Here is a 65,583-nt window from a genome sequence, read left to right as displayed (position 1 = left end):
GCAGCAGTAGCAACGGCAGGCAAGGATTCATGATGGTCGAGACTCACGAGGCTCGCGTCGCTAGCCACCAACAGGTTAGAAGGCGCCGACGGTTCAGTAGTAGGCAAGCCAAGCTCCGTTTCAATCATAGCACTCAAATCCGGAAGTCCCCTCATTCTTCTCGACGCGTTGATTTTCTCCTGTTCTTCCTTAGAGAACAACGAAATCCGTCTCTTGGTCTTGTTGGCCGAAGGGAGGAGGCTCGAATCCCAATCTCATGCAAAGGATACATAAAGAAGCAAAGCTTATTCACCAAAGAAGAAGTAGCCATCCCCAAAATGGAAAAAGAAAAGAAGTAGGCTTACTACTAGAAATACGGTCAATAGAGCGACGGATCCTCTCCCAAGAAATATTCCCCCAATGTTCCTGAGAGAGTCTTGCAACGGCGCGAGCGTTCGTAAGAAAGTCTTCCGGATAGTCGCGAGAAGTCAGATGGTCGGCTGCATGAAAAAGACAACAAAGGTAAAAGGCAATTAGTATGCGAAGAAATGATACGAGTTAACGAAGATGATCTAACAAGCAAAGTGTTCCATAAGACACGACAGTTGTCATCTGGTGGGTCTTCGAAAGCAGAGTCATCACATTTAACAAAGAAGTAAGATCTCTGCCAATCCTGCGTCTTATTTGGATGCTTTCCTATCACATTATAGCTTGGACGCATCTTTATCAATAGAAGCCCATCGTCTAGCGAGCTAATGGATGTCAAATCCTCGAAGGCACGAACGCTCAGCGAGACATCGATTTCAGCGGCCATAACCAGCAGAGAGACCGCAATACGCCACAAGCCATTCAAAAACTGACTTATCGCTGCATCTCGGCGCCTCGCATACGATGTGACTAGTCGAGGAATTGGGAACCAAAGCTTCGTGTTGTCTCAAAAATAAGATTCGTAAACGCATTGGTACCCAACCGGCGGTGACCAAGGTCTTTGGCTTGCTGAGGGAATCAAGAAGGTTACCCCTAGTCCGTGACGCTCCCTCAGAAGTTTCTCCACGCTATTAGGAGTCGACTGAGTCTTGTTAACGTTCTCCCAAGCTTGACCAGTCACATCAAAAGAGCGCAGGAACTCGGGAGCTATCGCCGGAAGCTCCTCAAAGATGCCTCCGGGATAGTAGCATGTCGGCAAGTAATTAACAGGAAGAGCTCCATCTCCCGCACCACCAGAACCGTCTCTCTCGCAAGCCTGCGGCTCATCTGGATTTCCTCTCACTTCCTGCCGATATGAACGCGCAGATTCGGAGACTAGGATCCTTTGAGATAAGTCTAAATTCCTGGTGTCCATCATCGCGTCGTGATGAATCCGATCAAATTCTTCAAGCGGTGCCTCGCTCGCGTCTCTCGAAGGGTAGATACAGTTCCGACCTCCTTTCCTTTCTGTTTGCGAGACAATTTCCCACCAGACGACATATCGCTATCTATGTTACAACAACAACCTAGAGAGAGAAGTGAGAAGAAGGAGAGAGAAAATACCTGAGGAGTGCGGAGAAGAATGGAGAAAATGAGAAAGAAGCGAGTATTTATAGGGAAAGAAGGGGCGTCTCCCCGAGGCGTCATCATTCAGCCTATGTGGGCCTAGGAACAATTACCTAGCCGACGAAGAAATCAAAGCGCCGTTTCGACTTCCCGTAATAACCGGCCTCAACTTTGACCAGAACCAATGGTTAGGAAGAATCTAACCAAACCAAAACCGGTTCGGTTAAAATTTTATTAATCAGCCGACGAAGCGAAAGTGCCTGACGATGCCTCGCGATGCCTGATCCGGAGACGTTCCTTCGAAACGACCCATCTGTCCTCGCAAACCTCAAACTTCCTAAATTCATCGAATCCAACAGGGTCTCCATCTCGATGAACTGGGGGGACTTACTGTAGAGGGTAAATTCGACCATCCCTCAAGGCCCGAAGAGCAGACGGCCCGGCCCACATAAAGCAAAGCAACGGCTCGGCGCGGAGCCTCGAAGGGTCGAATCCCGAGGAAGCGATACTACAGAGAAAGCGTGGGCTTCTCGGACCCGCGAGTTAGAAGCCCACGAAGACGACGCGAACTAGGTCACGGGAGAGCATGAGGTCAGCTATAAAAGGGAGAGAAAATGCAACGTAAGGGGATCCGAAATCATTGATACACACTTGGCGGCTAGATTAGGGTTTTTACCTTTGTTGTCTCGTCTTGTTGTATCTCTCCGGCAAAGCCTTTCAGGCTCCGGTACCTTTCCTTTCACGCATTTCCTTTCCTTGTAACCGACGAAACACTCTCCCGACCATTAATAAGACGTCTTCGCTTAAACCCACTTCTAAAACTGAACGTTCTCTCGTTCCGTACCGTTTCCCGATCAAACAGTTTCTTCTTTCTAGTTAGAATGAGAAGAGAGATTGTAGTTGGGTCTTATCTGAGGGCATGAAGGACAATGCACATCAATAAAGTGCCTCTCCAGCATCAAGTGTCTTTATGTGTAATTGATAAGTCATAATGTGTCCTAAAGAGTAAAAAATTCAAATTTTAATCTAACATTAGTACAAATTCATGTAAATGGGCGTATGTTATTTCATTTTTCAGTTAATAGAAAAAAAAAATTATCGTTATGTATAGTATAATTAATATACCATTTTATGTAGGGAAGTTTACTAAAATGAGTCAAATTAATTCAGTTATTACTAGAATAAGTCTTAAAAGTTTAAAATTACTAAATTATTTTTATGGTCGAAAATGCCCTTTTTACAGTTGTGATAAAAAAAGTATATTACAAAATTGCCATTTAAATTTTGGAAAAATTTCCGTCGGCAGATTTATTTAACAGAAAAACAAATCTATCGTGACATAAATCTGTTAATTAAACCTGCTGTTAAATTTTGCATTTCCGTGTATTTGGTAGCAGACTTTTGAGTTACAACAGATTTTTTTTTAAGATGGCTGATTTATCTGTCCGATTTAATGTTGTCAATAGATTTATCTGTTTTAGTCTATCGAATGAAGTGGCCGATTTTTTAAAATTGCCAGTTTTATATTGTATCGGTTAGATTTTTAAGACCGATTTAAAATTACCTTCAACCGACTTTTAATGGGTAATAGACATAAATTTTTTACGACAGATATGTTTATCCGATTTAAATTTATGGTCGACTTTTATATTCATTTGGTGGCTGATTTTTAAAATTGTCATCTTTGACGGCAGACTTTAAATCAAATTTTAATTACCAGATAAAGATACGCCTATTGTAGCAGACTTATCCACTCGAATTTTTGGTTAAGTTCACAAAGATTTCGGTTTAGTTTAACTTGGTTCTGTTTAGATTATTTTTGGTTTTAATTAATTTTAAAGTTTGGTTTAAATCAATTTGTTCTTGGTTTAAATTAATTTAAACCTCCGGTTAAAACAATTTTAGAAGTTGGTTTAAGGTAAGAATCATATTACACCATGTTTTCCAATTAGGTTGACGTTCTCTATTTTCTTCTTCTTCATGTTACCTCTCATTCATAAATTTTGGGTCCATTTTCATGGGGAACTACAACTGTGTCTTTTAGTTCATATTGATTGGAGAATAATGGAACACACGATTCTTGTTTCTGGGAAGTGGAAAATTGAGAAAACTAAGTGGTTATTTGAAGTAGATAATGGCCGAGGTAATAGTTGCTACATGAGGACACTCGATTTGAGGACTTTGTGAAAAATTATATTTGAGGATTATAGAGTTGATTTTGCAGAAAATGACTTGGAATTAATGCCATTCCAATTCCAGAAGAGTTTGCCAAGAAGATATGTTTACCACCCGAGGTCCGCCAACCACCGGAAAGACCACAGAAGGAACACACATGTCGAATTTGTAACCAGAGTGGTCATAAATTGCAATTAAGAAGCGACCACAGAAGGAACACACATGTCGAATTTGTAACCAGAGTGGTCATAATTTTACAGCATGTCTTCTTAAGTGATGAGTTTTTGATTTCGTTTGAGACTTTGGTCATTATATTTTATTTCGTGTTGTGCAACATTACATTTAGTTTGTTTAGTAGACTTTGATCATTACATTATGGTTCATTTAGTTTGTATTATAGTTTACATGTTATTTAGTTTGTTTTTTTCCAGAATTTGTAATGAGCTGAGAACAAGTGAAAGAGGCGAGCAACAATTAAACAAACTAACCATCCAAAAATAAGCAAAAGCCTACAGTTATACATCCGAGAAAAAGCAAAAAACAAAAACATACTACAAACCTACAGTTATACATCCCACTGTTCTTGTGTGTCAAAGGGATCACAATATCTTCAAACTCATACAGAGAGAACCTCATTGGCTGGTCTTCTATCAAAGACCAAACTTCATGACTGCTCTGAATCACCAATTGATTCACCAGAAAATAATGAACATGTTTTACAGACAAAGTGTACTCCAACTCCTTCAGCTTTATAATCACGCCTACAAATGATTCTCTCCACTTAGGCCAAACGTCTTTGCCGACAGACTCTTGCATTATTTGAATGTTGGATAGAAAACAACTGTGGTTCATGCTACGAGATTGAATAGGCGTTTTACCAATCTCGTAAAGCCGCAGAGGATACTTCTTGTTACCCGAAGATGAGGCCATTCCTTGAAAAAAAAAGCACTAACAAACTTAATAAATATCATTCATCCAGATTATAAGAGAGAAATTAGAATTAACTATCACAAAAGCATCATAAAGAACTTAACAAATGGAAAAATAATAATCATACAACATAAAAAAGCAATACAAAAGTGTCCTTGTTCTGTGATATTGAGAAACTGAAATTATGAAGTAACAGAGTATGAGAGTTCTTCGATTTCACATTAATCAAGTTAATAAATTTTACTGCCGCAGGATTAAGGGAATTGGGGGTTTAGGGTTTTCAAAATCAAGCAATAAGAAAAGTTTATCTAGAAACAAAGAAAAGATAAATCGATTTTCAATTTGGTAATTATGGTTTTGAATATATTTAGCACTTACAGTTTCAATTTTCTTGGATTTTGAGGCGGATGTGACCGAAGCCAAATCGAAGTTAGGGTTTGGAATTAGGGTTTCATCGTGTACAGGGACAACGCTGGCTTAGAGAGGAGGTAACGAAGCGTAAGGCGACTGCAACTGAGATGAGGTTGTCGGAGATGGAGGTTCTATGCGTGGAGAAGAGAATTTGAGATTGTGAAAGAGAGAAGAGTCGACAAAAGAGTTTTACTTTTTTGGAAAATATTATACAATTAATTATTAAATTAATTCAATGGCAATTTTGTTAATACTCAAAGGAAGGCTGGTTTTTTTGTATTTTCGTTACCCATGTGATCTAGTACAGTAATTAAAAAAGTTTATGAATTAGTCTAGTAATAACATGGATGATTAGAGTCATTATAGGTAATTTCTCTTTTATGTATATATGTTGAAGTTTATATATATTTTAATATTTAGTGAGACACGAAGTAGAAAAAAAAATATTAAGTACAATACTATATTGTTATTAATTGTTACTAAAGTATCAAACCTTTGAACCAAAGAAATTTGGTAAGGTGTTGTCGAAGTGTAGCTTACTTGATGAAATCAAACAAAATACACCACAAGAAGGAAGCAACACTATTATAGGCTATATATATATATATTTTTTTTTTTTTATTATAGGCTATATTAATGAAGATTAAAAAGTAGCAAGAATGGATCGAGGACATGGAGTTATTTTTGGATCATGTTCAAAGGACGACGAGATCGTTGTGCATCAAAAGTGATCAAAGGTGATCGTTCAAAGGGTGATGCGGGAATCACTCAGACTTTAATAACAAATATAATGTGCATTTAGTGTGGATGAGAAGTGCTCAAAGGATATGTTGCTTGAGATGAAGACACAAAATGTTAGATAGGTCTTCAGGAAAAGTTAGGTGAGAGTTATATCAATGGATGCGTTAGAGCAGTGAAAGCTAAGAGAAACTATGAGAAGATAACTTGTTATTCATTATATAATGTTACGTACAAGGTTATATACATAAGTCATAGACACAAGATAACTATAAATCTTCTCGTCCTTATCTCTAACTATAACAACAATATTTTCTCCAATATACTCTCCTGCGGATATATCGGTTCTAGACCTCTAGAACCTTAACCCTCCCCCTCAAGTTGGAGCGTGTGGATTGCACACTCCTAACTTGGACAACAAGTAATGAAATGCAGAGCTCCCCAATGCTTTTGTTAGAATATCCGCTAGCTGCTTGTTTGTCCTAAAGTGCCTCATTGCTATCAGCTTAGCTTTTACTGCATCTCTCACACTATGACAATCTTTCTCTACATGCTTCGTACGCTCGTGGAACACCGGGTTCGCAGCAATATAGATAGCTGACTTGCTATCGCAGTACAAGTCCATTGGACTATCATGTTTTACTCCAAGATCACCGAGCAACCTCTTCAACCACTTCAGCTCCTTCAACGCATCCGACATTGCTCTATACTCGGACTCAGCTGAAGAGTGAGAAACCGTATCCTGTTTCTTGGTTCTCCACGCCACCGTCGAGTTTCCCAACAACACTACGTAAGCTGAGAGTGATCGCCTCGTCAACGGACATCCACACCAATCAGAATCACAAAACGCTCGTATCTGTAGGTCACTATCAGCTCTAAGCATAATACCCTGACCTGGACTTCCCTTCAAGTAGCGTATAACTCTCATCGCAGTATTCCAATGCTCCTCCCGTGGCTGATGCATCACTTGCGACAGTACGTGCACACAGTAACTCAAGTCCGGTCGAGTAATAGTTAAATACACCAGTCTACCTACTATTCGACGGAACCGCACTGGATCTTTACAGAGTGGACTTCTCTGCTCTCCTCATTCTTCTTGCAGAAGCTTGTGGTTCACTTCCATCGGAGTAGACACAGGTTTACTCGCAAGCAAACCAACCTCATTTATAATATCCAGTGCATACTTCCTCTGAGACAAAAACATCCCCTCAGGTCCTCTCGCAATTTCTATGCCCAGAAAGTACTTTGCTCTTCCAAGGTCCTTCATGAGAAAACACTTACTCATATACTTCTTGAATCTCTCCAACATTTCAAGATCATTCCCTGCTACAATCAGATTGTCCACATAAATAAGAACACGCACACAGCTTCTATCTTTCTCATAACAAAACATAGAGTAATCTTCATAAGATTGTACGAAACCAAAGCTCTTTAAAGACTCCGTCAACTTCTCAAACCAGCACCTTGGAGCCTGTTTTAGTCCATACAAAGATTTTCTCAATCTACATACCTTTCCAGGTTTATCAGAATGAAACCCTGGTGGCAATCTCATGTATACTTCTTCCTCCAAATCTCCATGTAGAAACGCATTACTCACATCCATCTGGTGCACCTCCCAGTTCCTTGCCACTGCAACCTCCAGTAATGTGCGTACCGTATCCATCTTCGCAACAGGCACAAAAGTTTCCTCATAGTCCACACCTTCCACCTGATGATTACCACAACACACCAGCCATCCTTTGTTTCTCTCTACTGTTCTATCTGTGTTGTACTTGTTGTAAACACCCATTTACTTCCAATTGCTTTTTTTCCTGCAGGAAGATCCACAACATCCCATGTACGATTCAACTCAAGAGCATGAACTTCGCCTTTCACTGCCTTGTTCCATCTCTTATCTGAAAAAGCCTCTTTGTAATTTTTAGGTATCACTCCAGCGCTAACAGCTGCGAGAAAGGCCTTGTGGTGCTCTGAGAATTGTTCATCAGATACATAATCAGTAATGGGATAAAGTACTTGTGCCTTACCTGGCACCGCCGAGGAGACATCTGATCGCAGACCGGTGATGGTGTCATGTTTATCAGAACCAACTCGTGCATTGTAGACTACGTAGTCTTGTAGTTTGACTGATGGAACTGTCTTTCTATGTCCACGTCCAAGAGCCTCTTCTGGTGCAGTCAGATCACTGACTTGCAGTGTCTCTTCCTGCACTTGCATGTGCGTCTCAGCTTCTGTTCTCTGAGCCACCTCTGTATCAGCAGTAGCTACTTCACCAACAGTATCAGCAGTGGTTACTTCACCACTCCCCCTTACGGAATAAATTTCATCATCACACACAGACATCATCTGCGGCACCATATCAGTCTCAGCCACTTCTTTTTCTGCATAAGGATAACACTTCTCATCAAATACCACATCCCTAGAGACAAAGAACTCATTCTTGTTCATGTCATACACCTTCCATCCCTTCTTTCCAAAAGGGTATCCAACAAAAGCACATCTTTTACTTCGTATTCCAAACTTATCTTTGTCTCTTCTCGCTTGGTGCACAAAGCACAAGCACCCGAATGTCTTAACCTCTGCATACGATGGTGGCTTCCCGTACAAGCACCATACAGCGTCTTTCCATTAAGTACTCTCGTCGGTGTCCTGTTTATGAGTTAAGCTGCTGTTAGAACACTCTCTCCCCAAAACCGAACAGGAAGACTGGCCTGAAAGAGTAACGAACGCGCGACATTGAGTATATGCCTATGCTTCCTCTCTACACGCCCGTTCTGCTGAGGAGTGCTCACACAAGATGTCTGATGAACTATTCCTTTCTCTGCAAAGTAGTTCGACAAGCACATAAACTCTGTCCCATTATCAATCCTCACCGTCTTGACCAGTTTACCAAACTGTCGATGTGTAAGATTGAGGAAATTCGGCAACACTTTCTTTACCTCACTTTTCTCAAGCAGTAGATGGATCCATACAGCTCTTGAAAAATCATCTACAATTGTGAGAAAGTATACTGCCCCACCTGAAGAATATACATGATAGGGTCCCCAAAGATCAACATGAATCAAATCAAATGGAGCTAAACTTTTATTAAGACTTTCTGAGAACACTTGTTTAGACTGAAAACAAATATCACATCCACCAAACTTGTTTGGGACGTCTTTAACACCATATACAAAAGGTAAAAAACTCAAAACACCATAAGCAGGATGTCCTAGACGACAATGCCACACAGCCTGATCCTCTGAAACTTTAACTCTGTGACCCCTCGCCACTGTTACATCCCGATAAACATAGACACCATCTTTAACTTCACCGGCTCCAATCAGAGTCCTTGTAAAACGGTCCTGCAAAATACACAAAGTATCTGTGAATACAGCCAAGCAACCAGTTTGTCTCAGTAACTTCGCAACAGATAACAAGGTACAATTCAAATTTGGAACAAATAAGACATGATCTAATTTCAACTTTGCGGACAGACGCAGACAACCACTTTTACTAGCCATAACCTGGCTTCCATCCGCAAAGCTCACTGGACAAGGGACAATATGATGAACATCAACTAACAACATCAAGTCCCCTTTCATGTGATGCGACGCGCCAGTATAAATGATAACCTCACCGGTTTGTACCATACCATTCAACCGATCCGGGATTGGAGACGGCTTCTGACGTTCGAGCAATGATGTGAGTGACGCCCATTGTTCAGGAGTCAACTGTGGAACTGATGATCCTTGATTCCCGGCAGAGTTCCCAGCAGAGCTCTGAGCTTGAACCGGATTAGCTCGTGTGGAGTTTGATCTTCCTCTGCAACCTCTTCCTCTGCCACCTCTACCACTCGCTTGATTTCTTTCCGTAAACCACTCAGGGAATCCAATGAGCTGCCAACATTCCTTCTTCTCGTGTCCAGCTCTGCCACAGTTGCTACACACTATCGAGGAACGACTCTTTGCAACTGCAGCCATCGCCGCACTCACTGTTTGATCATCGTCTCCTTCTCGCTGAACATTTTTCATCGTAAAACCCACTGGCGCCTCCTTAGACTCAAGACGTGAGCTCCCCAATCTCTTTTTTTCTCGGATCACTCTTTGATAAGCAGAGATAAGATCTGGCAATGGTTCCATTTGAATGATATTTGTGACAACATTGCTGAACCGTGAATCATCCAATCCCATTAGGAGCTGGTGAACCTTCTCTGCTTCATACTCCTTTGCATAGATCTCTCCTGCTGCACACGTACAGGTCGGAATGGGCTTGTAGTTCAACAACTCTTCCCATTTTTTCGAAAATTTTCCAAAGTAATCCATCACACTAGAACCGTCTTGTTTACACGAAGCAAGCTCGGCTTTGAGTTGATGAACACGTACGGCACTCCCCACAGAGAAGTGCTTTTTAAGATCTGACAACATCTTGCAAGCGTCCGGAGAGAAAGGCACGGTTGACCTGATTACCGGAGAAATAGAAGCCCTGATCCAACCCACTATCATTGAGTTAGCTGTCCTCCACATCTCAGTTTCCGTCGGCTTCTCCTTCTCATCTGGAATCTTAAAACTTCCTTTCACAAATCCAATCTTATGTTTAGCACACAATGCATTCTCCAGCTCCAGTGCCCACTCGGAATAATTCACTCCGTTCAAGATCACAGGCGTGATCGACGTACCAGGATTGTCCGAGGGCGCCAGATAATATGGCGACATCCTACTCTCGAGCGTAACCCCTGATGAACTCACCAGTTCTTTACTGTCACCCATATTTCTTCTTGTCTATGAACGAAACAAATTCCAAGCTTTGTGTGGCTCTGATACCATGAAAGACAAGAGAAACTATGAGAAGATAACTTGTTATTCATATAATGTTACGTACAAGGTTATATACACAAGATAACTATAAATCTCCTTGTCTTTGTCTCTAACTATAACAACAATATTCTCTCCAATATACTCTCCTATGGATATATCGGTTCTAGACCTTTAGAACCTTAACAAGCAGGATCAGCACTTGTAATATATTTCGTTGTTGCTAAGGTTGTATCATGATAACACTGGAAGAAGTTAACGGATGTGTCTGTGAATTAAGTCTTGACATCTAAGTTGTGCGTTTAGCTTAGTATAGTATGCAATGAAGCTGTATTACCCCGATTTTCCACAATAAAATAAACAAATAAAAAGTCTTAAATCTCTATTTATTACTCCTTCAATGTAAACTCGAAATTCATAATTCCAATAAATAACTATAATGCAATAAGAGAGATAAATCCCAAAATATCGATAAAACTCATAAAAACCACAAATCTGAAAATAAAAGAAATAAAACTCCCAAAGCACCAATGCAATAGCAATCACTCCTGCTCGTTTGTCCCATATGAAAGGGGAAAGAAAGATGGGTGAGTAAAAGGGAATTCACTCAGTGAGGTATGGAATGCTAAACCGCAAACCACTGACTCGGTACATAGCACTACAACTATGTAGGCCTAACTCTAGCATGGAATAAACAAGGTGTCCAATACACCACATAAAACATCAAATGCACTGATAGTGCATAACTAGATCACACAGCCCGCATTCTCCTTATACGAATATAAATATATATCTCTATGCGCCGCTACTGCAAGAGTCCATCCTTGTACCCCGCAATCACCTATGCGCCGCTAGTACAAACGTCTTTTTACCCCGCAATCACATTACAATGCGCCGCTAGCATAGACGTCCATATGCCCTACAATCTCCATACAATGTGCCGCTAACACAAACGTCTCTGTGTCCCGCAATCTCCACACAATGTGCCGTTAGCACAACATCTTTGTGCCCCCCAATCTCATAACAAACTTATGTATAAATATATATATAGCAGTTCTTAATTCATTCAATTCAGTCAACCGTTGAATCCTCTATTATCCTATTTCCAATTTTACAAGCAAATAATAATAAAAAAACAAGCAAGACTCTCAAACAGACTTGATTTACAGAGACAGATCATGTGTTGAAAGTAGACTTTCCATAATAGTAGTACTAAACTAGCTCGGGATTTAACAGAGTAGCCCTCACCTTAGTCACTGGCTGGAATGAACGACGGAAGATGGTCAACTGAGGTCAACTGCAACATGAGAGTTAAGGGCTTAGGCTCAAAGTCTCAGAAAATAAAGATTCCCAAAATGGAAACTTTCTTAAAATGGAAACTTTCCTAAAACAGAACTTTTCTAAAATGGTAGATTTCCTAAAATAGAAATGTTCCCTAAATAGACTCCTATAACTAGAAATAGGAAGGCGACAAACTTACCAGAAAAACCCGTCGGAAGCTCGTCTAGAAATATCGCCAGAAACTCGCCCAGGAATTCCACCTGAACAATTCACTAGTCACTGATCGTTGGATAATTCAACAACTCGTCACGCGCAAAGAAATACTTTGACATGATGAGAATAAAAAAAATGGGTGAAGTTTCTTATATAGGAGAAGGGAAGGGAAGTATGATTTTAGAGAATAGAGTAGGTATTGAGAGATTAAAGGTAGATTAGAGAAGGTTAATGAGAGATTTGTAGAGAGATTAGGTAGTAATCATGTTTAAGAGTATTTAAGAATCATCATGAAGAAGAGAGAGTCTAGAGAGATAATCCCATACTTCTTAATTATTAATATGATCAGAGTTTACAATATATATGAGGAGACAACACTAGGATGAGGGTTTCATAAAGTGGCACTATTACAGGAGATAAGGGTTGCTTTAATTCAAACCATCCAATGAGCTTATTCCTTGTGCATAAGGTTCCTTTTGCTTTATCCAGCTCTTTTCCAGCATGTCACACGCGCCTCCTCTTCCCTTGCAACGGACTGATGCCTTGGCTAAGGGAATAGGGCTTCTCTTCTTCTTCCAAAGTTACCCGGGTAACTAGTATAACTAGTATACTAGTATTACTAGGGTAACTTTGGTTTACCCTTTGTAAGTTACTCGGATAACTAGTATTACTACGGCCTCTTCATCATACTCAACTCCTCATGTCTTTCTCTTCCTATATATTGATCTCATCTCAACACTCCCCCTCAAGCTTAGCTTTGTGAAAGTCGAAGCTTGGATAGCCATGAGATCTTCCTCATTAAAAACCTCACCAAGGAAAAACCATTGGGACAAAACCTTGATGAGGGAAAAAGAGTAAAGACCTCATGACTTAGGGGATCAGCTCCTTCTCTTCCCAAGATCTATGAGTCCTAATCTGATGTGAATGGACTCCATAGTCTTTCGTCTTGCTGCCTTGGTGAACACATCTGCCAACTGATCTTCACTTCTTGTATAACATGGCAAGATCACTCCCAAGACTATCATCTGCCTCACCTTGTGGCAATCTACTTCAATGTACTTTGTCCTCTCATGAAACACTGAGTTTGTAGCAATGTGAATAGCCGCCTGATTGTCACAATGCATAGTTATTGGTGTTGCTTGCTCAATCTCCATACCAACTCGTTGGGAAGCTTTAGCATAGCTCTATACTCAGCTTCAGCACTAGAGCATGATACAACCTTTTGCTTCTTACTCTTCCAAGTGACCATGTTTCCTCCAATGAAAGTGCAGTAGCCTGTTGTAGACCTTCTGTCTACTCTATCACCAGCCCAATCAGCATCACAATAACCCACAACTTTAGTGCTTTTATTGCAGCCCATCTATATTCCAAGCCCTTGAGTTCCATTCAGGTACATGAGAACCCTCTCCACCATGCGCCAGTGATGCTCTTTTGGAGCTTGCATATGCTGGCTCACCTGATTCACAGCAAAACAAATGTCTGGCCTAGTGATGGTCAAGTATATCAGCTTCCCCACAAGCTTCCTATACAGCTTTGGATCATGGAACAGCTTGATGTCTTCAATCTCCCCCTCACGTGGAACCTTGTACCCATCCTCCATGGGCATTTGGCTGTTCTTCCTCCATACGCACCAGCATCCTTCAAGAGATCTAATGCATACTTCCTTTGAGAGATAAACAACCCTTCCTTGGATCTGCACAGCTCAATCCCAAGAAAGTACTTCATCTCTCCCGAATCCTTTATATCAAATACTGATTTCATAAACTCCTTGGTGGCTCGGATTCCTTCCTTATCACTGCCTGTTATGATGATGTCATCCACATACAGAAGCAAAAAAATGATACCTGATGGAGTATTGACAGTAAAGAGAGTGTGATCAAGCTCGGACTTCCTGAGCCTCTACCATTTAGTGTTGTGCTTAACTTATTGTACCATGCTCTAGGTGATTGTTTCAATCCATAGATGGCTTTCTTCAGTCTAAGAATATTTTCTGGCTTCACCATTCCTTTAAGACCCGGAGGTGGTAGCATATATAGACTTCATCTTCTAACTCTCCTTGGAGGAAAGCATTCTTCACATCCATTTGCCAAAGATCCCACCCAAGGTTGGTTGCAAATGATAGTACAATCCTAATGGTATGAAGCTTTGCAACAGGTGCAAAAGTATCAATGTAATCCTCTCCATAGGTTTGTGTGAAACCTCTTGCTACCAGCCTTGTCTTACGCCTATCAATCTTCCCATTAGGTAAATACTTGATGGTGAAGATCCACTTGCATGACACAGCTCTCTTCCCCTTATGCAACTCACTTTCATACCATGTATCATTTTTAATCATGGCATCAGCCTCATCATTGACTGAATCCCTCCACTCTTGTATCAGCATTCCTTCTTTATAGCTTCTTGGCACATAGCTTTCATCCAAGCTTACCATAAAGGAGTAGTGCTCTTCCAGAAACTCAGCAAAGGAGCACACAGCTTGGGAAGGATGTTCCACAGCCTGGGCATTGTATAACACTCTCGTGTTTACCCAATTTCTTGTGTTTGCCCACTCGGAAGCATCCCTCCTTACTCGTGTGCTTCTTCTCAAAGGAACTTCTACTTGTTCCTCAACAGCTTCCTCTTGTATCTGGATTTCTTCTCCACCTTCATGACCTTCATTCTGAAATTCTTTTCCTGATTCATCTCCACTTTGGACAGGAGAATCTGAGCCTTGATCTTCTAGACCTGCAGCCTCTTATGAACCCTGATCTTTTAACCCTTCAGCTTCAGATTCACTTCCCCCCTCATGTTCAAAGTGGGTTGGTTCTTCAGCAGCCACTTGAGTAGGCTCTTCACGCCTGCTCTGATCCTGGGACACCCCAATACCGAGTTCTTCTAGTATGTTTCTCAAACTAGCAGCTCTATATGTGGTTGAGAAATCCCTTCAAGCTCCTCCCAATTCTTCTCTTCATAATACCCTTCATCTTCCATGAACTTCACATCCCTAGACACCAAGACTCTTCTAGCAATGGGATCAAAGCACTTGTATCCCTTTTGAGATGCGGAATAGCCAATAAGCATAGCCTTGGTGCTCTTTGCTTCAAGTTTGTTTCTCATCTCTCCTGGCACCAGTACATAGCACACACACCCAAATGTCCTCAAGTGATTTAGAACTGGTCTACTCTTGTTGAGTACCTCAAATGGAGACTGATCCTCTAGGATTCTGGTTGGTATCCTATTGATTAGATAGCAAGCAGTCATCACAACATCACTTCAAAATCTCTTAGGGACATTCTTGTGGAACATCATTGAACGGGCCACTTCCATGAGGTTTTGTTCTTCTTGTCAGCAACTCCATTCTGTTGTGGAGTGTAAGGACAACTAGTCTGATGTAGAATCTCATGTTGAGCTAGGTGATCTTTGAATGTGTGGCCTATGTATTCCCCACCATTATCTGACATGAAAATCTTAATCTTGGCATGATAATGGTTAGTAACATAGCTTTGAAATTTTTTAAATGCATTAAGAACCCTATCTTTTGTTTTGATGAGTGTTAACCAGGTGTATTTGGATTTTTCATCAATGAATGCGACATAATACTTATAATCATCCCTAGATAAACAAGGCGCAGTCAAAACATCAAAGTGAATCAAATCAAAGAAATTCTCATAAATAGTGGATGATCTTTGAAACACTGTCCTACAATGTTTGCCCAAAATACATGCCTCACAATCATTATTTTTAAACATGACACCTGGTAACATAATGCTTAAAGCCCTAACATGTGGATGTCCAAGTCTAGAATGCCACAATGCATCTTTACTTAAGGAAGAAACATAACTAAAAGAGAAACAAGAACTAGAGATGGGACTAAGATCTTCAAGCATATAAAGGTCTCCTTTGGTTGTTCCTTGCCCAATCAACTTACTGCTTTTAATATCCTGAAACTTAACATCATCAAGGCTAAAGAGAACATTGCATTGAAGATCAGTGGTGCAACTTTTGACAGATAAAAGATTAGAAGTAAACTCAGGCATGAAAAATGCTTTTGAATCCTTTTCAAACAGTTTTAGTTTATCAACTCCTCTAATAGGAATTCTATCTCCATTAGCAATCATAAAATGTCCATGAGCCGGTTCTATGTCTTTAATCAGGTTATTATCACTAATCATATGATGCGATGCACCAGAATCATTGATCAACGGTTTATGCATGTTTATAGTAATCTCGGTCCTTGATGGTTCATTTTGTTTTATCAGGTTTCCTAGTAATCCTAACATCTTACTAGTTATACTAGGCTCACTAGCAGTAGTGTAGGCGATTTTAAAAATGTCTAGTAACTTATCAGTATTACTTGTGGGAACCGAAATTTGCACTGTCGATTTCCGTTTAAATTGGGAAACTAGGAAAACCCTAATTTCCCAGAGGTCCCGGATCTCTGCGAGAGCCAACGACAAGTGACCAAATATATGCGGAAATCATGAAAAGATAACAAACGAGTTTAGAGAAAACAGTAAATCTTATTTCGAGTCCGCGTAAGAGCGTTGCGATCATTACAAGAGATCATGAAAGCTTTGGCCGCAAAGGCTGTCAGCGAGTTACTTAGTTCTAGCGGCCTAATAGCTCAAACCTAGTTGAGTCGCAGCTCGATAACAAAAGACGAAATAGATACAGAAAAGGTTTTTGATTGATTTCAGACTGAACCTTGTTAAAGGCTGACTACGTACCCCTTTCGAGGATCAAGCCGAACGTAGTTCAATTGATAGAGCTTGACAAGAGATCAAACTGCCTGGGCGAGTTCGTCTAGTAATTGAGTGCCAGTCATAGAAACTGAACTTGTCGAGAATAAAGCCTAAAGTTTCTAAGTGCAGAGAATTTCGAGTCTAACAAGTTCTCTCCTCCATGCCTCTCGCCTAGAACTCCTTATATACTCGCTCCAAGGTCGGTTTACGCTTTCTCTTCTGCCCTTAAGCCGTCATAGCATAAAATGGAGATATTCCATTTTTTCCGATCTTCGTAATTATCTTCAAAATTCCGTATTTATCCGCGGAAACTTGACATTTATCTTCCCTTGCGAACCAAGCGTAAACCGTCCTACGATTTACGGGCTTTTGGTTAAGAAATCGTAAGATGGGCCTCGAGTCGTGTCTTAGGTCACTTTGGACCGTATTCCGACTCAAAACGTTTATTGCGACTTCTTTCTATAATGAACGGACTTTCCGCGGTTTTTACCGCAAAGTTTGATCGATGATTTAGAATGGCATAAAACATGAACTGAGTTCGCTACGGTCTTCGGGAGATAACATCGAAGGATAGACGAGAATGCGTGGACTGGTGTCGTATCGACGTTTCGGAAGAGCTCGGTCGCTACGTAGCGACCAAGCTTGGCAGCGACCGAGCGGGACGAACGCTCGGTCGCTACGTAGCGACCGAGCTTGGGCTCGAGCTCGGTCGCTACGTAGCGACCGAGCGAAACGGACACTCGGTCGCTACGTAGCGACCGAGCTGTGTGCATGCTTGGTCGCCGCGTATCGATCGAGCTTGGCTTGTCTGCGGTCCGATTGCCATACTCGAGCTTGTCCGCGGCCGATTTGGATACATGTCCGTTGCCTTCGGACAATCGTATTTAGTGGTTCGATTGAGATTTGAACAAGATTTTACCGCAAGGCTCTTCGTAAAGATATCTTTACGAGAATTACTTTTTCGTAAAAATGTTCATGCTGATTTTTACGGACTTTCAGACATTGATTTCGTCGTGACCGATTTTGACCCCGACAGTTAGCCCCCCAGCTCGTTAGAACCATGAGCTTCTAGCGTGAGGTTCTAGCGAGTGGCTTGGCAAGTTAGGCAAGTAAGGTGAGTTAGGCGGAATTAATGGTTGAAAAGGTCAGTGAAAAGTGGTCTTCTAGCTCTTCTAAAAGTAGAACGCGATAAGATTGGGGCTGCGCCTTATGACGGCTGCCTACATACCCTTGTTGAAGGGATCAAGCCTTATGTAGTTCGTCTTGGAGTTAAGGTTCTTATGACTAGTTTTCCAGTGAGACCTTTACGGTCTAGTTTTTATGTAGCGGTTATCAGGAGTGTTGCTGCCGATGGCATTTTGTATGGGTGTAGAAGGAAGACTACGAGTTGTCATCTCGTAATCTAACTCTGTGTGAACTGCTATATCCGTAATCTGTTTCGAGAGTTTTCTGCAGTGTGTAAACTTGCGGGATTTCTGAAGATTCTCGAATATTGGCAAAGAGACAAATTTTGGGATCTCGTATCAGGGGGTTTGATACTATGCCTAGAGATGTTAGAGACCAGTGCGCTGGGTTTAGGGCAAGACCTAGGTTTACTCCTGGTTTTAGAGGGTGCGATGACTAATACTACTTACGTATCCCGTTTCAGTTTCATCCTGATTCCATACCGATTTAAAGTCCGCGATAGGTTCTCGGCTTATACGGCTTGTATGGTTGGACCCGAGCATCTCTCCGAGGATAATTTTTAAGTCTCCTAGAAGTGCTGACCAAAAATTTTGGGTTTCTTTTATAGCGCTTTTATCCTTGTGTTGGATGTACGAGAGTCATCTCTACGAGATGGCTAAGTCTGTTTAGGACGTTGAGAGTTTGTTGTGATCAGCAACAAACTTAATGGTAAAAAATACCTTTTTGAGTCTACGCGAAGGATATGTTTGTGAAGATGTTAGTGCGTATGACTGTCTGGTCTTCCAAGAAAATGTTTTTTATCGAGGAAGGAAATTTCGTCGAAGAACGAATATTCAGGCGTCTGCGACGTCTCGCAATGCTGAAGATTTGTTATTCTTTCGTATGCCGCGTTTCGTGCTTGAAATATTCGTGGGCTTAAAGATGTTTCGCGATGTTGCAAGGGTTTAGTCTTAACCCTGCGTTTGAGGAACGTTCTTGTTTAACTACGGATGTTCGCAGCAAAAATTGTTGTTCCTGTTTGGATGCTAATAATTTGATTTTCGATCGAGGAATTAGGACTGAGGTGTCGCGTAAATTTGTGTATGGGAAGAAGCGATTTCCTTCATAGTGCTTTGTGAAGTGTTGGCCTTCCGAGATCTATTTCGTGCATTTTTGAGGATGTTTCGTATAGCTCTAGAAGCTTTCTTACGAATTTTTCCTTACATGCCGCGTATTATGGGTAAAACATAGCGGGCTTAAAGTGAATTGTGGAATGTATCGAACTTGGTCGATTGTCGAAAAGTTTAGATTTTCCGCTAACCGTTTGATTGTTAGGACTTAGTTTCGTTACGAAGAATTTATCATATGCTTTCCGACTGTGGGCTATACGATAATTTAACATATCATATAACCGGTTTTACGAAGGTTGTAAATCAGTGATATATATACATATGTCAAAGTAGCGTTGTTTCTGCGGATTTTTCAAGAAACGTTTCTGCTGTGATTTTGATCTTAGGCGAAAGTTGCTTGGAGTTACTCATGGAGTGTTACCGAAGTTTATTTCAATACGATCTAGTCGCATAACGTTTTTCATAGTTTTTTTTTTTTGAGAGGATTCTCATGACACATTCGTTTCTTGAACGAATTGTGCAACCAGAGGTGGATCTAGCTAACCATCGGGAGGAAAGTGCTCCTTTTAATGTGCACGATGCTACATCTATTCGCGAGTTTTCTTCGTCGCAAATGTTTTTGATGCTTTTCCGTGACTTGCTTTTTTCTGGAATGATCGATAATTCGGGACGATTTATAGACGATGCTTGGACTGTGATTTGGTCGTTTCCACGTTGACGATTTGGAATATGTCGGTTCCGAGAAAATTGCCAGAAACAAATCGGTTTTAAGACGACGTTCATGTCTCTAACTTTTTCTCTCTTTTGGAAGCGAGCTTGATATGCGTGGCGATCGTTTCTCGACTTTCGGAGAGTTTAGATCGGTTTGCAAGATGTGGATGAACAATTATGGAACAATATATCGAGATATGAAAAATCGCTTAAGACTTAGTTCGCTAGACTATCCGCCTAGGTTTTATGTTCCCTAAAGTTCTATGGCAGCCTCAAAGTAATTTCCTACAAAAATTCCAAGTCTGATTTAAAAAATTTCAAGTTGGAAATACCTTTTGTTCTCTCGAAGATGCAGTTTTGTCTCTTCTCAGTTTTGCTTGCTCATTTCCCTTTCCTCTTCTCGTGTATGTTCGCCATTTCCGATATTGGTGTTTATCCTTTGAAACTTGACATTTATCTTCCGAACTTGACTGTTATCTTCTCCTCAGATACGACATCAATTTTTGTAAAAACGTTCAACGTAATCGTATAGTTGAGGCGGCTAAGCTGTTAAGTTAACCGTTGCCATTTTATACGATTAATCTGAATCCATGCGAAAAAACAAGTCTTTGCGGCTTTTTTTTTTGTCGTAAAGTTTCAATGGTAACTCCAACCGAAACAAGAGACGTTTCGATCGAAATTTGAAGGAGAACACAAAGCTGGAGGTAAGGGCGAGTAGGAGAAAGCCAAGGAGTTTAAGATGAGTTTTACTTGTTTTCGTCGTAAAATCTCAACGGAAACTCCGATTGAGACGAAACGAAAAGCGTTTCGATGAGGATTCAAAGGAGAACGCAAAGGAGGACTCCTTTGAGGCCTGACAGGTCGCTATAGCGAGTGAGGATGTCATCTCGGTCGCTATAGCGAGTGGAAGGGAGCCAAGACGAGTCGAACTTATTTTCGTCGTAAAATCTCAACGGAAACTCCGTTTGAGACGAAACAAAAAGCATTTTCGATGAGGATTCAAAGAAGAACGCAAAGGAAGACCCCTTTGAGGCCTGACGGGTCGCTATAGCGAGTGAGGCTGTCATCTCGGTCGCTATAGCGAGTGAAAGGGAGCCAAGACGAGTCCTACTTGTTTGCGTTGTAAAATCTCAACGGAAACTCCGATTGAGACGAAACAAAAAGCGTGGCAATGAGGATTCAAAAGAGAACCCAAAGGAGGACCTTTCTGAGGCCTTACCGGTCGCTACGTAGCGAGTGGAGAGTTGGCTCGAGCTCGGTCGCTACGTAGCGACCGAGCCGTGTGCGTGCTCGGTCGCTATGTAGCGACCGAGCAGCGTGTACGTGCTCGGTCGCAACGTAGCGACCGAGCAGTGTGTGTGCTTGGTCGCTATGTAGCGACCGAGCAGTGTGCGTGCTCGGTCACTATGTAGCGACCGAGCAGTGTACTACGTAGCGAGCAAGCCGTGTGCGTGCTCGGTCGCTACATAGCGACCGAGCTGTGTAATCGTTTTTTGTGTTTCCTTTTTCCGCGATTAACCTAGGGGTTTTTCAGCGGTTTTTGGGAGCTCGTTTCCCTTTATGTTGAGATTAGCCCTTACGCATTGAGATTTCTTTTGTTTGGTAATAAGCCAATCATACGGGGTTTGATAAGATTTATCGTTTCCCTTTATGTTTAGAAAGAAAATCGCGAGCTCGTTTCATTGCACTTCCTGCGGCAAAAAGTCGCAGCAAGGTTTTTGATTTTCTCAAGAACTGTGGCGTTTGCAGAGTCGTTAACCATATGAGCAGTCAGTGCTGCGAGTTTGTCTTTCATATATCCAGACATCGTTTCGATCAAGCGTTTTGTGGCCATGAGTAAGAGTAATCCGTAACCCCCCTCCTTCTAGCGCCAAACTGTGGGAACCAAAATTCGCACTGTCGATTTCCGTTTAAATTTGGAAACTAGGAAAACCCTAATTTTCCAGAGGTCCCGGAACTCTGCGAGAGCCAACGACAAGTGACCAAATATATGCGGAAATCATGAAAATATAACAAAAGAGTTTAGAGAAAACAGTAGATCTTATTTCGAGTCTGCGTAAGAGCGTTGCGATCATTACAAGAGATCATGAAAGCTTTGGCCGCAAAGGCTGTCAGCGAGTTACTTAGTTCTAGCGGCTTAATAGCTCAAACCTAGTTGAGTCGCAGCTTGATAACAAAAGACGAAATAGATATAGAAAATGTTTTTGATTGATTTCAGACTGAACCTACGTACCCCTTTCGAGGATCAAGCCGAACGTAGTTCAATTGATAGAGCTTGACAAGAGATCGAACTGCCTGGGCGAGTTCGTCTAGTAATTGAGTGCCAGTCATAGAAACCGAACTTGTCGAGAATAAAGCCTAAAGTTTCTAAGTGCAGAGAATTCCGAGTCTAACAAGTTCTCTCCTCCATGCCTCTCGCCTAGAACTCCTTATATACTCGCTCCAAGGTCGGTTTACGCTTTTACTCTTCTTTCCTTAAGCCGTCATAGCATAAAATGGAGATATTCCATTTTTTCCGATATTCGTAATTATCTTCAAAATTCCGTATTTATCCGCGGAAACTTGACATTTATCTTCCCTTGCAAACCAAGCGTAAACCGTCCTACGGTTTACGGGCTTTTGGTTAAGAAATCGTAAGATGGGCCTCGAGTCGTGTCTTAGGTCCCTTTTGGGCGTATTCCGACTCGAAACGTTTATTGCGACTTCTTTCGATAAAGAACGGACTTTCTCCGGTTTTTACTGCAAAGTTTGATCGATGATTTAGAATGGCATAAAACATGAACTGAGTTCGCTACGGTCTTCAGGAGATAGCATCGAAGGATAGACGAGAATGCATGGACTGGTGTCGTATCGACCGAGCGGGACGGACGCCCGGTCGCTACGTAGCGACCGAGTGGGACGGACGCTACGTAGCGACCGAGCAGGACGGACGTTCGGTCGCTACGTAGCGACCGAGCGAAACGGACGGTCGGTCGCTACGTAGCGACCGAGCTATGTGCATGCTTGGTCGCCGTGTATCGATCGAGCTTGGCTTGTCTGCGGTCCGATTGCCATACTCGAGCTTGTCCGCGGCCGATTTGGATACATGTCCGTTGCCTTCGGACAATCATATTTAGTGGTTCGATTGAGATTTGAACAAGATTTTACCGCAAGGCTCTTCGTAAAGATATCTTTACAAGGATTACTTTTTCGTAAAAATGTTCATACTGATTTTTACGGACTTTCAGACATTGATTTCGTCGTGACCGATTTTGACCCCAACATTACTAGGATTACTAGCAGCAGTGTAAGAGCTTTTAAAAATGTCTAGTAATTTATCAGTATTACTAGGCAATGTATGAGCAGCATATGAGTATCCAAGGGTGTTTCCAAGGATGTTACCAGACTCCTTAAGAGCTTGGAAGAAGGCTTCAAGGTTAGCTCTCTTGAACACCTTCTGATCCATACCCTTTCCAATCAGTTGATGAGACGCCAAGGCTCTACCTTCACTTTCACCCACCTTAGCGCCTGAGCTAGCTCCGGATGAACCAGCACCATTTGCTTCAGCAGAAAGATGAGCCTTTGCTTCCCTATCCCTGTTGACCCCGCGTGGCCTGAGGTGAGGATGTATGATCCAACACTCACTCTTCTTGTGACCGGTCCTTTTGCAATGCTCACAGCTTCCCTCATAGTTTTCATACTTCCTTCCTGAGCCTCTATATGCAGTCTTGTTTGCTTGCATTCCTTCAGCTTGATGAGCCATAGTAAGCTCACCCTTGCCTCCAAATAGGCCAAGAGATCCCTCCTCCTTCTGAAGTTGCGCGCATACTTTCTCCATGGACGGTAGGTTAGGCGATCTCAAGATGTGTTTGATGACATCCTTGTAGCAAGGATCCAATGTCATCAACAATCCAAACACTTGATCTTGTTCTCTTCTTTCCATAAGAGCTGCTGGATCAGTGATGTTAGGTCTTAGACTTTCAAGTTCAGACCATAATGATCCAAACTTTCCCATGTGTTTGGTGAGCTCTCCTCCATCTTGCTTCATGGAGTTAATGGCTCTCTTCAGCTCAAACACACGGCTGATGTTGGAGACGTTCCCAAACGTCTTTGAGAGGGTCTCCCACAAGTGTTTGGGAGTCTCACAGTAGCTGTAAGCTTCAAAGAGAGGAACATCAAGAGATCCTTGCAGTACGGAGAGCACCATCAAGTCTTCTTGTACCCACTTCTTGGCTTCAACTTTGGTGAGAGTCTTTTCCTCTTCACCTTCTTCAGTTTCTTTGGCCACTGGCTTCGGACCATCATCAGTGATGTGGCTCCACAGCCCTAGCCTTCCAATGGCAGTCTTCACCAATCTAGACCAAAGAGGTAGTTTGAACCACCTTTCAACGCAACTGGGACAGTAACTAGCTTGCTGAAGTTGTTTCCTTCCATCTTCTCTTGCTTGAACTAGACATGACAAGAAAGCTTCAAACTTGCAACTCAGCTGAAGAACACACAGTACCAGACTTCAAGAACTCAAAGCACAGCACCACATGACTCAACTTTATCACACAGCTTCACGGAACCCTCAAGAACACAAGAGCAAGAACACAAGGACACAAAAGCTAGAGAAAGGAAGAAATGGAATGAGGTTTCTCAATACCAAAGCCAACCTGGCTCTGATACCATATGATTTTAGAGAATAAAGTAGGTATTGAGAGATTAAAGGTAGATTAGAGAAGGTTAATGAGAGATTTATAGAGAGATTAGGTAGTAATCATGTTTAAGAGTATTTAAGAATCATCATGAACAAGAGAGAGAGAGAGTCTAGAGAGATAATCCCATACTTCTTAATTATTAATCTGATCAGAGCTTACAATATATATGAGGAGGCAACACTAGGATGAGGGTTTCATAAAATGTCACTATTACAAGAGATAAGGTTTGCTTTAATTCAAACCATCTAATGAGCTTCTTCCTTGTGCATAAAGCTCCTTTCGCTTTATGCAGCTCTTCTCCAGCCTGTCACACGCGCCTCCTCTTCCCTTGCAACAGACTGATGCCTTAGCTAAGAGAATATGGCTTCTCTCTTCTTCCAAAGTTATCCGGGTAACTAGTATAACTAGTATACTAGTATTCCTAGGGTAACTTTAGTTTACCCTTTGTAAGTTACTCGGATAACTAGTATTACTACGGCCTTGATATACCTTGGATTTGACCCATTTTCATCCATGGTATATAGGTGTTTTGCTATATATATATATCTATGTTTTCTACTCTTCTAGGTATGTTTTCAGGTTCAGGTGCATTTCGGAGTAAAGCTATGACTTTGGAGAATTTTGGAGCTTAAAAGACATTTCATCCGAGCTGACTATGTAGAGGTCGACGAGAGGAAGAACAATCGATCGATGCACATCCAGTGCTGTCGATCGACACCATGAGATACCTCGACAAATGAAGATTTATATCGATTGATGTACACAAGTACCATCGATCGATGTCGAGACATTGGACATGCGACATTTTGGATCCAGCGGACTTGAAGCCCAAGTCCAAGATAAATTACGAAAATGCCCTGACAAGTTTTTAACCTAGTAGATTATATAATGCCTAAGTGTTTTGACGGCAGAGAGAGCTTTTTGTTACAGTTTTACTTTGAGAGAGAGAGAGTTTTGGGAGAGAAGATCATTTGTGATTGGAACTCCTTGTTTTCATTTCTTTTCATCTATACTATGAATTTCCATTTCTTCACTGTCATGAATTGCTTTGCTATGTCTGAGTAGTTTATTTATTAGATCCAGGGTTCAGATAGGTTTGTGGGATTAGCCCCAAACTATAGATCTGCCTTGTTGTGATATTCATGATAGATTTGTATTCATTGCTTGTTTTAGCCTTGCTAACTAGAACATGATCATAGGATTGCATACTCAAGCACCCTTGTTATCCCATCCTGACATCTATCTATCATATTAGGACTGATAGAGAGGGCTAACCGCCAATTTAGTATCTTAATAGGGCATATCATACTCGCGCATAGGCCTGGCTAGAACCCTTCGATCGATGTCCTCAACTGACTATCGGTCGACGTAGGTAAAGGTGTATCGGTCGACGTCCCTATAGGACCATCGATCGACACTCTTTCGTTGTCAACATACTAACCGTTGAGACACGAGATCTAGTTTGTTAACCATTGAAACATGCGACAGCTGATCACTGAGTTAAGCAGTTGAGCTCTAACATATCGTGCATGCAACAAATAGACATCTATAGATATTATAATCTCCAACACCTGAATAGTGGCCATGCGTCTAATACCATTTCCAACCAAGTTACATTTACTATTTACTTCGCTTGTTACTATTGTTATTTCATTTAAACATTTACAGCTCTTAGAATTAATAAACACTAGATTTAATTGTACCCTAGCTCCTTGTGGATTCGATCCCTAAGTACTACATCTGAACCTCTTTTGATGAGAGTAACACTCTTTAGGGTAATTTGAGTGGTATCAAATTTGCCGCTGTTGCCGGGGAGCTTTGATCGCCATTAGATTTAGTTTTATTGATTCTTAGTCTCTTCTCTACCCCCTTTCTAACATAATATTTTTCTTGTCTTTTCAGGTGCATGCCCAGCGGTATAAGAAGCAACAAAGAGAAAATCATGCTGTTCTCAGATGATCCTGCTCACTTGGAACACACCATCCATAGAGGTCAACGTTCCACATCGCTCGACGCAACAACTTTGTCGTCGATCGATACTCACAACCAACCGTCGACCGACACCATACCTTCATCGTCGATCGGTCCTAATCGTTCGACAACTGTGGGAACCGAAATTCGCACTGTCGATTTCCGTTAAAATAAGGAAACTAGGAAAACCCTAATTTCCCAGAGGACCCGGATATCTGCTAATTACCACACGTCAAGCAATCAGAACACGAGAATGACAACGATAAAGTATAATAAATCGAAAAGAGAGCAAAGAAGATCTTATTCCGAATTTGCGTATGAGCGTTTACAACAAGGTATAAGCCTGGGCTCGAGAGCTGTCGGCGAGATTCCTAGTTCTAGTAACCCTAAGACGGCTAAACCTAATTGAGTCGCAGCTCGAAATAACAAAAACGGAAAATTGCCTAAATTGCTCTAAGTGCTAAGTTTGCTCTGAAAACGTTCTTCTTCATGCTCCTCGCCTTGGACTCCTTATATACTAGCTCCAAGGTCGGTTTACCCTTTTACTCTTCTGCCCTTAAGCCGTCATAGCATAAATATGGAGATATTCCATTTTTCCCGATCTTCACAATTATCTTCAAAACTTCCGTATTTATCCGCGGAAACTTGACATTTATCCTTCCTTGTGGGCCAAGCGTAAACCATGCTGTGGTTTACGGGCTTTTGGTTAGGAAAATCGTAGGATGGGCCTCGAGTCGTGTTTTAGGTACCTTTGGACCGTGTTCCGACTCGACATGTTTACTACGAATTTTCCGCGGTTCTAATCTACGAAGTTTGATCGATGAGTTAGAATAGCGGAAAACATGGACTGAGCTTGCTATACGGTCTTCGGGAGATAGAATTCGAAGATTTGACGAGAATGCATGGATTGGTATCGTATCGATGTTCGGAAAGGTTCAATCGCTACACAGCGACCGAACTTTGGCTCGAGCCCGGTCGCTTTGTAACGACCGAGCGGGACGAGCGCTCGGTCGCTACGTAGCGACCGAGCGGGACGATCGCTCGGTCGCTACGTAGCGACCGAGCTTGGCTCGGGTTTGGTTGCTGCATAGCGACCGGACGGCGTGTATGCGTGGTGACCGAGCTTGGTTTGTTCGGTTTGAATCTCAAAGGATACTTCTTCGTAAAAACTTCGTATTGGTTTTTTTTTACGAAAATTACATCTTTCCTTTTACTATCTCTTTCAGAAATACGATCTCCGAGGATTTTTGGGTGGTAATTCTGTCGTAACCGTTTTTGACCCCAACAGTTAGCCTCCCAGCCCGTTAGGATCATGCATCGTAGGATCCTAGCGTGCGGTTAGGCATGTTTGGCAAGTTAGGCGTGATGGATGGAATTAATATCCGAAAGACCGAGCTTGAATAGTAAATCCTCATGCCTATAAGAAGGGAGGTAACTTGTTTCATAATTTTTTCACTTTCTTGTCTTTCTCTAAGATCTTTCTTAAGAAAAACTTTCTATCTTTCTCTCCACCCTTTTCCTCTATTTGCTCAAGAGAAGTGTAAAGATGTCGAGCAAGAAAAAGATTCCGAAAAAGGGTCTTCATCCGCGAGTGCTTATGAAGAGCTCATCGTTCCGAAGATGGAGTTCGTGCCTCACTCGGTACATCCTGCCGAGGACGAGGCATGGTGGGTTGCTCATTATGGCTCGTTGACCCCTCCCAAGGAGAAGTCGTTCCCGGTCCTGATCCATCGTGGAGTCGAGAAAGGGGATGCAAGCAGGAGTACCGACGAGTTTCTCGCGATCATGCGATCGTTCTACCATATCCCGGATGCTGTGGAGTTCCGGGTTCCCCGCCGCGGGGAATGTGCCAACAGCCCCCCCAGAGGGTTACTTTACTTGCTATGAGGCGTTCATAGTGCGTTGTCGCCTATGGTTCCCAATACCCGAAATTCTCATCCGAGTGTTGGATCGTTTCGAAGTTGCGATAAGTCAGTTGACTCCCCTTGCCATTCAGCATCTTATTGGGATCCTGATCCTAAGCTACGAGCATGGCCTTTCCCTTTCCGTCGATCATTATGAAGCGCTTTTGAGGCTTCAACTTGTCACAGATACGGATAAGCATAGGTTGGTCCCTCAGAAATTTATGTCAGTGGTTAAGAAGTTCATTTCGAACTTCAACTCGTGGAAGAAGTTCTTTTTCTTTGTTCGTATAGACGATGCGTCCGTCGAAGAGAGTTGCATTCCACTGTTCTGGAGGTTGCCGAATGATCGTCCCTTCATCAACCCTCTTGCTCCGTTCCCTGAGGACATCATTGCGGTGAGGGATCTTCTTAGGAATGGTCCCTTCTTCTGGACTTCTTTTACGCCGAAGAGGGTTCGGAAGGCACTGAGATTCGTGCAACCCTGCTTTGGCTGCGGACACGGGAAGCGACTCCGAACCTGACGACCAGAATCCCGTCGAAGCTCCAACAGTTGTGCCGGAGTCGAGCTCTTGGATGGGAAAAGATGTCGATCTTGGCGACATAGAGTTTTAGATGAATGACTCTATGCTTCCAGAATGGGATCCGAACCTTGCTTACGGCGATCGGAGTTGTTCGAGCGAGGTCTCTATTCCGGATTTCGATGATTTCTTTGCTGGTCTGCCACCGGATTTCGATGCTCCTCCTCCTACGAAAGAATCGGCGAGGCCGAGAGTCGTTGCGGAAGGATCTCACATCATCAATGGGGTTAGTTTTTTGAGAATTTTTTTGGTGATTGTCCTATGTATATATATTTATAACATGTCAATCGATTTTGCAGGGCCTGAGCTTGTTGGGCTCGGCCATTGAGGCGGGCCATAGAGAAGCCATGGTCTACCGCTTCAAAGCGGAGAAAGCGGAGCGGGATCTCGGTCGCGTGCAAGGCGAGATGATGGAGCGAGAGGCGCAACTTACTCGTGATCATTCGCGGGCCATCCGCAAAGCGGAAAGGAAAGGCAAAAGGGAAATCGTCGAGGTGATGAAGACTCGTGCCTCTCAATTCCAGGTTGAGTATGGGAACCTCAAGAATGCCTTTACCTCGGTGGGTGACTTTCGTGAGTGCCGCGGTTCGGTCGGAAGTCTTTGGAGGACGCGAGCCGATGACTATGTGTTCGAAGAGGAAATGAGCTTGATGAAGAGTGGGATGAATGAGCGTGCCCATGCTGAGGCGCTTATCCCTCCGATCGACGAGCGGATTCAAGGGTTCTGGGATTCCATCCCGGTTTCCCTGATACCGAGGAGGTTTCGACCGGGTTTCCCGATGGTGGCGAGGAAGTGGATCGTCCCGCGGATGCGTTCGGTGCTTCGTTGTCCGGGGACTTTGACTTTGGATTATGAGGGGTGGATTAGTTATCCTTTTATCTGTTTTCGGGAGTGTGGCCTTTTGAATTTGGATTTTGCTTAGGCCTAGATGGCCGTATTTGTATTTACCGGAACTGGCCGTTGGTGGCTTTGAATCCCTTGCCGCCTTACGCGGTTATTTATATGATGAATGTTTTGTTTCGAGTTTTCCTGAATAGGGTCGAAGTAAATACGAGTTGTCGTCTCATATTTAGTTCTGATTAGACGTTCGACCTGTTAGTTCGTTCGTGATTCTCGTAAAAATTACCTATCTTTACGATTTTCGAGAGCATTGAGGTATGAACGGAGAGACATGGTTGAGGATCTCGTATCTTTTAGATATCATGCCTTGAGATGTTTGAGACCAGAGCGTTGGGTTTAGGGCAAGACCTAGGTTTACTTTCGGTTAAGGTTTGTGCGGTGACTAGCCGGCTACCGTTTTTCCTGTTGCGATTTCTTCCTGACTCGCACCGATTTAAAGCCCGCGTTATGTTCTCGGCTTATATGACTTGTATGGTACGAATCGAGCATCTTCTCAGAATCAAGTGGAAGTGCTAAACCAAAATTTCGGATTTTTGTTGTAGCGCGCTTTTGTCCTTGTGCTGGACGTTTTTAAAGATCAAAAGAGTGATCGAGTTGCGTTTGTTTAAGACGGCTGGCGTGTTCATCGGGGCCAATCGACGAACGGGGTGTAAGGTTTTTGTGGTCGCGTTCGGACAATTTTTTAGTATTATCCTTGAATTTTAACTTTTGCGACGTCTCGCTGTTATTTCAAGGATTATACGTGTGTATTTGTGTGTTTGAAAGATGATAATTTTTACGATTTTTGGGCCGGATGAGGCCGCAGACAAGCGTAAACCGGATGTCTTAATGTTTACTGAAGCGTAAGCGTTTTCGATAAAAAGGACAACGTATATTGTAAAAGTTTTTGAAGTTTCTAAAAACTCGATTACAATAATGAAGATTTTTCTAAGTGGGAGTATACGAGTATACGCACCCACTCCCCCCCCCCCTTTTTAGAGAGGGGGATAGCTGAACTCGTCTTTTGACGAGCTGCCTACGTACCCCTTTCGAGGATCAAACCATCTCGTAGTTCTGTTTCATGCCGCGAGTGTTCTTACTCGGCGGTAGATGTCGCGATGTCCGCCTTGACCGTGTCGATCGTGGCTGGGTCAACGCTATTTTCTGGATGTTCCGGTTGAGTTGTAGCGTGGGCTTCGGACTTGTGTCGAGCTTCGACGTCCGATGCGTTTGCATCGGTAGACGACTTTAATTCGTCTTTTCTCGGGGCGCTTTTAGCCGAAGATTGATCTATCTTCGAGCGTTTGCCGTTTGCAGTTGCAGAAGCCGTGATTTGCCTTAACTTGTGCTCTGCGAGGAAGCATAGCCGCGACTGTTTTTGGCATCCCCAGATGGCCGCGACTCCGCTTGGGGTTGGGAATTTGAGACCCAGGTGGTAGGTTGACGGAACTGCCTGCATGGCGTTGAGCCATGGGGTTCCCATGATCACGTTGTAGATAGCGGGTTGGTCGACTACCGCGAACTCGACGATTTTCGTGATCTCCTTGGCCATGACTGGCAATTGGATCGATCCGAGAGTCATTGATACTTCGCCTGAAAAACCCGTGAGCGGTTTTGGCGTCAGAATTGCTTCTCCGAGTTCGATGCTCATCCGCTTGAGAGTGTCGCGGAAGATTACGTTGACCGTGCTTCCCGTGTCGACGAGTACCCTTCCGACTTCTAAATCTCGTATGACGAGATCTATGACGAGCGGGTCGCAGTGAGGTTGGTCGATACCGCCGGCTTCTTCCTCTGTGAAAGTGATCGAGCAATTTTGGCCATCTCGAGGAAGAGACCATGTAGGCCAATTTGCACTTGACTCTGCCTTCCGTTGGTAAGCCTTGATGGCCGACACGGTATCGCCGCAGTATTGTGATCCTCCGATGATCATATTGACTCTGCGACGATTGTTATCGTTCCCCTTGTCGTTCGGCCTCCTACCGCGTTTATCCCCAGGTTGGTTTCGTTGAGGGGACTTTTCAGCGGGCGGATTTCTATCCGTCTTTGGAGGGCGATCAGAATCGAGGATGAGATCCTTGACGCTAGTTACCTCCGAGAGCTCTCCAGCGAGTAGCTTCGCGGCCAGTCTTGCTCCCAAGACTTTGCAGTTGGTCATAGAGTGTCCTCGGGATTGGTGGAACTCACAGAAGGTGTTTTCGTCATACCCTTGATTGCGAGTCCATGTGTTGCCCGTGGTCCGGCCTTGATCCGAATTGATCGCATAGTTATGCGCCCCTTGGAAATCTTCCCCCTCGTGATGGACGTACTTGTCGTTACGAGAGTTATTCTTTTTCCCTTTTAGATCCACGTCTTTCGAGGATGGTCTTGCCGCCTTATGTTTTTGCGATAAGACTTTAGTTTCTTCCTCGACTATGATGTAGTCCGTCACTTTGTGGAGGGCGTCCTGGATCGTTCGCGGTTTGTCGAGAGTTATCCACTTTCTGAATTTCGACTTGTACCAGAGCGTCTTTCTCAGCGTGTCGATGGCCACTTTGTCGCTTATCCCACTGACTCTGGACATTATCAGCTTGAACCGATTGATAAACTCGCGGAGGGGTTCGTCTTCCCTCTGGGAGAGACTCCAGAGATCAACATCGGAAGTTTCTCTGTCTATGAATGCAGAGTACTGTTTGAGAAATTCTGATGCGAGCTGTCGGAAACTCCCAATGGTGTTGCGACGAAGGCGTGCGAACCATTCGAGCGCTGCCCCTTCAAGATTTTCGACGAACAGGCGGCAATAGCCGGCATCCTTTTCACCGTCCTTCAGTCTTGCTCTTCCCATCGCGATTTGGAAAGCCTGAAGGTGCGCTTTTGGGTCGGCCGTACCATCGTACTTCGGTACTTTGATTTTTCCCGGATCGGACACCCTCATATCCGAAATGCGACTGGTAAAGGGGGTCTTTCGAGCTCCTTCCAGCAGTCGATCGATCTCGGGGGCAGCACTAGTAGCATGATGGATTTGAGACTTTACGGCTCTCACTTCTGCCGCAGTCTTGGTGATGTAGTTGCGAAGATCGCGGATATCCGATGTCTCGTCAGTAGATTTCCGAGCCTGTCGGCATTTACTGCGAGTGAGCTCGGTTTGCCTTTCAGCCAGCTCCTCCTGTTTGTTCCAATAGGCGATTTCTTCTTCTTCCGTCATTGGTTTTTCGAACGGGGAGCCTTCCCGAGCAGATCGGCTCCTGGTCCTTCTTGGATGTCTGTCGACATCCTCGTCGGTGTCGTTGGAGACATCGCTAGGATCCAAGTCAATGTGTTCGGCTTCGTTATCCTCCGAGTCCTTTGCAGGGGGCGGAAGACTTTCAGAGTTCCCCTTTTCGATGGGAGATTTCTCGCTAGGGTTTTGACCGGAAGGTCGTTCCCGCGCGAGTCCTGTTCTATCGAGTGGGATGGCGAAGTCGAGCCTCTTCCCGCGGATTTGGTGGTTCCGCGGGGACGGATTGCTTGGGTCCTTGCCGTTAAGGTTTCAACCTGTTTGGTCAAGGTATTCACGAGCTTATCCTGTTCTTCCGACCTTTTCTCATAGGTGGCGAACATCTTCTTAAACTCCTCGAGCGTCGCGGCGTTGGCTTGTGCGTTGGCCGCAGATACGTCCACTACTGGAGTGTGGAGATCGGTGCCGCTGCCTCCGTTAAGAGGACTTTGCACATTATCCGCGTCGTTAGTTGACATGTCTAATTGAGAGTGATGTGGCTTTTGCGGGTTAGATTGATCCGTATCCCCCTCCTTCTAGCGCCAAACTGTGGGAACCGAAATTCGCACTGTCGATTTCCGTTTAAATAAGGAAACTAAGAAAACCCTAATTTCCCAGAGGACCCGGATATCTGCTAATTACCACACGTCAAGCAATCAGAACACGAAAATGACAACGATAAAGTATAAGAAATCGAAAAGAGAGCAAAGAAGATCTTATTCCGAATTTGCGTATGAGCGTTTACAACAAGGTATAAGCCTGGGCTCGAGAGCTGTCGGTGAGATTCCTAGTTCTAGTAACCCTAAGAAGGCTAAACCTAATTGAGTCGCAGCTCGAAATAACAAAAACGGAAAATTGCCTAAATTGCTGTAAGTGCTAAGTTTGCTCTGAAAACGTTCTTCTTCATGCTCCTCGTCTTGGACTCCTTATATACTAGCTCCAAGGTCGGTTTACGCTTTTACTCTTCTGCCCTTAAGCCGTCATAGCATAAAAATGGAGATATTTCATTTTTCCCGATCTTCACAATTATCTTCAAAACTTCCGTATTTATCTGCGGAAACTTGACATTTATCCTTCCTTGTGGGCCAAGCGTAAACCATGCTGTGGATTACGGGCTTTTGGTTAGGAAAATCGTAGGATGGGCCTCGAGTCGTGTTTTAGGTACCTTTGGACCGTCTTCCGACTCGACACGTTTACTACGAATTTTCCGCGGTTTCTAATCCGCGAAGTTTGATCGATGAGTTAGAATAGCGGAAAACATGGACTGAGCTTGCTACGGTCTTCGGGAGATAGCATTCGAAGATTTGACGAGAATGCATGGATTGGTATCGTATCGATGTTCGGAAAGGTTCAATCGCTACACAGCGACCAAACTTTGGCTCGAGCTCGGTTGCTACGTAGCGACCGAGCGGGACGAGCCCGGTCGCTACGTAGCAACCGAGCGGGACGATCGCTCCGTCGCTACGTAGCGACCGAGCTTGGCCGGGCTCGGTCGCTACGTAGATACCGAGCGGGACGAGCGCTCGGTCGCTACGTAGCAACCGAGCTTGGGCTCGAGCTCGGTGGCTACGTAGCGACCGAGCGAGACGGACGCTCGGTCGCTACGTAGCGACCGAGCTTGGCTCGGGTTTGGTTGCTGCATAGCGACCGGACGGCGTGTATGCGTGGTGACCGAGCTTGGTTTGTTCGGTTTGAATCTCAAAGGATACTTCTTCGTAAAAACTTCGTATTGGTTATTTTTTACGAAAATTACATCTTTCCTTTTACTATCTCTTGCGGAAATACGATCTCCGAGGATTTTCGGGTGGTAATTCCGTCGTAACCGTTTTTGACCCCAACAACAACGATCGATATTACACCGTGATATACCTTGGATTTGACCCGTTTTCTTCCATGGTATATAGGTGTTTTACTATATATATATATATATATATATATATATATATCTATGTTTTCTACTCTTCTAGGTATGTTTTCAGGTTCAGGTGCATTTCGGAGTAAAGCTATGACTTTGGAGCATTTTGGAGCTTAAAAGACATTTCATCCGAGCTGACCATGTAGAGGTCGACGAGAGGAAGAACAATCGATCGATGCGCATCAGTGCTGTCGATCGACACCAAGATATGCCTCGACAAATGAAGATTAATATCGAACGATGTACACAAGTACCATCGATCGATGTCGAGACAGTGGACACGTGACATTTTGGATCCAGCGGACTTGAAGCCCAAGTCCAAGCCAAATTACGAAAATGCCCTGACGAGTTTTTAACCTAGTAGATTATATACTGCCTAAGTGTTTTGACGGCAGAGAGAGCTTTTTGTTATAGTTTTACTTTGAGAGAGAGAGAGTTTTGGAGAGAAGATCACTTGTGATTGGAACTCTTTGTTTTCATTTCTTTTCATCTATACTATGAATTTCCATTTCTTCACTGTCATGAATTGCTTTGCTATGTCTGAGTAGTTCATTTATTAGATCCAGGGTTCAAATAGGTTTGTGGGATTAGCCCCCAAACTATAGATCTGCCTTGTTGTGATATTCATGATAGATTTGTATTCATTGCTCGTTTTAGCTTTTCTAACTAGAACATGATCATTGGATTGCATACTCAAGCACCCTTGTTATCCCATCCTGACATCTATCTATCATATTAGGACTGCTAGAGAGGGCTAATCACCAATTTAGTATCTTAATAGGGCATATCATACTCGCGCATAGTCCTGGCTAGAACTCGTCGATCGATGTCCCCAATAGGACCGTCGATCGACATTCTTTCGTTGTCAACATACTAACCGTTGAGACACGAGATCTAGCCTGTTAACCAGTGAAACATGCGATAGCTGATCACTGAGTTAAGCGGTTGAGCTCTAACATATCATGCATGCAACAAATAGACGCTCAGGGGTTTGTAATCCCTGATGCTGATACTACAGGAGCTGCTCAACCTGTAGACGAGGACGCTCGATCGAAACCACTGGCCGACTACAATCGCCCAGATGAGTACTATTCCAACAGATCAGCTATTCGACTTCCGGAGATCCAGAAGCAGAATTTCGAGCTGAAACCTCAATACTACACTCTCGTGTTGCAGATACCCTATTCTGGGCTACCGCACGAGCATCCTATGGACCATCTAGAACGGTTCGAGGATTTAATCGCTGCTATTCGGATGGAAGGAGTCCCCGAAGATTACCTGCTGTGCAAGCTCTTCAGATACACGCTGAATGGAGAAGCGATGCACTGGCTTAGACATCAACCCACATGATCCTTAACATCGTGGACCGACATCAAGAATGCTTTCTTACGAAACTTCTTCGATGAGGTGCGCGCTGAAGAACTTCGAAACAGGATTTCCACATTCTCGCAGGAGGCTGGAGAGTCCTTCAAAGATGCGTGGATTAGATTTAGGTTCTTCCAGCGAGACTGTCCACACCACGGATTTAACGAAGTGCAGCTGCTAAGCACTTTCTTCCGAGGTCTCGCCTTACAGTATCAAATGGCTCTTGATACGGCGAGTGAAGGAAACTTCACTACTCGGAATCCGTTCGAAGCTGTGAGACTTATCGAAAACCTTGCTAACAGCAGCATCACCAAAAACACTGACTCTGAACGGAATAAATCTGTAGCCTCTATCGGGAAGGAACAGATGGACGAAGTAAGAGCTAAGTTAGATGTGGTGCACGAGCTTCTTAGGAAGCAAGTCTGTTTAGCTGAAGGAGAAGTAGCAGATACGGAAGGAGAAGAAAATGTTAACTACATATGAGGTACCAGATTCCAGAAATTTGGAAACAAGGGCGGAAACAGAAACTTCTTTGGAAATGGTCAAAGAAGTAACCAGAGTTCACAATTTCAAAAACCCTTCAACAACAGCAAAAGCTACTCGAACTCCTACTACAAGAATCCACCACCCCAGACTCAGGAAAACAAGATCGAAGAAATGCTTGATCGAGTACTGTTGGGACAACAACAAATCACCATGGATTTCAACGGTAAAATAGACTCCGCTTACAACAATCTGAACACTAAAATCGAGACCTTAGGGACTCAGGTGAGAAAACATGAAACACAAGTAATTCAGTCTGGCGAGAATATAAAGAGGCAAGAAGCTTTTGCTAGAGAGGCAGGAGCTAATAAAGGAAACCACCAAGTAAATGCCATCATAGATGATGATTTCTGGCAAGTGGTGAGACATGAAAATCTTGTGGAAGGAGACTTCGAAATCGAAAGCTCCATGAGTCTCGGCGTATCCCAATGGTGTCGACCGATGTCGATGAACTCGCATCGATCGACAGACCATGACGAAGATCGATGGATGGATTACTCCAGTCATCGATCGACATCGTCCGCTAAATCGACTGAATGCAATGTAGTTCGAATTCTAACTCATGAGGAATTCGCAGCTAAGCATCCTCACCCACCCTCCCCTTTCTATGATAAAATCGATCGATCGGTTGACCCAACCATCGATCGACGTCGATCGTCACAACACACCGCCCATCGATCGACAGGCACCTTTGACATACCGAGTGCGGTTACCCTCAATCGATAATGATTATATCAACGCACTCAGACCACCACAGAAACCATTAGCTAGCCCACCCGAACCAAAACCCAACCATTTAAATAGAAAACTGAAGGGAGAAGGTTAAGGAAGAGAAAGGAGAAAATTCCTAAGAACCTTAAGAGGGAAGCTAACGATAAGGAGATGGATGGTTTCACTAAAAGAATCCTTAGAATCCCAATCGAAAAAGCTTTTCATGAAGCTTACTTCACACACCGGTTGTGGATGTTCTTCAGAGAAACAAAGGTAACTGAGGAGGACATTAGGAGAATGTTTCATCAAGTTAGAGAGAAGATGAGACACAGGATCACATTGTCGAAGAAGAGTGATCCTGGGAAGTTTGCAATACCATGCGTAGTCAAGGGTGTTGCATTTCCCCATTCAATGTGTGACACAGGAGCATCAGTTAGTATCCCCCCTAGGATCATGGCAGACCATCTTGGTTTGACCATCGAACCTTCAACAGAATCCTTCACCTTCGTGGATCTTTCAGAAAAACGATCAGGAGGTATCATAAGAGATCTGGAGGTACAGATTGGTAATGCCCTTGTCCCGGTAGATTTTCATGTCCTAGACATCGAGTTTAACTGGAACTCTTCACTTCTGCTTGGAAAATCTTTCCTAGCTACAGTAGGAGCTGTATGTGACATGAACAAAAACAAATTGTGTCTGACGCTGATAGACCTTAACATCCACTACGACCCTATCTAACCTAAGAGAAAAATTATTAATTCTGTGGATTACGGGAAAGAACTTGGCTTCATTGGCGCATGCCATTGTGGAGCAGAGTAAGAATCAGAGTACTTGGAATGGATCGACACCCACACCTTTCCATCGATCGATTCCAATGAGTCAACAATAACCGATGACCGTAACAACACGTCGCTCGATGTTGTTCAGCCGGTTGACCATTTCGCTCCACCTAATCATTGTTAACCACACTTTGCCTTCCAACCTCCAAGCAAGAGAGGACGTGATGATTATTCCATAGGCAGTTGGGCAGACAGTGGTTTCCGTGAAAGTTTTTCAGTTGACACTGTAATTACTTCACCTAACGAGGAACATACAGAGGAATACAATGAGTATTATTGGAAGGAACGTGCAATACAAATGTCTTTGCAGGATAAAAGATTTGAAACACATATGTTCACCACCACGTTTCCAACATCGTTCGACGAAGTGCACTCCACATTGGTCGATACCCACCCTCGTCCAGCAAAACAACCGTTCACATCGATCGACACCCATAAAGGAAAATCGATCGATATTCGCGTCGCAACAAAAATCCAGGAGCAAGAGAATATTCCCTCTCCAACTAGGTTTATAGATACCTATTTAAAACGTTTTGCACCCCTGAAACCACCTCCACACACCAGAGCAGACACACAAGCAGAAAAGATGAACACTCTTCCGTCTACATCAACAGGAAAATCCATGAAGAGCAATCATCTCAAGAACACAAGTTTTGCAGAAATTATTCTGTCCTCGATCGATGCATCTGTATCAACATTGATCGATACTACTCTTAAACCTAATCTTTCTATTTCAAAATTGAATGATAATGCAAACATTGATTACGGTTTTCTAACACCTGATGAATTTGGTATTTTCAGGGACCCAGATGGCAACACACGTGCAATAGATGGAAGGATCTTACAAGTGTCCAGAGAGGACATATCAGATATCCTTCAAGTGGCCAATGGACCTGACAACCTATTCTCACAGCAACGTGGCACTCCAGACATCATTCAAACCGATCCAAACAAACACGTAGGAGTTGCCGCAACAGAAATCAATCCAAATCTATCAGGCGAACCAAAAGGTCAAGCATCGATCGACGGGACAACTCAGACATCGATCGACGGGATAACTCAGACATCGATCGACAGGATAACACCAACGTCGACCGTTAAGGATGACCCGACGTCGATCGACAGACGTTATGAATTTGGAAACCGTGCTTTTGACATGTACGGAGCCAGAAAGTTCACTTGGGAACGAAGGGACGAGTATGGAGTCTACAGAGATGAGTGTGGACACGCACGAGGCGTAGCTGGTGAGATGATACCTGTCACAAAGGACGACATCAGGAAATTACTGGAAAGAACATCTCTTTTTGAAGAGAGCCACATCTGTCTTCCAGAACATGCCACTTCCTTCACACTCACAAGACGGGCACCAAAACTCTACACCAAAGATGAAATCAACGAGATAGTGACTGGTATTTGTGGAGCTCAGGAAAAACTGGGAGAGGAGCTCAAATCATTGGTAGAAGATACACATCAACCTTTAGATAGAGGCTACAATGAGCTTTTCAGAAGTATGGTAGAAATGAGGACATAAATTGAGAGTTTACGACAGCAACTTGAGAAGGAAGCCACGACTTCAGCATCGATCGACGCACCACATGCACCATCGATCGACGTCAGTCTTCCGACAGCCCAGATCCCTGCAGAACCGCAATGTTCAGCAGAACACAAGGATGAATGGGAAATCTCATACATCAACACGGGGATAAACGACGTGTACTACCCTCTCAACAACAATGTGGACTGGCTGAGCACTAAAATCGAGCTACTACAGCAAGATTTGGACACCATTCGCAAGAAGGACCAACAACCTGCCACATCGATCGACGTGTGTACCATCACATCGCTCGACGCTAAGATCTCAGCCATGGATGATAGGCTGCAGACTTACGAGGACATGCATGACCACTTCGTATCACCAGTCATGCTACATTTAAAGAAATTGTCTAGTTAAATACTTCATGCCCAAAGGGATATTGATAAAATCACTAATCAAAATTTTTTGCAGGCAAACTCATCTTCGATCGACAGGCTACGAGGGCCATGGATCGATGGCAAGAATCCTGTGGAGTTACTTCCCTACACAGCAGCAGAGGTTGACAAGATCACATCCAAGATCTACACTGCCATAGGCACCATGGAGGAACGACTTGACAAACGCTGCGATGATATCTATTTTCCATTCGACAACAAAATTAGTGGACTACACCAGCCGGCGAGCAGCTGATACACGAGGAACTGACAGAACTTTCAGCATACGCCTATGACAACATAGGCTGGCACCAGGTCAGCATTGACAACGTTCAGGATAGGCTACAAAACATCTCCAATGCACTTAAGATGATGGATGACAAATGGACAAGAAATGATGAGGCCACAAGAAGTTTCATTGCATCTTGGTCCAGAATGTGCAGAGATGACGTGGATGCTTGTTTCCCAACAAGCAGCTGTTTATCCACCAAATAGCCAATCACTACCACAGTCAAGCTAAATGACTATAACCAAGCGCTGAGTGGGAGGCAACCCACTATTAGGTATTTTATTTTGGTTTTATTAGCTAGCAGTTATTTACTTTCGTTTTATTTCTTTCAGATTTAGGAGACCCAAGTAGGAGGACCTGATTATCGACCGCCGACGAGACGTCGACATCGCTCGACATAGACAAACACACGACGATCGATGCAACACTTTCCCATCGATCGATATCTAATCCGGTCAGATGTATCTTCCTTACTTGTTACATTTCGTACATCATGAATTATTCTATCATAACTCCGGCTGAGTTACACTGGGACAGTGTAATTTAAGTCTGGGGGGAGATTTACTGATATAATTTATTTTATTCTTATATAAAAGGAATTTTAATAAATTATGCTTAGCAATTAAAAATGGGACTATAATCTTATATTGATTTAAACTTGAATATCGAACCAATCTTTAGCACCATTTTAGATTTACTAATTGCAGATAGCACTATAGATGCTAAAGTAGATCAACCTATCAACTACACACTTGCCTTGACCGTATGAAGTAACCAAATCTGATTTCCAACACTGAACCTGACATAACCGCTTGTCTTGGGGCTTGGTATACATGGGATCGGATTCTTCAGACAGGTCTGGAAGGTAACGCCTTGTGTAGATTATTTATCACATTTTCTCTCTCTAAATTTCGACCCTAGAATAGTTAGTGATTTATATTTCAAAAAAAAAAAAGATATATTGTTTACTTAGGATGAGTCTGAACTGGACTTGGTGGCTAAAACCATTAAGGCTTGATTCATAAAGACTCCAATAAAAAAGTTCGAAACGGGACTTGGAGGCGGCAATCTTCAAGGCTCGCTTTCGCAAAGAACTCTTGGATATAGGTCAAAAAGAAGCGAACAGAGCTTGGTGGCAACCACCATTAAGTTTTGATTCATGGAAGCCGGTCTAATCTTGGTCACTGATCCTGCAATGGAAGCAGACTTTGGCTCAAGAGAGAAAATTAGAGAGAGAGAAATTAGGAACTAACTTTTACCTGCAACTCCAGATACTTGTCTGAAATCCTTGCATCCTATGATCGATACTCCCAAGGTAAAGCATTCACTTTATATTTATGCTAAGAAATGAAGTCAGTAGAGGAGATGTCAGACGTGAATTGATGAGTTGTGTTATGTTAGAAATGGTTGCTAAGCTAGGATATTGCATTGTGTGCTTCTGTGATTAGGACTTTTTAGATGTGGTTGCAAAATTATTGAGGAAAAGATTTCTATGCTTTAAAATCTGTAGTCCCTAATATTTTCAAACCTCTTTCAGAGAGACTGCCTATATGTTTTGCTTGAGGACAAGCAAAAGGGTAAGTCTGGGGGAGTTGATATACCTTGGATTTGATCCATTTTCATCCATGGTATATAGGTTTTTTACTATATATATATATCTATGTTTTCTACTCTTCTAGGTATGTTTTCAGGTTCAAGTGCATTTTGGAGTAAAGCTATGACTTTCGAGCGTTTTGGAGCTTAAAAGACATTTCATCCGAGCTGACCATGTAGAGGTCGACGAGAGGAAGAACAATCAATCGATGCACATCGAGTGCTGTCGATCGACACCATGAGATGCCTCGACAAATGAAGATTAATATCGATCGATATACACAAGTACCATCGATCGATGTCGAGACATTGGACATGCGACATTTTGGATCCAGCAGACTTGAAGCCCAAGTCCAAGCTAAATTACAAAAATACCCTAACGAGTTTTTAACCTAGTAGATTATATACTGCCTAAGTGTTTTGACGGCAGAGAGAGCTTTTTGTTACAGTTTTACTTTGAGAGAGAGAGAGAGTTTTGGGAGAGAAGATCACTTGTGATTGGAACTCCTTGTTTTCATTTCTTTTCATCTATACTATGAATTTCCATTTCTTCATTGTCATGAATTGCTTTGCTATGTCTGAGTAGTTCATTTATTAGATCCAGGGTTCAGATAGGTTTGTGGGATTAGCCCCAAACTATAGATCTGCCTTGCTGTGATATTCATGATAGATTTGTATTCATTGCTTGTTTTAGCCTTGCTAACAACATGATCATAGGATTGCATACTCAAGCACCCTTGTTATCCCATCCTGACATTTATCTATCATATTAGGCCTCCTAGAGAGGGCTAACCGCCAATTTAGTATCTTAATAGGGCATATCATACTCGCGCATAGGCCTGGCTAGAACCCGTCGATCGATGTCCTCAACTGACTATCGGTCAACGTAGGTAAAGGTGTATCGGTCAACGTAGGTAAAGGTGTATCGGTCGACGTCCCTATAGGACCATCGATCGACACTCTTTCGTTGTCAACATACTAACCGTTGAGACACGAGATCTAGTTTGTTAACCAGTGAAACATGCGACAGCTGATCATTGAGTTAAGCGGTTGAGCTCTAACATATCATGCATGCAACAAATAGGCATCTATAGATATTATAATCTCCAACACCTGAATATTGGCCCTGCGTCTAATATCATTTCCAACCAAGTTACATTTACTATTTACTTCGCTTGTTACTATGGCTATTTCATTTAAACATTTTCAACTCTTAGAATTAATAAACACTAGATTTAATTGTTCCCTAGCTCCTTGTGGATTCGATCCCTAAGTACTACATATGAACCTCTTTTGATGAGAGTAACACTCCTTAGGGTAATTTGAGTGGTATCAGGCCTCTTCATCATACTCAACTCCTCATGTCTTTCTCTTCCTATATATTGATCCCATCTCAACAGGAAGAAGGTTTTCTAAACTTTCAATGTGGGACAAAGTAAAAAGAGAGAATGAGACTTTAATTTTTAATAAATGTCAAACGGGCCAACTTGAAAAATCAGGGTCGTTACAATTCTTTCCCACTAAGAAGGAATTCGTCCCCAAATTTAAATCTTGAGCCAAGAAAAGGAATAAGATGTCTTCAGCTTGACTTAACTCTGTTAGAATGACGCTTGACCGCTGCAGACACTCCAAACTATGTGGTCCTCCCATATCAAATAAGGTGAAATCTCCATACTCAACCACTACTGATGTTATGCACAACTTTTTTTTTAAACACATGATAACCGCAAAAGACACCATGCACAAACATAAACTACCAAAGTGAAAAGATACATACCATCAGTCGGCTCAACTCTCTCGTTGCCTCTTGCAGCAAATACTTATGGTGCGATAGTCTGGCGCTTAGCTGGTGATGGATTCTCTACACGTCCCCCCCCCCCCCCCCCCCCCCCTTCGGGCAATCCATGAAAATGTGACCAGACTGGCCACAACATTAACAATTCTTTGAAGCTGCTGCTAGTGTCGTTGGTTCTGTAACCTGTCCGGTACCAGTACCATCCACTCTCGAAAATCGACAATACTTGGCCACATTGCCTAACCGCCCACATGGAAAACACATGACACAATCTCCAAAATGGTAGCGATGGCAGCACTCACAACTGGGTGTTCCTGACTGATCCCCTGCCATGTTCTGTGACTCTGAAGTCCTTTCAGTTCTAGGTTGGGCCTTAGAGTACTTCCGCTCCTCTGCAATACATGCATCCTGCACAACAGCCTTCTTTACCAGATCCTCCAAGCTCGTGTAAGTAACCTTACTGGACCTGCCGCGAAGATCAACTCGCATCCCATCTAAGAACCTCCTGATCAAGTCCTCAGCAAACAAGCGGAGTTGGCAAAACTCCTGCTCATACTCCCTGATGCTCCTAGTAACCTGTGTCAGATGCTCAAAAGCATTCTTCTGGTGCAACGCTTCTCTGGGAAAGTACTTATTGTCGAACGCAACGAGGAAATCCTGATAAGTCATGTCACCATCACGCATCGATCGCACTCCATCCCACCATACTAACGCATCCCCACGCAGATACAACTCTGCGATATCAAGGCAAAGGCGTAACGGACAATTGATAGTCTGTAAACATGTATCTAGCCTATGCTTCCAATTATAGGCCTCTATCAGGTCTACTTATCCCCCAAAAGTTTCCAAATCCACATATTTCATCTGTCTCATCACCCGCATAAGCGTCTCATCAACCTCGGGAACTTCCCCTGGAAGAACAGGTGGTGGTGGTGGTGGAGCCTGAAAAACCCCTGGAACATGCTAGATAGTGGGCTGCTGCTGTCCCTGAACCTGAACTGGTTGAACCAGCTGAATAGGGGGCTCCTGTTGCCCCTAAACCTGAACAGGCGGAATCTACTGACCCTGCTGAGCTGCAGCCATCTGCCTAACCACTTCTTGTGCAGCTACTCTAGCCGCCTCCTGGACAGCTTTCTGGACTGCTTCATGTGCGGCCTGTCTGTCAGCATCCTACACCATCTGCCTAAGGGCATCCTGATCAATTGGTGGAACTGGTGGCAGAACATGCTCATCTCCACCCTCTCGAGAAGCACTAGCGGCCTGAGTGCGAAAAACTCTCTTACATGGCGGCATCTGAAAGAAATAGCAACTCAATTAACTTCTGCCGAAACCGAACACGAACGATTCAAGACATAATGCCAAACAGAAAGGTGCTATTTACTTTTATTTTTAAAATCCCCATATTTCCATAAATATTATAAAAATCGTCTTAAACCGATTAAATATCGAGTCCCACAAATCGCCATCTCGGGTCAGAGCCGGGACGGAACTCCGCTCTGATACCAAATTGTAATACCCCGATTTTTTAGAATAAAATAAACAAATATAAAGTCTGAAATCTCTATTTATTACTCCTCAAATGGAAACTCAAAAGTCATAATTCCAATAAATAACCATAATGCAATAAAAGAGATAAATCCCAAAATATCGATAAACATCATAAAAACCGCAAGTCTGAAAATTAAAGAAATAAAACTCCCAAAGCACCAATGCGATAGCAATCACTGCTGCTCGTCAGTCTCACCTGAAAGGGGAAAGAAGGAGGGGTGAGTAACAGGGAAGTCACTCAGTAAGGTATGGAATGCTAAACCGCAAACCATTGACTCAGTACATAGCACTACGACTCTGTAGGCCTAACTCTAGCATGAAACAAACACGGTGTCTAATACACCACATAAAACATCAAATGCGCTGATAGTGCATAACTAGATCACACACCCCACATTCTCCTTATACGGATATAAATATATATTTCTATGTGCCACTAGTACACGATTCCATCCTTATACCCCGCAATCACCTATGCGCCGCTAGTACAAACGTCTTTGTACCCCGCAATCCCCATACAATGCGTCACTGGCATAGACATCCATATGCCCCACAATCTCCATACAATGCACCGCTAACACAAACGTCTCTGTGTCCCGCAATCTCCACACAATGCGCGGTTACCACAACATCTTTGTGCCATGCCATCTCATAACAGACTTATGTATACATATATATATATATATATATATATAGCAGTTATTAATTCATTCAATTCAGTCAACTGCTGAATCCTCTATTATCCTATTTCCAATTTTACAAGCAAATAATAATAAACAAAAAAACAAGACTCTCAAACAGACTCGAATCACAGAGACAAATCATGTTTTGAAACTAGACTTTCCATAATAGTAGTACTAAACTAGCTCGGGATTTAACGGTGTAGCCCTCACCTTAGTCACTAGCTAGAATGAACAACGGAAGATGGTCAACGGAGGTCAGCTGCAACATGAGAGTTAACGGCTTAGGCTCAAGAGTCTCAGGAAATAAAGTTTTCCATAATGGAAACTTTCTTAAAATGGAAACTTTCCTAAAATAGAACTTTCCTAAAATGGCAGATTTTCTAAAATAGAAATGTTTCCTAAATAGACTCCTATAACTAGAAATAAGAAGGCGACAAACTTACCAGAACAACCCGCCGGAAGCTCGTCCAGAAATCTCACCGGAAACTCGCCCAGGAATTCCACCGGAAAAAATCACTAGTGACTGATCGTTGGATAATTCAAGAACTCGTCACGCGCAAAGAAATACTTTGACTTGATGAGAATAAAAAGAATGGGTGAAGTTTCTTATATAGGAGAAGGGAAGGGAGGTAGGTTTTCTAAACTTCCAATGTGGGACAAAGTAAAAAGAAATATTGAGACTTTAATTTTTAATAAAGGTCAAACGGGCCCACCAGAAAAATCAGGTTCGTTACAGAAGCAGGGGAGAGAAGTGGTGACATCCTGATTAAGAGAGCATACCTCGTGGGGAAGAATACCATGGTGTAGGTGACGTCATTATGTAGATATTGAATATCTCGTGGGTGGGAGAAAATCATGGTGTGAATGAAGTCCTTTCAAAGACCGAACATGCATTTTGTTTTGCATTCGGTTCATGTAGATAGTTCATATCTCGTGGTGGAGAAAAACATATCTAAGATGGAAAATTTTGTTAGTGTATATCTTATGGCAGATAAAACATATCTAGTGTGAAAGTTATGGGTGACGAAACATCGTTGGTTAACCAGAAATCGGTTTTACTTGATTGGCAAACAAAGCTAGAAAAGGGAGATTGAAGAAGTTGGTGAGAGAGTCACTGATGCAGGTGCATCATTTGTTAACCTAGAAGGCATGCATAATGGATGAAACCACGTAGGTGCAAGATACTTAGTTGCATATGGACAAAGTTGAGGAGCAAATTCATGTCTTAATGTAGTCACTGTCATGAAATTGTTACAGGATGCATGCGAAGTAGAGGAACCACGTGATTAAGAAATGCTGAGATGGATTTTGGTAACTTGAAGTGCAAGTTTAGACATTGGAGAAAAACATATAAACTGATATACCATGGATTTTACCCAATTTTACCCATGGTATATAGGTTTTTTAAATACATATTACTGTTTTGAATTTTTTTAGTATGTTTTCAGGTTTTGGAGTGATTTGGAGGAAAGTGATGATTTGGTGCATTTTGGAGATAAGATGATAAAGAACCGTAGTTGACCATCGACCGGCCTAGCGATCGATGATCAAGGATGATAATAGATCAACACACACTTTGTGTTGTCGATCGACGGCGAAGCGCAGATGCAAGATTGGTTCCAGCCGAATTTAAGCCCAAGTCCCACAAGAATTACCAGATTATCCCTGACGAGTTTTAATCTGATATTTATGTGCTCTTTCATTTTTTTGGGCAAGACACGCTTTCTTATTTTCACAGAAAAATACTTGGAGTCTTAGGTTTGGGGAAAAGATCCAAGAACTCCTTCAGAGATTTGTGATTGGAACTCCAGTTTTATTTATGCAATTTTTGTATCTTATTGTTATGAATGGCTTAGCTATGTCTCAGTAATTCTCTTTGTTAGATTTAGGATTAAGATATTCATGAGAGATTAGCCCAAAATATAGAATTTCTAAGTGTTAGGTGATACCACTCAAATTACCCTAAGGAGTGTTACTCTCATCAAAAGAGGTTCAAATGTAGTACTTAGGGATCGAATCCACAAGGAGCTACGGAACAATTAAATCTAGTGTTTCTTAATTCTAAAGGTTGAAATATTTTAAATGAAATAGCAATAGTAACTAGCGAGTAAATGATAAATGTAACTTAGGTTGAAAATGATATTAGATGCATGGCCACTATTCAGGTGTTGGAGATTATAATTCCTATAGATGCCTAACTGTTGCATGCATGATATATTAGAGCTCATTCGCTTAACTCAGTGATCAGCTGTCGCATGTACCACTGGTTAACATACTAGATCTTGTGTCTCACTGGTTACATGCAGACGCAAGAGAGTGTCGATCGATAGTCTATTAAGACGTCGACCGATACACCTTTGCCAACATCGACCGATTGTCAGTTGAGGACATCGATCGACGGGTTCTAGCCAGGCTTATGCGCGAGTATGAAAATGCTCTATTAAGATTCTAAATTGGCGGTTAGCCCTCTCTAGTAATCCTAATATGATAGATAGATGTCAGGATGGGATAACAAGGGTGCTTGAATATGCAATCCTATGATCAAGTTCTAGTTAGCTAGGCTAAAACAAGCAATAAGTATAGATCTATCATGAATATCACAACAAGGCAGATCTATAGTTTGGGGCTAATCCCACAAACCTATTTGAACCCTGAATCTAGCAGTTGAACTACTCAGACATAGCAAAGCAATTCATATCAATAGGTAAATAGAAACTCATATAATAGATGATAATTAAATGAAACAAGGAGTTCCAATCACAAGTGATCTTCTCTCCAAATGAAACTTGTAACAAAACTAGGTCTAGAAAAGAAAAAAGCTCTCTCTGCCATCAAACACTTAGGCAGTATATATTCTACTAGGTTAAAAACTCGTCAGGGCATTTTGGTAATTTGGCTTGTCCTTGGTCTTTAAGTCTCCTGAATCCAAAATGTCGCGTCTGGTGTCTCGACATCGATCGATGGTACTTGTGTACATCGATCGATATTAATCTTCATCTGTCGAGGCATTTCCTGATATCGATCATCAGCACTGATGCGCATCGATCGATTATTCTTCCTCTCGTCGACCTCTAAGTGGTCAGCTCGGGTGAAATGTCCTTTATGCTCCAAAATGCTCCAAAGTCATAGCTTTACTCCGAAATGCACCTGAACCTGAAAACATACCTAGAAGAGTAGAAAACATAGATATATATATATATAGTAAAATAATAATATATCATGGATAAAAATGGGTCAAATCCAAGGTATATCAACTCCCCCAGACTTACCCTTTTGCTTGCCCTCAAGCAAAACATACAGGCAGTCTCTCTGAAAGAGGTTTGAAAATATTTGGGAATTTAAGATTTTAAAAACATAGAAATCTTTCCTCAACAATTTTGCAACCACATTTAAAAAGTCCTAATCACAAAGCACACTATGCAATATCCTAGCTTAGCAACCATTTCTAACATAACACAACTCATCAATTCACGTCTGACATCCCCTCTACTGATTTCATTTCTTAGCATAAATATAAAGTGAATGCTTTACCTTGGGAGTATCGATCACAGGATGCAAGGATTTCAGACAGGTATCTGGAGCTGCAGGTAAAAGTTAGTTCCTAGTTTCTCTCTCTCTAAATTTCTCTCTTGAGTCAAAGTCTGCTTCCATTGCAAGATCAGTGACCAAGATTGGACAGGCTTCCATGAATCAAAACTTAATGGTGGTTGCCACCAAGTTCTGTTCACTTCTTTTTGACATATATCCAAGAGTTCTTTGCGAAAGCGAGCCTTGAAGATTGCCGCCTCCAAGTCCCGTTTCGAACTCTTTTATTTGAGTCTTTATGAATCAAGCCTTAATGGTTTTAGCCACCAAGTCCTGTTCAGACTCATGCTAATTAAACAATAGATCTTACTTACTCTTTTTTTATTTTATTTTTTATTTTTATTACTATTATATATATATATATATTATATATATATATATATATATATATACACTCTACAACTAATCTAGGGTCGAAATCTAGAGAGAGAAAATGTGATAAATAATCTAAACCAGGTGTTACTTTCCAGACCTATCTGAAGAATCCGATCCCATGTATACCAATCCCCAAGACAAGCGGTTATGTCAGGTTTAGTGTTGGAAATCAGCTTTGGTTACTTCATACGGTTCAAGGCAAGTGTGTAGTTGATGGGTTGATCTGCTTTAGCATCTTAAGTGCTATCTGCAATCAGTAAATCTAAAATGGTGCTAAAGATTGGTTAGATATCAATATAAGATTATAGTCCCTATTTTCGATAGGTAAACATAATTTATTTGAAATTTCTTTTTACGTAAGAATAAAATAAATTATATCAGTAAATCTCCCCCCAGACTTAAATTACACTGTCCCAGTGTAACTCAGCCGGAGTTATGATGAAAAGTGTATGATGTACGAAATGTAACAAGTAGGTAAGATACATCTGACCGGATTAAATATTGATCGATGGGTAAGTGTTACATCGATCGCCATGTGGTTGCCTTTGTCGAACGATGTCGACGTCTCGTCGTCGGTCGATATTCAAGTCCTCCTACTTGGTTCTCCTAAATCTGAAAGAGATAAAACGAAAGAAATCAAATGCTAGCTAATAAAACCTAAGTAAAATACCTAATAGTGGCCCTGCATCTAATATCATTTCCAACCTAAGTTAAATTTATCATTTACTCGCTAGTTACTATTGCTATTTCATTTAAAACATTTCAACCTTTAGAATTAATAAACACTAGATTTAATTGTTCCCTAGCTCCTTGTGGATTCGATCCCTAAGTACTACATCTGAACCTCTTTTGATGAGAGTAACACTCCTTAGGGTAATTTGAGTGTTTGCTCTGATGTGTGTAGGTGGTTTCGGAGGTGCAAAACGTTTTATATAGGTATCTGTAAACCTGGTTAGGGAAAGAATATTCTCCTGCTCCTGAATTTTTGCTGCGGCGCGAATATCGATCGATGTTCCTTTGTGGGTGTCGATCGATGTGAGCGGTTGTTTTGCTGGACGAGGGTGGGTATCGACCGATGTGGAGTGCACAGCGTCGAACGATGTTGGAAACGTGGTGGTGAACTTGTGTATTTCAAATCTTTCATCCTGCAAAGACATTTCTATTGCACGTTCTTACCAGTAATCCTCATCGTATTCCTTCGGTATGTTCCTCATGAGGTGAAGTAATTACAGTGTCAACTGCAAAACTTTCATGGAAACCACTGTCTGCCCAACTGCCTATGGAATAATCATCATGTCCTCTCCTGGTTGGAGGTTGGAAGGCAAAATGTTGGTAACAATGATTAGGTGAAGCGAAATGGTCAAGTGGGTGCATTACGTCGAATGACGTGTTGTTGTGGTCATCGGTCACCATTGACACATTGGAATCGATCGATGGAAAGGTTGGGGTGTCGATCGATTCCGAGTACTCTGTTTCGTACTCTGATTCATACTCTGCTCCACAATGGCATGCGCCAATGAAGCCAAGTTCTTTCCCATAATCCACAGAATTAATTACCTTTCTCTTAGGTCGGATGGGATCGTAGTGGATGTTTGGGTCTATGAGCGTTAGACACAATTTGTTTTTGTTCATGTCACATACAGCTCCTACTGTAGCTAGGAAGGATCTTCCAAGCAGAAGTGAAGAGTTCCAGTTAAGCTCGATGTCTAAGACATGAAAATCTACAGGGACAAGGGCATTACCAATCAGTACCTCCAGATCTCTTATGATGTCTCCTGATCGTTTCTCTGAAAGATCCACGAAGGTGAAGGATTCTGTTGAGGGTTCGATGGTCAAATCAAGCTGGTCTGCCATGATCCTAGGGAGGATACTAACCGATGCTCCTGTGTCACACATTGAATGGGAAAATTCAACACCCTTGACTATGCATGGTATTGCAAACTTCTCAGGATCACTCTTCTTCGTCAATGTGATCCTGTGTTTCATCTTTCCTCTGACTTGATGAAACATTCTCCTAATGTCCTCCTCAGTTACCTTTGTTTCTCTGAAGAACATCCACAACCGGTGTGTGAAGTAAGCTTCATCAAAAGGTTTTTCGATTGGGATTCTGAGGACTCGTTTACTGAAACCATCCATCTCCTTATCGTTAGCTTCCCTCTTAAGGTTTTTAGGAATCTTCTCCTTTCTTTTCCTTAACCATCTCCCTTCAGATTTTTGTTCTTCTTGAACAGATTCTGTTGAACTATTTAAAGGGTTGGGTTTTGGTTCGGGTGGGTTTGCTAATGGTTTAGGTGGTGGTCTGAGTGCATTGATGTAATCATTATCAATTGAGGGTAACCGCACTCGGTATGTCAGAGGTGCCTGTCGATCGATGGGGGGTGTATTGTGGCGATCGACGTCGGACTCACTCTGTCGATCGATGGTTAAGTTAACCGATCGATCGATTTTTTCATAGAAAGGGGAGGGTGGGTGAGGATGCTTAGCTGCGAATTCTTCATGAGTTAGAATTCGAACCGCATTGCATTCAGTCGAATTGGCAGATGACGTCGATCGATGACTAGAGTAATCCGTCCATCGATCTTCATCATGGTCTGTCGATCGATGCGAGTTCATCGACATCGGTCGACACCATTGGTATCCGCCGAGACTCATGGAGCTTTCGATTTTGAAATCTCCTTCCTCAAGGTTTTCATATCTCACCACTTGCCAGAATTCATCATCTATGATGGCATTTACGTGGTGTTTCCCTTTGTCGGCTCCTACCTCTCTAGCGAAAGCTGCTTGCCTCTTAATAGTCTCGCCCGTCTGAATTACTTGGGTTTCAAGTTTTCTCACCTGAGTCCCTAAGGTCTCGATTTTGGTGTTCAGATTGTTGTAGGCAGAGTCTATCATACCGTTGAAATCCACGGTGATTTGTTGTTGTCCCAACAGTACTCGATCAAGCATTTCTTCGATCTTGCTTTCCTGAGTCTGGGGTGGTGGATTTTGATAGTAAGAGTTCGAGTAGCTCTTACTGTTGTTGAAGGGTTTTTGAAATTGTGAACTTTGGTTACTTCTTTGGCTATTTCCAAAGAAGTTTCTATTTCCGCCCTGGTTTCCAAATTTCTGGAATCCGGTACCTCCGATGTAGTTCACATCTTCTTCTCCTTCTGTATCTGCTACTTCTCCTTCAGTTGAACAGACTTACTTCCTAAGAAGCTCGTGCACCACATCTAACTTGGCTCTTACTTCGTCCATTTGTTCCTTCCCGATAGAGGCTACAGACTTCTTCCGTTCAGAGTCAGTGTTTTTGGTGCTGCTGCTGTTAGCAAGGTTTTCGATAAGTCTCACAGCTTCCAACGGATTCCGCGTAGTGATGTTTCCTTCACTCTCCGTATCAAGAGCCATTTGATACTGTAAGGCGAGACCTCGGAAGAAAGTGCTTATCAGCTGCACTTCATTAAATCCGTGGTGTGGACAGTCTCGCTGGAAAAACCTAAATCTAATCCACGCATCTTTGAAGGACTCTCCAGCCTTCGGCGAGAATGTGGAAATTTTGTTCCGAAGTTCTTCAGCGCGCGCCTCATCGAAGAAGTTTCGTAAGAAAGCATTCTTGATGTCGCTCCAGGATGTTAAAGATCTTGTTGGTTGCTGCCTAAGCCAGTGCATCGCTTCTCCATTCAGCGTGTATTTCAAGAGCTTGCACAGCAGGTATTCTTCGGGGACTCCTTCCATCCGAATGGCAGCGATTAGATCCTCGAACCATCCCAAATGGTCCATAGGATGCTCGTGCGGTAACCCAGAGTAGGGTATCTGCGACACGAGAGTGTAGTATTCAGGTTTTAGCTCGAAATTCTGCTTCTGGATCTCCGGAAGTCGAATCGCTGATCTGTTGGAATAGTACTCATCTGGGCGATTGTAGTCGGCCAGTGGTTTCGATCGAGCGTCCTCACCTACAGGTTGAGCAGCTCCTGTAGCATCAGCATCAGGGATTACAGTTCCCTGAGCATCTATTTTCTGACCTGTTGCATTACGCAGATGACCGGCTTGGTCATACAGGTTTCCATTCTCATCCTGAGTTAGAATAATAATGTTTACCATTTTTGACGACACGGTATCGATCGACGTACGCGGTGTAGTATCGATCGTTGTCAAACGATTGGGATCGATCGACGATTCGGTCTGGTGTCGGTCGACGGTTGGTTGTGCGTATCGATCGACGACGAAGTTGTTGCGTCGAGCGATGTGGAACGTTGACCTCTACGGATGGTGCGTTCCAAATGAGCAGGATCGTCTGAGAACAGCAAGTCTTTCTCCTTGTTGCTTCTGGTACCGCTGGGCATGCACCTGAAAAGACAAGAAAAAGAAAGATTATTAGAAAATGGGGTAAAGAAAAGAATAAGAATTAATAAAACTAAATCTAATGGCGATCAAAGCTCCCCGGCAACGGCGCCAAATTTGATACCACTCAAATTACCCTAAGGAGTATTACTCTCATCAAAAGAGGTTCAGATGTAGTACTTAGGGATCGAATCCACAAGGTGCTAGGGAACAATTAAATCTAGTGTTTATTAATTCTAAAGGTTGAAATATTTTAAATGAAATAGCAATAGTAACTAGCGAGTAAATGATAAATGTAACTTAGGTTGGAAATGATATTAGATGCATGGCCACTATTCAGGTGTTGGAGATTATAATTCCTATAGATGCCTAACTGTTGCATGCATGATATATTAGAGCTCATTCGCTTAACTCTGTGATCAGTTGTCGCATGTACCACTGGTTAACAGACTAGACCTTGTGTCTCACCGGTTAGATGCAGACACAAGAGAGTGTCGATCGATAGTCTATTAAGACGTCGACCGATACACCTTTGCCAACATCGACCGATTGTCAGTTGAGGACATCGATCGACGGGTTCTAGCCAGGCCTATGCGCGAGTATGAAAATGCTCTACTAAGATTCTAAATTGGCGGTTAGCCCTCTCTAGCAATCCTAATATGATAGATAGATGTCAGGATGGGATAACAAGGGTGCTTGAATATGCAATCCTATGATCAAGTTCTAGTTAGCTAGGCTAAAAGAAGCAATAAGTATAGATCTATCATGAATATCACAACAAGGCAGATCTATAGTTTGGGGCTAATCCCACAAACCTATCTGAACCCTGGATCTAACAGTTGAACTATTCAGACATAGCAAAGCAATTCATATCAATAGATAAATAGAAACTCATAGAATAGAAGATAAGAAAATGAAACAAGGAGTTCCAATCACAAGTGATCTTCTCTCCAAATGAAACTTGTAACAAAACTAGGTCTAGAAAAGAAAAAAAGCTCTCTCTGTCGTCAAACACTTAGGCAGTATATATTCTACTAGGTTAAAAACTCGTCAGGGCATTTTGGTAATTTGGCTTGGCCTTGGTCTTTAAGTCTGCTGAATCCAACATGTCGCGTCTGGTGTCTCGACATCGATCGATGGTACTTGTGTACATCGATCGATATTAATCTTCATCTGTCGAGGCATTTCCTGATATCGATCGTCAGCACTGATGCGCATCGATCGATTATTCTTCCTCTCGTCGACCTCTAAGTGGTCAGCTCGGGTGAAATGTCCTTTATGCTCCAAAATGCTCCAAAGTCATAGCTTTACTCCGAAATTCACCTGAACCTGAAAACATACCTAGAAGAGTAGAAAACATAGATATATATATATATATATAGTAAAATAATAATATACCATGGATAAAAATGGGTCAAATCCAAGGTATATCATTAGGATATCAATCAATTAAATTGTTGTTAATGCATGTTTTCTAGAGTAGCTAACTAGTACCTTGCCAATAGATATTAGGGCGCAAGCGGAAGCTTGGTTCTCTGTCTAAATTAGTTTACATTGTGCTAGGATTGCTAGAAATAAGTAGAAGCTGATTTAGTTAAACCTAGTGAACATTTCAACCCCGTGTGATAACGGTCCCTAGAAGGTTCATCGATCGACAACTCATTAGTTGTATCGATCGACGGGCTGAAAGGTGTATCGATCGACACTTTCTCAGGACCAACAAGCGACAGCTGAGGTCCTAGATCCAGCGATAGATTGTCTAAAAATACGAAAGTTGATCGACTATTCTTATTGTTTGAGTTCTAGAATATCCATTATATGCTTAGTATCTATATCTCTATAATTCTGGTTGACTGAATAGAAATCCTAAGTCTAACATCTTCCATATCTGTCTTAAAACCCCAACCAATCAATCGAACAATTACTTGTTCACCCCTGCTATTTACTGCTTTAAACTTATTTTCCTAGATTAACTACATACCTATCTAGATCTATTGTGTGTCTTAGCTCCTTGTGAATTTGATCCCTAAGTGTTACAATTCTCGACCTTTTATTTGAGAGAGTAAATCACTCTTTAGGGTAATTTGAATGATATCATAAACTTCAAAATAATTATTTTTTTTCTTTGGAAAAATGAATAAATATAGTTTTAAGGAAAAGAAATATACTTAATAATATGAATGTTATCAATATTCATGGATTCTTTGAATAGCTAAATTAAGTGTCGATAAAGAATCTATAAGATATTTAAGACTGATTTTAGAATATCCATTATATGCTTAGTATCTATATCTCTATAATTCTGGTTGACTGAATAGATATCCTAAGTCTAACATCTTCCATATATGTCTTAAAACCCCAATCAATCAATCGAACAATTACTTGTTCACCCCTGCTATTTACTGCTTTAAATCTATTTTCCTAGATTAACTACATATCTATCTAGATCTATTGTGTGTCTTAGCTCCTTGTGAATTCGATCCCTAAGTGTTACAATTCGACCTTTTATTTGAGAGAGTAAATCACTCTTTAGGGTAATTTGAATGATATCATAAACTTCAAAATAATTATTTTTTTTCTTTGGAAAAATGAATAAATATAGTTTTAAGGAAAAAAAATATACTTAATAATATGAATGTTATCAATATTCATGGATTCTTTGAATAGCTAAATTAAGTGTCAATAAAGAATCTATAAGATATTTAAGACTGATTTTAGAATATCCATTATATGCTTAGTATCTATATCTCTATAATTCTGGTTGACTGAATAGAAATCCTAAGTCTAACATCTTCCATATATGTCTTAAAACCCCAATCAATCAATCGAACAATTACTTGTTCACCCCTGCTATTTACTGCTTTAAATCTATTTTCCTAGATTAACTACATATCTATCTAGATCTATTGTGTGTCTTAGCTCCTTGTGAATTCGATCCCTAAGTGTTACAATTCGACCTTTTATTTGAGAGAGTAAATCACTTTTAGGGTAATTTGAGTGATATCATAAACTTCAAAATAATTATTTTTTTTCTTTGGAAAAATGAATAAATATTGTTTTAAGGAAAAGAAGTATACTTAATAATATGAATGTTATCAATATTTATGGATTCTTTGAATAGCTAAATTAAGTGTCGATAAAGAATCTATAAGATATTTAAGACTGATTTGAGAGAGAGAGAGAGAGAGAGAGAGAGAGAGAGAGAGAGAGAGAGAGAGAGAGAGAGAGAGAGAGAGAGAGAGAGAGAGAGAGAGAGAGAGAGAGAGAGAGAGCTCTTGGTTAGAGTTCTTGGCATCATACTAAGTCAAAATTTGACATATGAGGCGACAAAGTCATAAAACTTGGATATTTTAGGAATATTTCAGTAACAATTATAAAGAGATAACAAATTGTGTAAAACAGATTAAGCTGTGTTACAAAAAAACAGATTAAGCTAGTTTAATAATAGATTATTTATGTGATTTTTAATAAAACAAATAGTGTTTTCTAATCTCATTGTCTATTGATTTATTTTCTACATTACTTCATCGTGATCTTTTACATGTTCTTTTTGCATACATTGAAAGTTTAATGTTGATTTTTTCGTATAGATAAAAAGTTTATTAACGCCCATCTTCCTGCAATGTATATAAAAATATTGTGTAGAATTTGTCTTGAAAATTTATAAGAGGAAAACCATGTAGAAGGGAAATTCAAAAAAAGGATTTGAGAATACATTAGTAAACGTCCTATGTGATTTAAAACTTGAGATTACATCATTAACGTTCTTTTGAGGTTTCTCTATGATTGTTTTTTGAAGGAAAAAACTCCCTACATCTTTCTTTCATATAGATTTCCACAATAACATAACAACATACGAGCATATAATGAATAATTTTCAAGTTTTAAGGGCTTCCATATGTGGAGGTGTTGTCATTCATGAATACCAATAAAATTACGCTTTTGAAACACAAGAATTTGTTCTCAAACTTAAATCTTTATCACTAAAATATTACTTGATGTTTTATAATTTCATGAGAGGTTAATTCCTTCACTTGACACTCCCCTTGATGACCTCCCATCAGCCTCACTCGCATAAGTTGAGAAGAAGTCGTCGTCTCCTTCTCGCTCTTTCATTAAATCTTCTAGCTTCTCGACAACTTCTTTTATATCTAACCTTTTCTCCACGTCTACTTCACTACAACTCAGTCCAATCCTTAGGAGTTTGAGAATGTCTCCTTCACAATTATTTGTTTTCCCCATTTCTTGATCAAACAATTCTTGTGTCCATTCTCCTTTGAAAATTGACTTCCCCAACTTGTGATGTCCTCTTCACTTTCTTTATCGGATTGTGGGAAACTTTCAGGGAGCTTTCCTGTTAAAATCTCCAAGATGAGTACACCGAATCCCCATACATCAGTTTTCTTGGTCACACGGCTTTGCTTCAAGTACTCTGGAGATTTGTAAGCTACCATTAGCTCTTGTGCACTTTCTGCATTGATCATTGGGATCAAGCCATAATCTGTAAGAAGTGGCTCAAAATTCTCACTAAGAAGAACATTGGATGACTTAAGATGGCCATGAGGTGCCATTAGGCTAGGAAGGTTTTTATGTAGGTACAGAAGTCCCCTTCCGACACCTTTCACTATATTCAATCTTGTTGGCCAATCAAAGTTTGGCTGTTCCAACAATCTATGACCTTTACACACACAAAACACAATTTTTAAGGAAAATATATTTTATTAGTGTTAATATGAATAGAGAAAACCCAAATATTACCATGGAGAGTATCAGCCAAGCTTCCGTTGTCAATAAAATCAGAAACAAAAAGTTTTTCCTCCTTCTTATAGTAATAAGCTACAATTGGGAGCAAATTCTCATGGTTTAGCCTCCCCAATCTCTTCATATTGTCTTGGAACTCTTCACTTCCTGCACTATCCATATGTTTAAACCTCTTCACTACCATCATCGATCCATTCGAAAGCAATGTCTTATATGATGCTCCGAAACACCCGCTTCCCATAATCTCTGCAGATGATTTTAACAAATCTGGCAAGTCAAAATTTCCCTTGTCATCTCTCAAGAATGACAATTTTGTGGTATGAATCATCCTCTTTGCAACACGATTTTTTGAATGGCAGCAATATTGTCCCTTATCACCTTTTTGGATTCCTGCTCTCTTCTGTAAACTTGATGTTCCAGAATCTGGTGACATTAGTGGCTGCTTGTAACTTCGCCTCCGACAAAGCACGATGATTAGTCCAATAATAATGAGTAATGCTAGTATTACTGCTACTACCGCGGCTACAATGTACAAAAACTTTGATGTTTTTTTCTTGGAACTTGGTTTAGGCTCTTCAGAAAGGTTGTAAGGAGAGTAACACTCTGTTAACAAAGGTTTACCACATAATTTTTTATTGCCTGCCAAAAGATCATTATTAGTCAAACGGAAACACAGAAACATAACCCCATTTCTTAAAGGGAACACAAAAATTATTGAACCTTCAAATAGTTTTGGATCCATTGTTCTGAGAATATTTGGGATTGGACCTGATAATGCATTGTTTGAAAAATTTAAGATGTGTAATTTATGTGTGAATTCTGGTATTTGTCCGGTGAACTGGTTCCCATCAAGTCTCAGTTCCAAAAGCTTGGGAATTTTGGCCACAGAGACTGGAATTTCACCGTTGAACTTATTGTGTTCCAGATGGATTTTCTTCAGCCACCCCATCCCATCAAAAGCATCCTTTGGTATCGTTACATCGAATTGATTGTTTGACAAGTAAATTGATTTCAGGGCACCAAGTTTCTTGAAATTCGGAAATGGCCCTCTAAGTTTGTTATTCATGAAGCTTAGAGACCTTAGAGACTTCAAACCTGTCAACGCCTCAATGTCTAGAGAGCCAGCAAGCTCAATATTCTCTAGACGTAGCCCCCAAACATAGCCTTGATCACACAAGATACCAAACCACTTGCATGGTGGATTCTTTCTATCCCAACTATCCAAACCACTTGCTTCCCCAATAACAAGAGATTTCTTGAATTTTAAGAGAGATTCTGTTTCTGATAAACCATCAGAAGCCAAGAAGAAGAGTGATACAATGGAAACAAGGATGAGAGATGTGGATTCCATGGCTGTTGTAGAGAACGCACACACAAGGCGCGCCCTCTCAGGGAAGATGGACGGAATGTTTGAAGATGAAGAAAGACAAAAATAACCTGAGATGGATGAAATGTCAGAGAAAGAAAAATGAGAGAATGATGAAGAAGAGAGGTCTGAATCAAAGCATACTAAGAACGTACAACACTAGAAATATTTGTTGTCTATAAAAAACGGTTTGTGTTTTCTAGCTTTGACGATGTCTTTGTCTTAAAGAAAGTCACATAAAAATTTGTGGTGGAATTTTAGATCCCTTCCTCATTTTATGTTTCTCTTTATACTTCACTCACTTTTATTTTCTAATCCTACAATATATACAGTTAGAATAATTTCCTTCAAATTTTAGAATGCTTTTTCTTTGGAAAACATCTCATGACCTTCGAGCATATAAATTATGAAATTTGGTGTATCATATCAAAGTTTCTTAACCTTCTTTGCAAAGGGGTTTGAACCGAGTTTGGTCGGACTCGTATGGTAAGACCTAACTCGTCGATGGGTTAGCTCGAAGATGTTTTATTAGATAGGAAAAAGGTTCGGTTTACAAATGAGGAAACAAATGGAAGAATAAACCGGTGCTTGGAGAGCTGGCCAGGAATTTATAAGTTGGCAAGAATACAAATGAGTAAAACTCTAGTTTCTAGCCGCCAAGTGTGTCCTCCTTATATAGACAAACCCTCCTTCCTATTCGCCCTAGGCTGTCTTGTTAGAATAGGCTTGACCCTTTTCAGATCGGGCTTAATGAACTCCTAGGATGCGTCTCTGGATGGATTTGGATAGATCCTTCCATAAACGAGTCAAGGACTCAAGTTTATCAAGGTTTGTGGATCGATTGGTGACACAAGAGGCTGCGGAAAGGCTCCTTGATACTCCTAGGCTATAGATCGGATATGACACACCAAACTAAGGCCCTTAACACTGGATATTACACACCAGCAGACTGGATATTACACACCAGACACTTCAACAACTCGCAAAGCAAGAGAAAAGACACCAAAAAGGTTTTAAACAAAAGATAACTTAGATTAGAATGAGGGTTTGTGATACACTTAAATAGAGAGATCCTTGTACATGCACAAGGTCTCGAAAACATAAGAAAACATAAAGGAAAAGGCTCCACACGGTTTCAAAGTAATAACATAATACTTAGAGTAAAACATAATATAAGATAGATGATGAAGTCGGTCCAAGATGCCTTAGGCCGAGATACATCCAAGATACATCATCTAGGAATGTGTAAGTGAACTTGATACCTCATTAAAAACCTTGATTAGAAAACCCAGTGGGACAAAACTAATCAAGGGAAAAAGAGTATACCAAGTCACTTGCGTAGACGATGATCAGCTTGATGGTAAGATCACATGAATGGTGATGAGTGTGTCTTGGTGGTTCAAGCTTCTACCAAGACAGTCTTCTTGCTCCTTAGAGATCTTCAGTATGTTTCCAACAGCTTCCTTGAGTCTTCTTGTCATTGCACGAGTTATGGGGCATGTGGGAATGGCTAAGACATCTTCTTCTTCAGCTGGTGTATCTTCAGTCTCTCCATCTTCATCTTTATCAACTAGCTGGTCCATGATCATATCATCCCCTCCCACTTGAAAAGGATTTGTCCTCAAATCTGGCTCATCTGCAAGAAAAGGAATCAAGTCAGTAACATTGAAGCTATTACTCACATCATACTTACCTCGCAAATCCAGCTTGTAGGCATTGTTGCTGATCTTCCTTATGACCTCAAAAGGTCCATCAATCCGCGGCATTAGCTTGGAATTCCTCTCATTGGGAAACCTCTCTTTCCTTAGGTGAATCCAGACCTGATCACCCACTTCAAAGACCATCTCACGCCTTCCTTTGTTAGCATGCTTAACATACTGCTTGGTTTTCGCCTCAATGTTGAGCCTAGCCTGCTCGTGGAGTTGCTTCACCCTCTCTGCCTTCTTTTTGCCATCAAAGCTGACCCTTTCACACTCAGGTAAAGGGATTAAATCCAAAGGAGAGTTGGGATTGAACCCATAAACAATTTCAAAAGGAGAAAACTTAGAAGTAGAATGCACAGCATGATTGTATGCAAATTCACAATGAGGCAAATAGTCTTCCCATGATTTCAAGTTTTTCTTTATGAATGCACGCAAGAGTGTTCCAAGAGTCCTATTAACTACTTCAGTCTGTCCATCAGTTTGTGGATGACAAGTAGTAGAGAACAAAAGCTTAGTACCTAGCTTAGACTAAAGAGTCTTCCAAAAATAACTAAGAAACTTAGTATCTCTATCAGAAACAATAGTCTTAGGCATGCCATGTATGCGCACAATCTCTTTAAAGAACAAGTTAGCAATATGCAATGCATCATCAGTTTTGTGACAAGCTATAAAATGTGCCATCTTTGAGAACCTATCCACGACAACAAAAATAGAATCCTTTCCAGTCCTAGTTCTAGGCAATCCAACAATGAAGTCCATAGATATGTCATTCCAAGGATGATAAGGTATAGGGAGAGGAGTATACAAACCGTGAGACTGAACCTTAGACTTAGCTTGCTTGCAAGTTGCACATCTCTCACATAGCTTCTCCACATCTCTTTTCATCCGAGGCCAAAAGAAATGATCCTGCAAAGTTTTAAGAGTCTTTGCAATACCAAAGTGACCCATGAGACTTCCTCCATGAGATTCCCTAACAAACAAGTTTCTCAAAGAACAGTTAGGCACACACAATCGATTATCATAGAAAAGAAATCCATCATGTCTAAAATAATGTCCCACAGCAAATTTCTCACAAGAGTTGTAAGCCTCTTTAAAATCAGGATCATTCTCATACATTCCTTTAATCTGCTCAAATCCTAATAACTTAGCATCAAGAGTGTTCAAGAGAACATACCTTCTGGATAGTGCATCAGCAACTATGTTTTCCTTACCTTGTTTATACTTGATGACATAAGGAAATGTCTCAATGAAGTCAACCCACCTTGCGTGTCTCTTGCTGAGCTTGTTCTGTCCTTTGAGGTATTTGAGAGACTCATGATCTGTGTGTATGACGAACTCTCTAGGCCAGAGATAGTGCTGCCAAGTCTGCAAGGCTCTCACCAAGGCATACAGTTCTTTGTCATAAGTTGCATAGTTGAGGGTAGCTCCTCCAAGCTTCTCACTGAAGTATGCAATGGGTCTCTTCTCCTGCATCAATACAGCACCAATTCCAATTCCTGAGGCATCACATTCTATTTCAAAAGTTTTATGAAAATCAGGAAGTATAAGAAGAGGGGCATGAGTAAGCTTCTCTTTAAGGCATTGGAAAGCAAGTTCTTGTGCTTCTCCCCACTTGAATCCGACTTCTTTCTTGATTACTTCAGTCAAGGGAGATGCAATGGTGCTGAAGTCTTTCACAAAGCACCTATAGAAGCCAGCAAGTCCATGGAAGCTCCTTACTTCACTCACTGTCTTAGGAATTGGCCATTCTTGTATAGCCCTTACTTTCTCCGGATCAACTTTAACCCCATCTGCACCCACAATAAAACCTAAAAAGACCAAGTTATCTGTGCAGAATGTACATTTCTTAAGATTAGCATAAAGTTTTTCTTTCCTCAACACATCAAGAACAGTCTTAAGATGATCTATATGCTCTTCTAGACTCCGACTGTAGATTAGGATATCATCAAAGTAGACTACCACAAACAAATCTATAAAGGACCTAAGCACATGGTTCATCAATCTCATAAAAGTACTAGGTGCATTAGTCAATCCAAAAGGCATAACTAACCACTCATATAACCCATGCTTAGTCTTAAAGGCAGTTTTCCACTCATCTCCTTCTTTCATCCTAATCTGATGATATCCACTCTTTAAATCTATCTTAGAAAAGATGCAAGACCCATGTAATTCATCAAGCATATCATCTAATCTAGGAATAGGATGGCGATACTTCACTGTTATATTGTTGATTGCTCTACAATCAACACACATGCGCCAGCTTCCATCTTTCTTGGGCACAAGGAGTACTGGAACAGCACAAGGACTCATGCTCTCTCGGATATGCCCTTTCTCCATCAGTTCCTCCACTTGCCTTTGTAGTTCTTTGGTCTCAACCGGATTGGTTCTGTATGCTGGCCTATTGGGAAGTGTAGAACCGGGCACAAAATCAATTTGGTGCTCAATCCCTCGCACTGGTGGTAGTCCATTAGGACTATCTTCTGGAAAAACGTCTTGATATTCCTGTAAAAGAGAAACAAGTTCACTCGGATACTCCGGTGCAATATCAGTAGTAGTCAAGAGTGATTCCTTATAGATAAACAAAAGAATAGGAAGGTTAGAACAGAGAGATTTTTTAACATCACCAGACTTGGCATAGAAGTTTAGTTGCTTTGTTGATTCAGCGGGTAGATCAATCTCTTTCTTCTTTTGTAATTGGAGTTGATCAACCTGAACTTCCTTAGGAGTCATAGGCACAAGAACTGTCTTTCTCCCTTTAAACTCAAAGGTGTGCTTGTTGGCATACCCATCATGTATCACACGTCTATCTGATTGCCACGGCCTTCCAAGGAGAATGTGTCCAGCTTCCATAGGCAACACATCACATAGAATCTCATCTTCATATTTACCAATGGCTAAGGGAACCATAACCTGAGTAGAGACTCTCATCTCGCCCTCTTCATTGAGCCATTGGAGCCGATATGGTTTAGGATGCTTCTGGACCTTCAAACTCAACTTTTTAACCATAGTCTCACTCGCAACGTTAACACAACTGCCTCCATCAACAATAAGACTACAGACCTTTCCTTGCACTAGACATCTAGTATAGAAGAGATTCTCTCTTTGCTCCATCTCCTCGGTCTTGCTTTGAAGACTCAAGGTTCTTCTAGCAACTAACAACCTTCCAGTAACCGGATTAGCAACATACTCCTCTTCTGAGCTGTG

General features: G+C 41.8%; 1 protein-coding gene, 1 long non-coding RNA gene and 2 other non-coding genes across 4 annotated transcripts; 2 read left to right on the top strand and 2 right to left on the bottom strand.

The window, feature by feature from the left end:
- Window positions 1-36,354: 36,354 nt before the first annotated feature.
- On the bottom strand, window positions 36,355-36,461 carry LOC117126966. The gene has a single exon (XR_004449727.1). It is a non-coding gene; the product is annotated as a small nucleolar RNA R71 (small nucleolar RNA).
- A 6,893-nt stretch (window positions 36,462-43,354) lies between these two features.
- Window positions 43,355-58,241, top strand: LOC117126560. Its single transcript, XR_004449176.1, has 2 exons — window positions 43,355-48,211; window positions 55,987-58,241. It is a non-coding gene; the product is annotated as an uncharacterized LOC117126560 (long non-coding RNA).
- LOC117126973 lies at window positions 53,672-53,777 on the top strand. The gene has a single exon (XR_004449734.1). It is a non-coding gene; the product is annotated as a small nucleolar RNA R71 (small nucleolar RNA).
- On the bottom strand, window positions 56,242-61,564 carry LOC103848531 (pollen receptor-like kinase 2). The gene is given in 4 exon segments (XM_009125420.3): window positions 56,242-58,841; window positions 58,844-59,227; window positions 59,308-59,949; window positions 60,031-61,564. Coding segments are annotated over 4 exon segments (1,938 nt in total). The 5' UTR covers window positions 60,662-61,564; the 3' UTR covers window positions 56,242-58,560.
- Window positions 61,565-65,583: the final 4,019 nt, after the last annotated feature.

Source organism: Brassica rapa, chromosome A07 (assembly GCF_000309985.2).
Source record: "Brassica rapa cultivar Chiifu-401-42 chromosome A07, CAAS_Brap_v3.01, whole genome shotgun sequence".
Taxonomy (NCBI): domain Eukaryota; kingdom Viridiplantae; phylum Streptophyta; class Magnoliopsida; order Brassicales; family Brassicaceae; genus Brassica; species Brassica rapa.
This window is presented reverse-complemented; position numbering and strand designations above follow the sequence as displayed.